The following is a 72,089-nucleotide window of genomic DNA, read 5'->3' on the forward strand; positions in this document are numbered from 1 at the left end:
GAGGGGTATATATAGCCTCCACACAAAATCTAATCGTTACACACAATTTGCCAAACTCGGCAGGACCGAATGGTTAAACTCGGTCGGACCGATTCAGCAAACTTAGTGACCGTTAGGATTTTCGGTCGGGCTGAGATGCAACTTAGTAGGACCGATATGGTTAGGGTTAGGGCATAACGTAATCTCGGTGTGACCGATAACAAACTCGGTGGGACCGATTTTGGTAATAAGCTAACCAGAGAGTTGGTCAGGCAAACTCGGTGAGACCGATTACATAAACTCGGTGGGGCTGATTTTGGTAATAAGCTAACCAGAGGGTTTGCATTGTAATCTCGGTAGTACCGATTTCTCAAACTCGGTGAGACCGATTTTGGTAATGGACATACACAGAGAGATTACAATCCCATCTTGGTGAGACCGAGATCCCTATCGGTGAAACCGATTTGCTAGGGTTTGTGGCAGTGGCTATGACATCTGAAACTCGGTGGCACCGGATAGATAGAATCGGTGGGGCCGAGTTTGACTTTTGGTTTAGGTCATATGTGGATGTGGGAAGGTAGTTGAGGGTTTTGGAGCATATCACTAAGCACTTTGAGCAAGCAGGCCATTAAGCAACACCTCATCCCCTCTTGATAGTATTGGCTTTTCCTATAGACTCAATGTGATCTTGGATCACTAAAATAGAAAATGTAGAGTCTTGATATTGAAGCTTGAGCCAATCCTTTGTCCTTAGCATCTTGAAGGGGTTCCACATCCTCTAGTCCATGCCACTCCATTGTTGAACTTATCTGAAACATACTAGGTAAAAGTGTTAGTCCAACAAGAGATATGTTGACATTAATTACCAAAACCACCCAGGGAGCACTTGTGCTTTCAATCTCCCCCTTTTTGGTAATTGATGACAACATACATCAAAGCTTTAGATAAAGATAGAGAGAATAGCAGGTAAAGCTTTGGAAAGACATGTAACATGCATAGGATCCCCCTACATGTATGCAATCATGTGAATATTGAATATAGGAGCATGTGAATGCGTAAACATGACAGAGTAAGCAACGTGTTACATGTATGTTGGCTATATGCATCAGAGAAAATGATGTGAATATGAGAAATGTACCTTCATACTCATGAGTCCTTCTTGCAAACAGTATGTACATCAGCAAGAACTTCTCATTCACATGACTGTGATGCATATACTTACCTTGTGGTCTTGAGTCGGCTTAGGATGGGATGAACCTGTGCAAACAACGTTAAATAACACAGATACACCTACTGACCAGAGCAAGCAAGAGAAACCACAAGAGAACCAAGACTGGGATGACATGTAGAGTGAGTACTAAGTACCACATTGGATATAGACATGTCCCCAAAGGTAAAGATATGCAATAAAATCAGAGATTTCCTTCCCTTAGATGTCTTTCTCCCCCTGAATCTGCATGGGATATTGGGAGAAGATAGGGAACAGAAAATCAGAGCAACAAAAAAAGGAAACAACAGAGCTTGAGCTAAAGCAAGCAACCAAACATGTCTTTCCCCTCTTAAAGACATGTGCCATCTCTCCTCTTGAACACCAAGCATCTGGGGTCTTTGATGATATTACTTTCTCCTAGTTGAGAAACTCTCTCCCCCTGAGTATTCTCTCTTTCTCCCCCTATAGGAAGGATTAAGCTTTGATGTGATCTCTCTCCCCCCATTTGACATCAATTTCCATGAAGGGCTCTTCTGGACATGTGATACAAATGGGTTGGTCCTCGAGTCACAGAGCAAAGCATCATGTCTAATATGATGCTGGTAGAGGACAAGAATCATTGAGTGGAGCTGGAGCAAACAGAAATCGGGAATAAGTGGCAAGTTGGTTTTCCTGTGGTGGAATCGGTGACTCCGAGTTGTGTGCTTCGGTTGCACCGAAAGATTTCGGTTGGGCCGGAGAGAACAAACCGGTGTGACCGAGTTCATTAGAGTGAAACCACTTGTCACCTCAGCTCACTAGACAAGTAATATCTCACAAGGATATGCAAGGAATTTACAGAAAGATTTGCAATGAATTGGATGCAGAAAATGCAGAACAAAAAGGAAAGAAAAGAAACTAAAAGTTCTAGATGAAGTTTTTTTTGAAAGGGGAAACAAATATGCAAGAGACAAAAGCACGGAGAGACACACGAGAACTTCATCTAAAGATGGTCGGCGACAAAGTCACCTATGTTAGAGTATATTGACTTAGGAGTCAAGTGAGAGCACTTGATCATAGGTCATACTCATCGTTTAAGCTCAAAATGGGGTTACCATTTTTCGTTTAAGCCTTTTGATGTATTCACATCTTGTCGATTTGCTTTGACTCATGACTTGGAGTAAAGCTTCTCTAAGATGGAATAACATACCTTGGGTGGTGGTGTTGATCTTGCTCATGTAGTTGAACTTGTGCGGGTTGCTCAAGGTTGATGTAGTTCATCAAGGGTTGGGAGCAGCACTTGGAGTTTGAGTTCATCTACCTACATGGGTTAGCTTTGCAAGGAAGAGCACTTGTGTATCCAGAATGACAATCATGAGACTCAACATAGAATTTGCCAAAGGATATGTTTGAATGGTTTCGTGCTTCCTTGTCTTCAACCACCATTGTGTAGAGACTTGGTGATGTAGAGATTGCTCAAGATGTGAGTGAGTTGCAATCTCATAGATTTAGATTCAACCAAGTACCTACACGGGTTAGATAACATGCAAGGTACAAATATATCCAAGACATATGAATAGCATCATAAGAGAAATATCGAGGATTAGTCATAGGCTCATGCCCCGCATGTATCAAATGGAGTTCCTGCTCCAAGTTTGAAGCATCAATGATGTTCAATTCACCTCTCAACCTGAAAAACACTTTCTCATCAAGTGGTTTAGTGAATATATCCGCAAATTGCTTATTGGTGCGAACATGCTTAAGGTTAATGTCCCCTTTTGCAACATGATCTCGAATGAAATGATGACGAACTTCAATATGCTTAGTTTGAGAATGTTGCACGGGATTGTGAGCAATCTTAATAGCACTTTCATTGTCACATAGCAATGGAACATGTTTCACATATATCCCATAATCTTTAAGAGTTTGGGTCATCCAAAGTAATTGAGCACAACATGAACCAGCGGCAATGTATTCCGCTTTGGCGGTGGATAAGGATACCAAGTTTTGTTTCTTGGAAGACCAAGACACAAGAGATCTACCAAGGAATTGACAAGTACCCGAAGTGGATTTTCTATCAACCTTGTCTCCGGCATAGTCCGAATCGGAGTAGCCAACAAGATCAAAAGAGGACCTCTTAGGATACCAAATGACAAAATTTGGTGTATGGATTAGGTATCTCACTATCCTTTTCACAGCCTTAAGATGACACTCTTTAGGAGCAGCTTGATATCGTGCACACATGCACACACTTAGCATAATATCGGGATGAGAGGCACATAGATATAACAATGAACCAATCATAGAGCGATAAACCTTTTGATCAACCGGTTCACCATCTTTGGTCAAATCAAGATGTCCACTAGTAGGCATGGGTGTAGTCATACCTTTGCATTCTTGCATATTGAACTTCTTGAATAAGTCCTTGGTGTACTTCGTTTGAGAGACAAAGGTACCTTCCTTAGTTTGCTTGATTTGCAAACCGAGAAAGAATTTGAGTTCACTCATCATAGACATCTCAAACTTCTCCGACATTAGCCTTTCCAAACTTCTCACTAAAATGAGGGTTAGTTGAACCAAATATGATATCATCAACATAAATTTGGCACACAAATAGTTCTCCATTAACCCTTTTAGTAAAAAGAGTAGAATCAATTTTACCAATTTCAAAGCCTTTTTCAATAAGGAACTTGGTCAAGCATTTATACCATGCTCTAGGAGCTTGTTTAAGACCATAAAGGGCTTTGTGAAGTTTGTAAACATGATTAGGTTTCTTAGGATTGACGAAGCCGGGAGGTTGCTTAACATAAACTTCCTCCTCAATTTTGCCATTTAGAAAAGCACTTTTAATGTCCATTTGGTACAAGGTGATATCATGGTGATTAGCATAAGCAAGTAAGATGCGAATGGACTCAAGTCTAGCAACGGGAGCATATGTCTCACCATAGTCCATACCTTCAACTTGTGTGTAGCCTTGGGCGACGAGACGTGCTTTGTTGCGAACCACTTGTCCATCTTCATCTTACTTGTTGCGAAACACCCATTTGGTACCAATGATGTTGTGGTTGTTGTCGGGCTTCTCGACCAATGTCCACACTTGATTTCTCTCAAAGTTGTGTAGCTCTTCATGCATAGCGTTTATCCAGTCCGGATCCTCCAATGCTTCTTCAACCTTTCATAGGTTCAATGCTAGAGATGAATGAGTAATATTCACAAAAGTTAGCTAAACGAGTTTTAGAGCGAGTGATTCTCCCGGTTTGGATATCATTATAGATTTTCTTGACGGGATGATCCTTAGCAATTCTTGCTCGAACTCGTGAAAGCTTTTGCTTGGGTCGGGGTGGAACATCCTCTTCATCTTGTGCTTCTTCTTGGCCTTCTTCATTGTTGACGTTGTCGTTCTCTTGTCGTGGTGGAGAAGGAGGTTGTTGATGTTCATCTTGGTGCGCTTCCTCATTTTCTTCATCTTGGCGTGTCCCACTTGTGGATGCTTCCGTATCAACTCTTGGTTCACCTTGTCGTGAGGTAGAAGCTTCCACTTGGACGGACGAGGTACTCTCCTTAACTTCCGTTGGACGAATCTTGCCAATGGACAAGTCTTGAATTGCTTCCGAAGGGTCTTTGTCTCCTACATCAATTGGCAATTGCTCTACTTGCGAGCCTTTAGATTCATCAAACTTCACATATACCGTCTCTTCAACCTTTCGGGTGAAATTGTTGTAGACTCGGTAAGTGTGAGAGTTTGAGCCATAACCAAGTAGGAAACCTTCATGAGATTTAGGAGCAAATTTAGAACGATGATGCTTATCAAGAATGTAGCACTTTGAGCCGAATACTCGAAAGTATCCAACTTGGGGTTTGTTACCGGTGAGGAGCTCGTATGCCGTCTTGCCGAGTAGCTTATGAAGATACAAGCGATTTGTTGCATGACAAAGCTGTCTCAACCGCTTCCGCCCAAAAGTGCTTTGGCGTTTTGTACTCATCAAGCATCGTTCTTGCCATCTCGATAAGAGTCCGATTCTTCCTTTCAACAACTCCATTTTGTTGAGGTGTGTACGTAGCCGAGAACTCGTGTGAAATCCCTTCTTCGTCAAGAAAGGTGTCCACATTTGCGTTCTTGAACTCTGTTCCGTTGTCTCTCTGAACCTTCTTGATCTTCACGTCAAACTGATTTTGGGCCTTCCTAGTGATGTTTTTGAAGATCTTTTGGACCTGTGATTTTTCATCAAGAAAGAACACCCACGTAAATCTTGAAAAATCATCAACTATGACTAGACCAAATGAGTTACCACCGAGACTCTTGTAGGCATTTGGACCAAAGAGATCCATGTGAAGTAGCTCGAGTGGTCTTCTTGTGGTCATGATGTTCTTCGCGCAGTGACTTCCTCCAACTTGTTTCCCTGCTTGACAAGCACTACAAAGTCTATCCTTGTCAAATATGACATCTTTTATTCCAAGGATATGATCACCTTTAATAAGCTTATCAAGATTTCGCATACCAACATGACCTAGTCTTCTATGCCACAACCAACCTTTAGAAGATTTGGTAATTAAGCAAGTTCTAGGTTGAGCCTTTTTAGTGAAATCAACAATGTAAAGATCTCCTCTACGTATACCGGTAAAGACCATTTTATGATTGTCTCTACGAAACACTTGGCAATCTACTTCAGTGAATAAGACATTGAAACCGAAATCCGCAAGTCTAGAAACTGAAAGTAAATTGTATCCAAGGGATTCAACGAGCATGACATTTTGTATGGAGCTATCATGTGAGATGGCCACCTTACCCTTTGAATTATCACCAAAAGTGACATATTTTCGGGGGCCGTCGTTTTCAGCAAGCTCACGGAACATATCTTTATCTCCGGTCATATGATCAGTACATCCACTATCAAGGACCCATTCCTTTCCTCCAGCCATGTAGCCGCGAAGATTTGCCATAAGACCAAAATGCCTCATTGCATCATCAAGATCATAGTCACTATCATCATCTTCATCATAGTATCCATGTTCAACATCATCTTGTGATTGATCAATTCCTAGAGAGGGTAATTCATTAGATAAATGATCATCACAATGGTCACTTTTATGAATTCTAATAGCTTCGGATATGATATCGCTAATGATTCCAACATTTCCTTTAGCACGCATGAGATTGGTAAGCTCAAATAGACAATCACCACTAGGATCACTAGAGTTCATCTTACTCAAGGCAATAGACTTATGGAGAATTTTGTCTAAATTTTTCAAGGAATAATCTGGAAATCATTCCTCAAGAAATCTCCATATGGTGTAGGCACACTTGAGAGTAGGCAAACATCTAATCAAGTTTCTAGGCAAGCCTCTAATGATGAGCTCAACAGTTCTAAGATTCGAATCATGTCAATATCTTCATCTAGGGTAGGGTGCAAAGGATCAACATGAGGTGCACAAGGGCTAGTAATGTACTTGTTCAAATGATATTCATTGAAAATCTCAAGCATTTCATTTTTCCACTCATGAAAATACTCTCCATCAAGAATATGCACTCTATGTCTAAGACTCCCCAAAGTAGACACATCCATCTTCCTCCAATGGTGTTTAAACCAAGGCAATGGAGACCAAAGCTCTGATACCAATTGAAAGGATCGAGAAGAGGTGTCTAGAGGAGGGGTGATTAGACACTAAGTGCCAAAAGTTGCAGTTTTTAATATTCTTAAGTTTAAGTGGAGTTTAAGCACAAGTTTAACAAACACAATACATATCAAGCAAGCATGCAATGAGTATATGAGCAGCGGAAAGTAAAGCATGCAACTTGCAAGAATGTAAAGAGAAGGGTTCGGAGTATTCAAACGCAATTGGAGACATAGATGTTTTTGTCGTGGTTCCGATAGGTGGTGCTATCGTACATCCACGTTGATGGAGACTTCAACCCACGGAGGGTAACGGTTGCGCGAGTCCATGGAGGGCTCCACCCACGAAGGGTCCACGAAGAAGCAACCTTGTCTATTCCATCACGGCCGTCGCCCACGAAGGACTTGCCTCACTAGCGGCAGATCTTCACGAAGTAGGCGATCTCCTTGCCCTTACAAACTCCTTGGTTCAACTCCACAATCTTGTTGGAGGCTCCCAAGTGACACCTAGCCAATCTAGGAGACACCACTCTCCAAGAAGTAACAAATGGTGTGTTGATGATGAACCCCTTGCTCTTGTGCTTCAAATGATAGTCTCCCCAACACTCAACTCTCTCTCACAGGATTTGGATTTGGTGGAAAGAAGATTTGAGTGGAAAGCAACTTGGGAAAGGCTAGAGATCAAGATTCATATGGTTGGAATGGAATATCTTGACCTCAACACAAGTGTAGGTGGTTCTCTCTCAGAAAATGTGTATTGGAAGTGTAGGTATGTTCTGATGGCTCTCTCCACGAATGAAGAGTGGGTGGAGGGGTATATATAGCCTCCACATAAAATCTAACCGTTACACACAATTTGCCAAACTCGGTGGGACTGAATGGTTAAACTCGGTCGGACCGATTCAGCAAACTTAGTGATCGTTAGGATTTTCGGTGGGACTGAGATGCAACTCAGTAGGACCGATATGGTTAGGGTTAGGGCATAACGTAATCTCGATGTGACCGATTACACAAACTCAGTGGGACCAATTTTGGTAATAAGCTAACCAGAGAGTTGGTCAGGCAAACTCGGTGAGACTGATTACACAAACTCGATGGGACCGATTTTGGTAATAAGCTAACCAGAGGGTTTGCATTGTAATCTCGGTAGTACCGATTGCTCAAACTCGGTGAGACCGATTTTGGTAATGGACATGCACAGAGAGACTACAATCCCATCTCGGTGAGACCGAGATCCCTATCGGTGAAACCGATTTGCTAGGGTTTGTGGCAGTGGCTATGACATCTGAAACTCGGTGGCGCCGGATAGATAGAATCGGTGGGGCCGAGTTTGACTTTTGGTTTAGGTCATATGTGGATGTGGGAAGGTAGTTGAGAGTTTTGGAGCATATCACTAAGCAGTTTGAGCAAGCAAGCCATTAAGCAACACCTCATCCCCTCTTGATAGTATTGGCTTTTCCTATAGACTAAATGTGATCTTGGATCACTAAAATAGAAAATGTAGAGTCTTGATCTTGAAGCTTGAGCCAATCCTTTGTCCTTAGCATCTTGAAGGGGTTCCACATCCTCTAGTCCATGCCACTTCAATGTTGAACTTATCTGAAACATACTAGGTAAAAGTGTTAGTCCAACAAGAGATATGTTGACATTAATTACCAAAACCACCCAGGGAGCACTTGTGCTTTCAGGCTCCGGTTAATAGGTTAGTCCCAAAAATAATATAAAAGATCATATTAAAGTCCATTAAACATCCAAAACAGATAATATAATAGCATGGAACAATAAAAATTTATAGTTACGTTGGAGACGTATCACTAGTATCCATTCATTTTGCAACTCTTGTTTCGAGTTACAAATCTTAGCAACTGAACCGGTATCAAATACCCAAGGGCTACTATGAACACTAGTAAAGTACACATCAATAACATGTATATCAAATATACCTTTGTTCACTTTGCCATCCTTCTTATCTGTCAAGTTTTTTGGGGCAGTTCCGCTTCCAGTGACCATTTCTTTTGCAGTAGAAACACTCAGTTTCAGGCTTAGGTCTAGTTTTGGGTTTCTTCACGGGAGTGGCAACTTGATTTCCATTCTTCTTGAAGTTCCCTTTCGTTTCCTTTGCCTTTTTCTTGAAACTAGTCGTCTTGTGCTTTTTTCTTGATTTCTACCTTCGCCGATTTCAGTACCGCGAAGAGCTTGGGAATCGTTTTCATCATCCCTTGCATATTATAGTTCATCACAAAGTTCTAGTAGCTTGGTGATAGTGACCAGAGAACTCTGTCAATCACTATCTTATCTGGAAGATTAAATCCCACTTGATTCAAGCGATTGTACTACCCAGACATTCTGAGTACATGCTCACTTGCTGAGCCATTCTCCTCCATCTTGTAGGCAAAGTACTTGTCAGAGGTCTCATACCTCTCGACATGGATGAGTCTGAAATACCAATTTCAACTCTTGGAACATCTCATATGCTCCATGGCGTTCAAAACATTTTTGAAGTCCCAGTTCTAAGCCGTAAAGCATGGTTCACTAAACTATCAAGTAGTCATCATACTGAGCTTGTTAAACGTTCATAACGTATGCATTTTCTCCTGTAATAGGTTTGTCACCTAGCGGTGCATCAAGGACATAATTCTTCTATGCAGCAACGAGGATAATCCTCAGATCACGGACCCAGTCCGCATTATTGCTACTATCATCTTTCAACTTAGTTTTCTCTAGGAACATATCAAAATAAAACAGGGGAGCTATATGCGAGCTATTGATCTATAACATAGATATGCAAATACTATCAGGACTAAGTTCATGATAAATTAAGTTCAATTAATCTATTACTTAAGAACTCCCACTTAGATAGACATCCCTCGAGTCATCTAAATGATCACGTGATCCATATCAACTAAACCATGTCCGATCATCACGTGAGATGGAGTAGTTTTCAATGGTGAACATCTCTATGTTGATCATATCTACTATATGATTCACATTCGACCTTTCGGTCTCCAGTGTTTCGAGGCCATGTCTATACATGCTAGGCTCGTCAAGTTTAACCTGAGTATTCTGCACGTGCAAAACTGTCTTGCACCCGTTGTATGTGAATGTAGAGCTTATCACATCCGATAATCATGTGGTGTGTCGGCACGACGAACTGTCGCAATGGTGCATACTTGGGGAGAACACTTATACCTTGAAATTTAGTGAGGGGTCATCTTATAATGCTACCGCCGTACTAAGCAAAATAAGATGCATAAAAGATAAACATCAGATGCAATCAAAATATGTGACATGATATGGTAATCATCATCTTGTGCCTTTGATCTCCATCTCCAAAGCACCGTCATGATTTCCATCGTCACCGGCTTGACACCTTGATCTCCATCGTAGCGTCGTTGTCATCTCACCAACTATTGCTTCTACAACTATCGCTAACGCATAGTGATAAAGTAAAGCAATTACATGGCGATTGCATTTCATAAAATAAAGCGACAACCATAAGGCTCCGCCCGCACGAAGACTAGATCTGCGGGAGGGAGATATCCCTACGTCTGAAGTCGATTCAGCTGGAGGTGAGATACAGAGCAGCTTCGCCAATCACCCGCTTGAGGTCCATGAGGGCGTGAGGAAGAGCTAGGGGTGAATGGCCATGTTTTGAAGTTTTTCATGGTTGGCTCTGATGATCTTTACGCGATGTGGATGGCATTTGGGGATCTAACCTCCTTATATAGATGACGCCCTTGCATGGTAAGGGGCTTATTTGTAAAAAAAATGGACCATTCGCATTCGCCCAGCGCGTGGAAATTGAGGCGACGACAGTAAGAAATCATAAAGGCAGAACATGGAGGTCAAGACCGGATTGTCATCAATCCGGAGTATGATGAAGAATCCGCCTTGCAAAGCCGGAGACATAAGCCGGATACTACATCGTCATTGAAGGCAAGTTCGGGGGCTACCGAGGGAGTCCTGGATTAGGGGGTCCTCGGGTATCCGGTCTATTCGATATGGGCCGGACTGATGGGCCGTGAAAATAAAACAAAAAACTACCCCCCCCCCCGTGTCTGGGTAGGACTCCTATATGTGTGGACAGCAAGTTTGGTGTCCGGATGTACTATTTCCTTCCTCTGCAAACTGACTCTGTACAACCCTTAGCCCCTCCGGTGTGTATATAAATCGGAGGGTTTAGTCTGTGGAGGCTATCAGAACAATCATAGGTTAGACAGCTAGGGTTTAGCCATTGAGATCTCGAGGTAGATCAACTCTTGTAACCCCTATACTCATCGAATATAATCAAGCAGAACATAGGTTTTACCTCCTTTAAGAGGGCCCGAACCTAGGTAAACATCGTGTCCCCATTGTCCCTTGTTACCATTGATCCTTAGACTCACAGCTTGGGCCCCCCTACCTGAGATCCGCCGGTTTTGACACCGACGGTCCTCTTCCCCCAAAGCTCTAGGCTGGAAGGGATACCACAATGGCCAGTTTGAAGGGGGGCATGAGTACATCCTATCCTGACTAAAGCTGGTATTCGCCTACAAAGGTTCTGGTCGTGACGCGCGGGTGGGCTCGGTGATGACCTCCGTCCTGGCGTCTGTGGTCCTGATCTCGTTGCACCGGAATGGAAACCTTTGGGGGATTCCTTGGGAACCCGCATACGTCCTTGCCTCCTTAGCACCAAAGAGGAAAGTGTCCTTGCCTGCGCCCGTTGGCGCCCTCCTGGCTCCGCTCATCATGGCTTACGTCACCACGCGCCTCGTGATGCTGGGTGGCGAGCCTAGAAGTATCCGCCCCTCGGGAGGGCCTTGTGAGGTAACCTCGGGAGACCGCCCGGCGGGGGCCCCTCGGGAGGCCTTGATGTAGTTCGCATCGCGAGGGTCTTGCTCGCGAAGTCTTGACGCTGGGTCGTACCGGGCCTTTGAGGATGGCACGCGATAGGCCGCAGGCATACGGGCCTGGGTACCCCCGGTCCCAGAGCACCAATAGGGTTGGTCCGAGCCATTCTAGTGGTGCAAGCCCATCTTGGACTGGACCAATTGATGTAACCCTAGCTCGACCGAGTATATAATGTGAGCTAGGATAGGAACCAAGAGATGGACACGGCATTCTAGAGCCATCTGCCTAGGATTTTTCACCTACCCATCATCTTTCTCCTTGTCCGCTGCCACGCCCGACCTTGTAACACAAGAAACATCGCCCGTCATGAGCAATCTTGCAATACAATCACCAGAGGTAGGAGTAGGGTGTTACCTCCCTAGGGAGAGCCCGAACCTAGGTAAACAGACTGTCGTATGTGCTAACATCTCGATTTGTCACTTGCATCCCCTCCGAAGAAATTTGTCATCTCTCGACGGTACTGCCGGTCTCACAACACCAACATGCTTCTTATGAGTAGTAGTGGCACATGGACACAACAACAACGGAATTTGGATTTTTGTCGCGGCGAAGTGAGATCAGACTTTGCAAGCACACTGCCTCGACCACTTGAGGGGGTTATCGGCAAAGTCGCATTAAGCGTTACAGAGCCTCTCCGCACAAATCACTGTCACTAAGAGGATGGAAACTCAGGTTTGGACTGAATACTTATCCCTAAAGCATGAAACGTTCCACGCGAATTACGCAAAAGAAGACACTCATGCGTCCGTTTCAGGATGCATTTATATACTGCTAAAAATAGCACCCGCTTCGGTCTTCCTGCTCCTCGATCCTAAAGACGCGCACGTTACTCCCGAACCTCGCCCCGCCCATTCGGTCCTCCACGTGTAGCGACGGCGCGGCGCACGCAGTTTTCGCAACTTCTTTTTGGAATGAAGTAGTATGGATGGACCACTTTTGAGGGAATTGGACAAAGTCTTGTTTTTATTCCATGGTATAACTCACTTCCCTTGCTTACCAAGAGATAGATAATCCTCTCTTGTCATGAAAACACTCCCTTGTAGTGCAAAAAGTACTACTCTTTTTTAGCCTGTCAAAAAAAGCATACTGCTATTTCTTAGAGTATTAGGCAAAAAAGTACTGATCGCAAAAGGCTTCTCACAGAGTTTCCCTCTCGTTGAAAAGAATAATAAGCAAAGACACCCATGGCAAACCAAGTCGACGTCCAAGCCCAGTTTCCCGCGGAGCGACCGAACCCAGGAGCTCCCAGCCCTCCCGAGCCTACAGAGCAGGGGGGGTTTGCTTGCTGCAGTGGACAAAACATTTCCCACAGGCGCCGGTGGTCCCGGTCCGCGTCTTCTCAGCCGTCGCCTATTTAGTGCCGCGCACACCGCAGGCTCGGACACTTCCCCCCGTGCTCCTCCTCGCACACTCCTCTCTTCTCGGTTCTCGCTCACCGTTCCGCTCTCAAGTTTCTCACCACCATCCCCAATCCCGCCGTCGCGGCGCAGCCGTGCGCCCGCCATGGCATCGGCAGCGTAAGTACGCCGCGTCGGGCTCTGTTTCTGATCTCCAACTCTCGGCTCGGCCTCTCTGTCCTTCTTTCTTTCTTTTTTTTACTGCTGCTGCTGCTCTGGATCTTGTTTGTTTTATCCTCTCACGCACGCAGTCTGGGGGTATTATCTGTGTCTTGAGGGGGCTGGGTTTCGGGTTCATCCGGAGGGGCGTCGCGATTGATCGGCGAGTGGTGGATTCCGGCGCGTGGTTTTGGAGCCCGGGTGCTGATAACCTTAGCTTGAGCGCGTGGCAGAGGAGATGTCGTCAGTCTGACGGAGAGATGAGTGCGAGATCGTCGGAGAGCAGAGCAGCCCAGTACCGTGACGCCGCCGACGTGATTCCGGCCAGGTTTCCCTCGTCGTTGCAGTGGCGGTGCGGTTTTTTTTCTTTTTGGGACTGCGATGGCGGAGGAGGGGCCTTCCTCTCGAAGGAAGCAGTGAAGTTCTCGGGGAAAAAAAAGTCGGAAGCAGAGAAGGGTAGCGCCTCCGCGCCGCCGTCGTGAATCCGGCCCTGTTCTGCTCGTTGCTGCAGCGGCGGTGGTGCAGGGATTTCACGGTCGATCTGCTTGAGGTGGTGGTGGAGGAGGAAGCAGCAGCCGTGGTAGCAGCGGAACACAAGAGTTCTGTTCCGTCCCGCTCTAGTGGAGACTGATCACGATCTGCTTGAGGTGGTCGTGGAGGAGGAAGCAGACAAGGCTTCTGTTCCGTTTTGCTCTGTTCTGTTTAGTGGAGACTGCTCTGGTCGCAGCGAAGATGCTTCTGTTATTACAAGCTCTGGGCCGTGGTAGCGGCCAAGGAGTAAGACGAGGGGTAGAGAAATTGCAGATTTGTGCCTTTGGATCGTGTGCAGGTGCAGAGTTCAGTCCTGATGGTCGACGTTTCTGTGTGCCACCTCGAACATGTTAACTGTTGGGCCCTCCATCTCTATCTGCCAGTGAAAACTTATTCACAACTCTTCTGCTTAGCCTCGCTGTTTAATGTTTGCTGATTCAGGATTTAACTTATTCAGGTTTCTGTTTGCTGCAGGTTTAATGGGAGCGCCATAGATTCCACTGCTGCTCGCTGCAAACTGTCGGTGACACTCTGCCAACCTGATCATCATTCGATATGTTGCTTGTTGTTTAAATCATTGGCTGTGCAGATCAATGGGCTTGCTCTGCGTTACTCTCCTCTTTCTTCTGAAACATAACAATGCAATTGAATTTATATTTTTGTCTCTGGCTAAATACGTTGAAAATAGCAATGCAAGGCAAAAGATTTGCAAACAAGTGCTAATCTATCAAATTTATCATAATTAGTACATAATTAATTATATCTTCATTCCTATGATTTTTCTCCGAGTTAGTGAACATGACTATCCTTGATTTGTTGGCTTTAAATATGGGGGCAGCTACGCGTTGGCCCGCGGATCTTTTAAAAAGATCTGCCGCCTCACGAGTCGTTGGATGTGGCACAATCCAGTGGCTCAAAGTCTCCCCCTACTTCGCAACAAAGGTCTTGTTGCAGAAACATTTACAACAAAGGTTATGTTGCAGATATATTTCTTGCAACATAGGTTGTGTCGTGGGACTTTTTTGCAACAGAGTTCTTGTCGTAGATTTTTTTTTTTGCAACAGAGGTTTTGTTGCAGTATTTTTGCAACAGAGCTGATGTTGCAAAAGCTTGTCTAAGTTGCAGTCGTCGTTCGCCGCTATGGTTTGCAATGCCGCTGTTGTTGCAAGATGAAGTAAAGTGGTACGTGGTAGGCAAGGGAAATAAACGGGCTGTGTGCGAGCATGCGTGACAGCGCATGGATCAAGGCGATCCAACAGTTGCGCGGGTGGCGGAACTCTCCACGCGATCAGCCGACAGAGCATTAGCGTTTCCCTTTAAATATGTTTATGTCAGTTAATATCCTATGTTAATATCCTATGATTGAACCTAGAATTGAGATAGATGCCTGTTTGTGTAAAAGTTATCTCATATGTATCCATTTAGCTTAGTTGCTACATTTATTATGTTTTGTTGATTAAATTTGTTATCTGTTAGGCATCAAAAGATGATTACTAAAATAGATTTATCTCACAGATTCATCAGTTCATTGGTCACGACAATTGTTGCGGTGATAAGAAACCCAACTCATCCCCCGCCTAGCCAGATTGAGTGCCCAAACTGCAAATACCACATTGATGTAAGTACCATTAACTATTTAACATGACAGTTGCATTTACTTTTATTCTCGGTTCTCTTCTAGTTTCCAACCATTAAAAATCTCATGATTTCTTGGAATCTTGTGGTTGCACTTCATGCTTTGCATTGCAGGTCTTATCACAGTGGCCAGGACTCCCCGCAGGTGTTAAATTTGATCCAACTGGTCTCGAACTGCTTGAACATTTAGAAGGAAAGGTTGGTAGGGCACCGTCCCATGACCTAATAGATGATTTTATTCCAACCACAGAGGAGGCTGAAGGAATCTGCTATACACATCCTGAAAATCTCCCTGGTACATGTTTCTTATTTTAGACTTGTTATTATCATGGCCTTCTAAATTAAATAGCTAGCTCAGACTATTCAGAGTAATTCTTGGTTAGTTAACTCATATACCCCTGTAGGTATCAAGATGGATGGGAGAAACAACCATTTCTTCCACAAAGTATCAAATGCATACGATGTTGGCCAGCGCAAACGTCGCAAGATTAGCAACAGTGACCATGTTGTTTGTGATGTGCATTTCAGATGGCACAAAACTGGAAAATCCAAAAAAATCTTAGATAATAACGGTGTCATAAAAGGGTGGAAGAAAATATTGGTTCTTATGATGCGTTCTAGGAAAGACGGTATCACCTCGCGTACAAAAACTAATTGGACGATGCATCAGTATCACCTTGGGGTAGATCAAGATGAAAAGCACGGGGAGCTTGTTGTTTCCAAAGTCTTTTATCAGTCAAAGAAAGATGAGCAGTCTGTAATGTGCCTTGTTAATGAAGAATCCGATCCATTTGCTGGGAAAATCGATCCTACAACCCCAATGACATACCCTCCGCAGCCTCGTCCCCCAAACAGTAGCCCATCCAGAACCGAGAAGAATCAGGTAAATCTTCATTGACCAATAAAACTGTCATCAACTTTGTGAAAGCTTTTGTCTAACTTTATGGACCATGTTATAAAATACTTTGGCTTGTAGAATTATAGATTAAGGATCAACAATACTGATCTGTGGATGAATTATTGGGAGCCCCTGAAACAATGCCTTGCAATACTAGGATCCCACCCTTTGAATAGTTTATTCTCAACTATAGGTCCATGTAGTACATATGCTATATACTGTACAAACTCGATGTAGAGGCCGAGGGGTTATTGTCCTTTTGAAAAAAATATACTATACAAAAATAACAATATACTCCTACTATACATGAAAAATTTCTCTGCATGTTAAGAGTGCATTCAACAGTCTCACAAAAGTATCAGAAGCTTTTAATTCCTTATAAAGATCAATGCTTAACAACTTAGAGTAGTACTGCATATTATCAAGCCTTCAAACTCCTTCACTACCTGATTACTACAATAAACTTTGAGCTTGTGACCCAGTCTTTCCATGAACCCAAATCATGTCTTAAATAGGACATGCATTTTACCTTTTCTGCTGCTAAGATACCCCCCTCAAGTATTGTGTTGTCACCTTGTAAACTGTTTTTTTTGCAGGTGACCTTGTAAACTGTTATAACTTATAACTCCTTCATTTCACTGGTATTCATGTTACCGCTGCGATTGTGGCAGGAAGAGCATGTAGCGCTATCTGGCCCGGATGAACGCCCGTCACGTGGTGCAACCCCGGACTCCGTGTACCCTGAGATGCAACCTTTTCCTCTTGGCCTGGACGCTCTCCAGGGGTTGCCCGACCCCAAAATACCTCTGGGTTTCTCCCATATGGCCTCTTGGTTCGCTGGAACCTCATCGCATTCGAATGCCCTGGAGGATGCACCACTGTCTTGCCTGGATGAACGCCTGCCACACGGCGGAACCCTAGACGCCGCCTACCCTGACCCTGAGGGGCAAGCCCTACCTCTTGATGCGGAGGCGCTCCAGGGGCTCCCCGACTTCGGAACGCCTTCGAATATCTTCCCCGTAAGTGCACCGAGTACCACTGCGTTTTCCGGTGCATATTTCACAATTCTCATGACTCATCTCCTTGTCTCGTGTGTGTTTATAGCAGGACTTGCAGTTCGGGTCGCAGGACATCTTCTGGGGGGAGGGGTTTTGAAGCAGCGGCACAACGAGAAGAGGCTGGTTTTTCTCGTGATGTAACATGTTTTGTACTGTATTTTTGTGCATGAGCGATGGATGTCTAAGAAAATTTTGCATATGATCCTGGAGCTTGCCGATGAGTGTACGTAGCTCAGCTATGTTTACAGTTTGTGGTAGTACCAGACAATTTTTTTCTTCAAATGTAGGAGCATCGCTCCCAATTGCATAGCCGTGAAACTGATAAACAACAGTTTGTTTCTCAAAAGTGTGTGAAACTTATCACTATAAAATAAACTTACATCTGTTGTACAAGTCTTACAGATGACGTCTTGTTAGAGTATCTTCAACGGCAGCCCTATTTTAGGGCCTAGCCGTTTTATACGGTTTTGCACCCAAAAAAAAAACCCACCAATGGCTGCCCTTGTAGCATATTTTCACAAAAAAGAAATTTGAGCAGCCTGACAGGGTAGGCTGCATATTTTTGGTAGTCCGACGACATGTGTTTAGTCACGTAAGTACGTTGCATGAGAACAATATGGATTTAAGGTTTCGGTTTGATGATCCAATTGTGAAGGACAAATTTTATGTGTTGTCCAGTCATTGTTTGTGGATGTGTCTGGATGTGTCCATAGACATTTAGAGCCCTCGGTTTGCCACTTGTGGTTGTAATTACTCTAACCAGAGCATTTTTCATATAGCACAAAAATATCCTTGAACGCTTACTCTTCAACATCATAAAAACAAATGGAACATTAGCAATGCACCAGGGGACACACGTACTCCACTCAAGTTCTCACTCCTTTCCATATTGTGGATCAACGTAGAGAACCCTTACACGCAGATAACAAATAGATAGGGGAAAGCGGGTCCCTTCCCTTCTCGTTTTAGAATCGATTCTAGACAATTTACTCGATTCAAACTCGAACCATAACTAACGGCCTAGGAATTAATCCTTTTTTAGGGGGGCCTAGGAATTAATGCTAGTGCCCGGTGTAAGCGTCGGCATTCTAAATGGTCTCACATAACATGATCTTTTTCCTTAATAAAGACACTCAAAATGCATCTTAAATTTGATTAATATCGTGGAAAACAAATGCTAGTATAATGGATATACGACTGGACATAGAATGGCCGATAAAAAAAATATATAAATAACATACTAGTCTTCTTTTTTTCTCCGATTGTACGTTGTTTCTATTTGTAAGCTGCGTTGGGATTTTCTCGAAGAGGAGAGAATGATGCAATATAGTAGAGATAAGTATTTCCCTCAGTTAAGAACCAAGGTCATCAATTCAGTAGAAGAACAGCATGAAACCTCGTTAACAGGACCTACACACAAAATAACAAATATTTGCACCAAACACGATCAAGTAGTTGTCAATCCCCTTCGCGGTTATTTGTAAGGATCAAATATGTTACTGATAGAAAGATAAATAAAACATAAAATAAAATACGGTAAATAAATTACAGTAAGGTATTTTTGGATTTTATATACTCCCTCCGTCCCAAAGTTCTTGTCTTAGATTTGTCTAAATATGAATGTATCAAGTCATGTTTTAGTATTAGATACACATCCGTATCTAGACAAATCTAAGACAAGAATTTTGGGATGGAGAGAGTATGATAAAAGTAGACCCGGGAGTCATAGTTTTCACTATAGGCTCATCTCTCGAACAAAAAGCATACCATGGGTAAACAAATTACCGTTGGGCAATTGATAGAAAAGCGCATAGTTATGACGATATTCAAGGAAATGATCATGTATATAGACATTATGTCCGAGACAAGTAGACCGACTCCTGCCTACATCTACTACTCTTACTCCACTCATCGACCGCTATCCAACATGCATCTAGTGAGGGAAATATGCCCTGGAGGCAATAATAAAGTTGTTATTTTATATTTCCATATTCATGATAAAGATTTATTATTCATGCTAGAATTGTATTGATCGGAAACCTTAATACATGTGTAAATACATAAACTAACACCATGTCCCTAGTGAGCCTCTACTAGACTAGCTCGTTGATCAAAGATGGTTAAGGTTTCCTAACCATGGACATGAGTTGTCATTTAGTAACGAGATCACATCATTAGGAGGATGATGTGATGGACAAGACACATCTGTTAGCTTAGCATAATGATCGTTCAGTTTTATTGCTATTGCTTTCTTCATGTCAAATACATATTCCTTCGACCATTAGATTATGCAACTCTCGGATACCGGAAGAATGCCTTGTGTGCTATCAAGCATCACAGCGTAACTGGGTGATTACAAAGATGCTCTACAGGTATCTCCGAAGGTGTTTGTTGAGTTGGCATAGATCGGGATTGGTCACTCCGAGTATTAGAGAGGTTTCTCTAGGCCCTCTCGGTAGTACACATCATAAGCTTGCAAGCAAACGACTAAGGAGTTAGTCACAAGGTGATGTATTATGGAACGAGTAAAGAGACTTGCCGGTAACGATATTGAACTAGGTACGAAGATACCGACAATCAAATCTCGTGCAAGTAACATACGGATGGACAAAGGGAATTATGTGTGTTGTCATAACTGTTCGACCGATAAAGATCTTAATAGAATATGTAGGAGCCAATATGGGCATCCAGGTTCCGCTATTGGTTATTGAACGGAGAGGTGTCTCGGTCATGTCTACATAGTTCTCGAACCCGTAGGGTCCGCACGCTTAACGTTCGATGATGATATAGTATTATATGAGTTATGTGATTTGGTGATCGAATGTTGTTTGGAGTCCTGGATGAGATCACGGACATGACGAGGAGTCTCGAAATGGTTGAGAGGTAAAGATTGATATATAGGACATTAGTATTCGGACACTAGAAGTGTTTCGGGGGGTACCGGGTACTTATCGGGTCACCGGAAGGGGTTCCGGGCACCCCCAACAAAAGATATGGGCCTTTTTTTTGCGAGAAAAAAGATATGGGCCTTATGGGCCAAGAGGAGAAAAGCACCAGCCACAAGGGGCTGGTGCTCCCCCCAAATGGGCTGGCCAAGGAGGAGAAGGAAAAAGAGGAATAAGATTCCCCTTCCTTCCCTCTCCCCCTCTCCTCCGATATACATGGCAGGCGGCGAGCGGCTTGGGAGGAGCCCAAGTAGGATTCGGTCCTACTTACGGTGCCTCCTGGCCTCTCCCCTCCCCCTCCCACCTATATATATGTGGGGGGCGCCTAGCACACCCCAGACAATTGTTTAGCCGTGTGCGGCGCCCCCCCTCCACCGTTTACACCCCCGTTCATATTTTCGTAGTGCTTAGGCGAAGCCTTGCGAGGATCACTTCTCCATCACCATCACCATGCCGTCATGCTGACGGAACTCATCTACTACCTCGACATCTTGCTGGATCAAGAAGGCGAGGGACGTCACCGAGCTGAACGTGTGCAGACCGCGGAGGTGCCGTGTGTTCGGTACTTGATCGGTTGAAGCGCGAGGAAGTTCGACTACATCAACCGTGTTGAGAAACGCTTCCGCTTACGGTCTACGAGGGTACGTAGACACACTCTCCTCCTTGTTGCTATGCATCTCCATGGATAGATCATTGCGTGTGTATAGATTTATTTTTGTTTTTCCATGTTTGATTCCCAACAATGGCATCTTGAGCCAGGTCTATGCGTAGATGATATGCACGAGTAGAACACAAAGAGTTGTGGGCGGTGATAGTCATACTGCTTACGACCAACATCTCATTTTGATTCGGATATTGTGGGATGAAGCGGCCAGGACCAACCTTACATGTCCACGTACATGAGACCGGTTCCACCGAGTAACATGCAACTAGTTTTGCATAAAGGTGGCTGGCAGGTCTCTGTTTCTCCTACTTTAGTTGAATCAAATTTGACTGCGGCCGGTCCTTGAAGAAGATTAAAACAGTAAACTTGACGAAACACCGTTGTGGTTTTACGCATATGTAAGAACAATTATTGCTATAAGCCCGTAGCAGCCACGTAAAACTTGCAACAACAAAGTAGAGGATGTCTAACTTGTTTTTGCAGGGCATGTTGTGATGTGATATGGTCAAGACATGATATGATAAATGTTATTGTATGAGATGATCATGTTTTGTAAGATACCTGACAACCGGCAGGAGCCTTATGGTTGTCTCTTTATTGTATGAGATGCAAACGCCATGGAATTGCTTTACTTTATCACTATGCGTTAGCAATAGTTGTAGAAGCAATAGTTGGCGAGATGACCATGACTCTACGATGGAGATCAAGGTGTCAAGCCGATGACGATGGAGATCATGACGATGCTTTGGAGATGGAGATCAAAAGCACAAGATGATGATGGCCATATCATGTCACGTATTTTGATTGCATGTGATTTTATCCTTTATGCATCTTAGTTTTCTTAGAACGGCAGTAGCATTATAAGATGATCCATTCACCAATTTTCAAGGTAAAAGTGTTCTCCCTGAGTATGCACCATTGCTAAAGTTCGTCGTATTGAGACACCACATGATGATTGGGTGTGATAGACTCTACGTTCACCTACAACGGGTGCAAGACAGTTTTGCACATGCGGAATACTTGGGTCAAACTTGACGATCCTTGATGCACTGCTAGATGAAAGGCCTGCTGCAGGAGCAGATACTGATGTTTTGAACGTCTAGCAAGCTCGATCTAATGACTACTCGATAGTTCAGTATGCCATGCTTTACGGCTTAGAATCGGGACTTCAAAGACACTTTGAACGTCATGGAGCACATGAGATGTTCCAAGAGTTGAAGTTAATATTTCAAGCAAATGCCTGAGTTGAGAGATATGAAGTCTGTTGGAAATATGCCCTAGAGGCAATAATAAAAGGATTATTATTATATTTCCTTGTTCATGATAATTGTCTTTTATTCATGCTATAATTGTGTTATCCGGAAATCGTAATACATGTGTGAATACATAGACACCAACATGTCCCTAGTAAGCCTCTAGTTGACTAGCTCGTTGATCAACAGATAGTCATGGTTTCCTGTCTATGGACATTGGATGTCATTGATAACGAGATCACATCATTAGGAGAATGATGTGATGGACAAGACCCAATCCTAAACATAGCACAAGATCGTATAGTTCATTTGCTAGAGTTTTTCCAATGTCAAGTATCTTTTCCTTAGACCATGAGATCGTGTAACTCCCGGATACCGTAGGAGTGCTTTGGGTGTACCAAACGTCACAACGTAACTAGGTGACTATAAAGGTATACTACGGGTATCTCCGAAAGTGTCTGTTGGGTTGACACGGATCATGATTGGGATTTGTCACTCCGTATGATGGAGAGGTATCTCTGGGCCCACTCGGTAATGCATCATCATAATGAGCTCAAAGTGACCAAGTGTCTAGTCACGGGATCATGCATTATGGTACGAGTAAAGTGACTTGCCGGTAACGAGATTGCACGAGGTATTGGGATACCGACGATCGAATCTCGAGCAAGTAACGTACTGATTGACAAAGGGAATTGTATACGGGGTTGCTTGAATCCTCGACATCATGGTTCATCCGATGAGATCATCGAGGAGCATGTGGGAGCCAACATGGGTATCCAGATCCCGATGTTGGTTATTGACCGGAGAGCCATCTCGGTCATGTCTACATGTCTCCCGAACCCGTAGGGTCTACACACTTAAGGTTCGGTGACGCTAGGGTTGTAGAGATATGAATATGCAGTAACCCGAAAGTTGTTCGGAGTCCCGGATGAGATCCCGGACGTCACAAGGAGTTCTGGAATGGTCCGGAGGTGAAGAATTATATATAGGAAGTGCAGTTTCGGCCATCGGGAGAGTTTCGGGGGTCACCGGTATTGTACCGGGACCACCGGATGGGTCCCGGGGGTCCACCGAGTGGGACCACCCATCCCGGAGGGCCCCATGGGCTGAAGTGGGGAGGGGAACCAGTCCATAGTGGGCTGGTGCGCCCCCTTGGCCCACCCCCTGCGCCTAGGGTTGGAAACCCTAGGGTGGGGGGGGGGGCGCCCTACTTGCCTTGGGGGCCACTCCACCCTTGGCCGCCACCCCCCTTGGGGAGCCTATATAAAGGGGAGGGAGGGAGGGGCAGCCGCACCCTTGACTCTTGGCGCCTCCCTCTCCCCTGCTACACCTCTCCCTCTCGCAGAAGAACGGCGAAGCCCTGCTGCGGTGACTGTTGCATCCACCACCACGCCGTCGTGCTGCTGGATCTTCATCAACCTCTCCTCCCCCTTGCTGGATCAAGAAGGAGGAGACGTCACGCTGACCGTACGTGTGTTGAACGCGGAGGTGCCGTCCGTTCGGCGCTAGGATCTCCGGTGATTCGGATCACGTCGAGTACGACTCCCTCATCCCCATTCTTTGAACGCTCCGCTCGCGATCTACAAAGGTATGTAGATGCATCCGATCACTTATTGCTAGATGAACTCATAGATGGATCTTGGTGAAACCGTAGGAAAAGTTTTGTTTTCTGCAACTTCCCCAACAGTGGTATCAGAGCTAGGTCTATGCGTAGTTCTTTTTGCACGAGTAGAACACAATTTGTTGTGGGCGTAGATGTTGTCAACTTTCTTGCCGCTACTAGTCTTATTTTGCTTCAGCAGTATTGTGGGATGAAGCGGCCCGGACCAACCTTACACGTACGCTTACGTGAGACCGGTTCCATCGACTGACATGCACTAGTTGCATAAGGTGGCTGGCGGGTGTCTGTCTCTCCCACTTTAGTTGGAGCGGATTCGATGAAAAGGGTCCTTATGAAGGGTAAATAGAAGTTGACAAATCACGTTGTGGCTTTCACGTAGGTAAGAAAACGTTCTTGCTAGAACCCTATTGCAGCCACGTAAAACTTGCAACAACAATTAGAGGACGTCTAACTTGTTTTTGCAGCAAGTGTTTTGTGATGTGATATGGCCAAAGTTGTGATGAATGATGAATGATATATATGTGATGTATGAGATGTTCATGCTATTGTAATAGGAATCACGACTTGCATGTCGATGAGTATGACAACCGGCAGGAGCCATAGGAGTTGTCTTTATTTTTTGTATGACCTGCGTGTCATTGAGAAACGCCATGTAAATTACTTTACTTTATTGCTAAACGTGTTAGCCATAGTAGTAGAAGTAATAGTTGGCGAGCAACTTCATGGAGACACGATGATGGAGATCATGGTGTCATGTCGGTGACAAGATGATCATGGAGCCCCAAGATGGAGATCAAAGGAGCTATGTGATATTGGCCATATCATGTCACTATTATTATTTGATTGCATGTGATGTTTATCATGTTTTTGCATCTTGTTTACTTAGAACGACGGTAGTAAATAAGATGATCCCTCATAATAATTTCAAGAAAGTGTTCCCCCTAACTATGCGCCGTTGCGACAGTTCATTGTTTCGAAGCACCACGTGATGATCGGGTGTGATAGATTCCAACGTTCACATACAACGGGTGTAAGACAGATTTACACATGCAAACACTTAGGTTGACTTGACGAGCCTAGCATGTACAGACATGGCCTCAGAACACAGAAGACCGAAAGGTCGAGCATGAGTCATATAGAAGATACGATCAACATGTAGATGTTCACCGATGTTGACTAGTCCGTCTCACGTGATGATCGGACACGGCCTAGTTAACTCGGATCATGTTATACTTAGATGACTGGAGGGATGTCTATCTGAGTGGGAGTTCATTAAATAGATGAACTTAATTATTATGAACTTAGTCTAAAATCTTTACAATATGTCTTGTAGATCAAATGGCCCACGTTGTCCTCAACTTCAACACGTTCCTAGAGAAAACCAAGCTGAAAGACGATGGCAGCAACTATACGGACTGGGTCCGGAACCTGAGGATCATCCTCATAGCTGCCAAGAAAGATTATGTCCTAGAAGCACCACTAGGTGACGCACCCGTCCCACAGAACCAAGACGTTATGAATGCTTGGCAGACACGTGCTGATGATTACTCCCTCGTTTAGTGCGGCATGCTTTACAGCTTAGAACCGGGGCTCCAAAAGCGTTTTGAGAGACACGGAGCATATGAGATGTTCGAAGAGCTGAAAATGGTTTTTCAAGCTCATGCCCGGGTCGAGAGATATGAAGTCTCCGACAAGTTCTTCATCTGTAAGATGGAGGAAAATAGTTCTGTCAGCGAGCACATACTCAAAATGTCTGGGTTGCATAACCGCTTGACTCAGCTGGGAGTTAATCTCTCGGATGACGCGGTCATTGACAGAATCCTTCAGTCGCTTCCACCAAGCTACAAGAGCTTTGTGATGAACTTCAATATGCAGGGGATGGAAAAGACCATTCCTGAAGTATTTTCAATGCTGAAATCAGCAAAGGTAGAAGTCAAAAAGGAACTCAAGTGTTGATGATCAATAAAACCACTAAGTTCAAGAAAGGCAAGGGTAAAAAGAACTTCAAGAAGGATGGCAAGGGAGTTGCCGCGCCCGATAAGCAAGCTGCCGGGAAGAAGCCAAAGAATGGACCCAAGCCCGAGACTGAGTGCTTTTATTGCAAGGAGAGTGGTCACTGGAAGCAGAACTGCCCCAAATACTTAGCGGACAAGAAGGCCGGCAAAACGAAAGGTATATGTGATATACATGTAATTGATGTGTACCTTACCAGTACTCGTAGTAGCTCCTGGGTATTTGATACCGGTGCGGTTGCTCACATTTGTAACTCAAAACAGGAGCTGCGGAATAAGCGGAGACTGGCGAAGGATGAGGTGACGATGCGCGTCGGGAATGGTTCCAAGGTCAATGTGATCGCCGTCGGGACGCTACCTCTACATTTACCTTCGGGATTAGTTTTAAACCTTAATAATTGTTATTTAGTGCCAGCTTTGAGCATGAACATTGTATCAGGATCTCGTTTAATTCGAGATGGCTACTCATTTAAATCCGAGAATAATGGTTGTTCTATTTATATGAGAGATATGTTTTATGGTCATGCTCCGATGGTGAATGGTTTATTCTTAATGAATCTCGAGCGTAATGCTACACATGTTCATAGTGTGAGTACCAAAAGATGTAAGATTGATAATGATAGTCCCACATACTTGTGGCACTGCCGCCTTGGTCACATAGGTGTCAAACGCATGAAGAAGCTCCATGCTGATGGACTTTTAGAGTCTCTTGATTACGAATCATTTGACACGTGCGAACCATGCCTCATGGGTAAAATGACCAAGACTCCGTTCTCAGGAACAATGGAGCGAGCAACCAACTTATTGGAAATCATACATACTGATGTGTGCGGTCCAATGAGCGTTGAGGCTCGCGGTGGCTATCGTTATGTTCTCATCCTCACTGATGACTTGAGTAGATATGGGTATGTCTACTTAATGAAACACAAGTCTGAAACCTTTGAAAAGTTCAAGGAATTTCAGAGTGAGGTTGAGAATCAACGTGACAGAAAAATCAAGTTTTTGCGGTCAGATTGTGGAGGAGAATACTTGAGTCACGAATTTGGCACACACTTAAGAAAATGTGGAATAGTTTCACAACTCACGCCGCCTGGAACACCTCAGCGTAATTGTGTGTCCGAACATCGTAATCGCACTCTAGTAGATATGGTGCGATCTATGATGTCTCTTACCGATTTACCGCTATCTTTTTGGGGCCATGCTTTAGAGACTGCCGCATTCACTTTAAATAGGGCTCCGTCGAAATCCGTTGAGACGACACCGTATGAATTATGGTTTGGGAAGAACCTAAGCCATCGTTTCTAAAAGTTTGGGGATGCGGTGCTTATGTCAAGAAACTTCAACCTGAAAAGCTCGAACCCAAGTCGGAAAAATGCGTCTTCATAGGATACCCTAAAGAAACTATTGGGTATACATTCTACCTTAGATCCGAAGGCAAGATCTTTGTTGCCAAGAATGAATCCTTTCTAGAGAAGGAGTTTCTCTCGAAAGAAGTAAGTGGGAGGAAAGTAGAACTTGATGAAGTATTACCTCTTGAACCGGAAAATGGCGCAACTCAAGAAAATGTTCCTGAGGCGCCTGTACCGAATAGAGAGGAAGTTAATGATGATGATCATGAAACTTCAGATCAAGTTTCTACTAAACTTCGTAGGTCCACAAGGACACGTTCCGCACCAGAGTGGTACGGCAACCCTGTCTTGGAAATCATGTTGTTAGACAACAGTGAACCTTCGAACTATGAAGAAGCGATGGCGGGCCCAGATTCCAACAAATGGCTTGAAGCCATGCAATCCGAGATAGGATCCATCTATGAAAACAAAGTATGGACTTTGACAGACTTGCCCGATGATTGGCGAGTGATAGAAAACAAATGGATCTTTAAGAAGAAGATGGACGCGGATGGTAATGTTACCATCTATAAAGCTCGACTTGTCGCTAAGGGTTATCGGCAAGTTCAAGGGGTTGACTACGATGAGACTTTCTCTCCCGTAGCGAAGCTGAAGTCCGTCCGAATTATGTTAGCAATTGCCGCATACTATGATTATGAGATATGGCAAATGGACGTTAAAACAGCATTCCTTAATGGTTTCCTTAAGGAAGAATTGTATGATGCAGCCGGAATGTTTTGTCGATCCTAAGAATGCTGACAAGGTGTGAAAGCTCCAACGCTCGATTTATGGGCTGGTGCAAGCATCTCGGAGTTGGAACATTCGCTTTGATGAGATGATCAAAGCGTTTGGGTTTATGCAAACTTATGGAGAAGCCTGCGTTTACAAGAAAGTGAGTGGGAGCTCTGTAGCATTTCTCATATTATATGTAGATGGCATACTTTTGATGGGAAATGATATAGAGCTTTTGGACAGCATTAAGGCCTACTTGAATAAGAGTTTTTCAATGAAGGACCTTGGAGAAGCTGCTTATATATTAGGCATCAAGATCTATAGAGATAGATCAAGACGCCTCATAGGTCTTTCACAAAGCACATACCTTGATAAGATATTGAAGAAGTTCAATATGGATCAGTCTAAGAAGGGGTTCTTGCCTGTGTTGCAAGGTGTGAAATTGAGCTCAGCTCAATGTCCGACCACGGCAGAAGATATAGAAGAGATGAGTGTCATCCCCTATGCCTCAGCCATAGGTTCTATTATGTATGCCATGCTGTGTACCAGACCTGATGTAAACCTTGCCGTAAGTTTGGTAGGTAGGTACCAAAGTAATCCCGGCAAGGAACACTGGACAGCGGTCAAGAATATCCTGAAGTACCTAAAAAGGACTAAGGAAATGTTTCTCGTTTATGGAGGTGACGAATAGCTCATCGTAAAGGGTTACGTCGACGCTAGCTTCGACATAGATCTGGATGACTCTAAGTCACAAACCGGATACGTGTATATTTTGAATGGTGGGGCAGTAAGCTGGTGCAGTTGCAAGCAGAGCATCGTGGCGGGATCTACATGTGAAGCGGAGTACATGGCAGCCTCGGAGGCAGCGCGTGAAGCAATTTGGGTGAAGGAGTTCATCACCGACCTAGGAGTCATACCCAATGCATCGGGGCCGATCAAACTCTTCTGTGACAACACTAGGGCTATTGCACTTGCCAAGGAGCCCAGGTTTCACAAGAAGACCAGGCACAACAAGCGTCGCTTCAACTCCATTCGTGAAAATGTTCAAGATGGAGACACAGATATTTGTAAAGTACATATGGACCTGAATGTAGCAGATCCGTTGACTAAACCTCTCCCTAGAGCAAAACATGATCAACACCAGAATTCCATGGGTGTTCGATTCATCACAATGTAACTAGATTATTGACTCTAGTTCAAGTGGGAGTCTGTTGGAAATATGCCCTACAGGCAATAATAAAAGGATTATTATTATATTTCCTTATTCCTGATAATTGTCTTTTATTCATGCTATAATTGTGTTATCCGGAAATCGTAATACATGTGTGAATACATAGACACCAACATGTCCCTAGTAAGCCTCTAGTTGACTAGCTCGTTGATCAACAGATAGTCATGGTTTCCTGACTATGGACATTGGATGTCATTGATAACGAGATCACATCATTAGGAGAATGATGTGATGGACAAGACCCAATCCTAAATATAGCACAAGATCGTATAGTTCATTTGCTAGAGTTTTTCCAACGTCAAGTATCTTTTCCTTAGACCATGAGATCGTGTAACTCCCGGATACCGTAGGAGTGCTTTGGGTGTACCAAACGTCACAACGTAACTAGGTGACTATAAAGGTATACTACGGGTATCTCCGAAAGTGTCTGTTGGGTTGACACGGATCAAGACTGGGATTTGTCACTCCGTATGACGGAGAGGTATGTCTGGGCCCACTCGGTAATGCATCATCATAATGAGCTCAAAGTGACCAAGTGTCTAGTCACGGGATCATGCATTACGGTACGAGTAAAGTGACTTGCCGATAACGAGATTGAACGAGGTATTGGGATACCGACGATCGAATCTCGGGCAAGTAACGTACCGATTGACAAAGGGAATTGTATACGGGGTTGCTTGAATCCTCGACATCGTGGTTCATCCGATGAGATCATCGAGGAGCATGTGGGAGCCAACATGGGTATCCAGATCCCGCTGTTGGTTATTGACCGGAGAGCCATCTCGGTCATGTCTACATGTCTCCCGAACCCGTAGGGTCTACACACTTAAGGTTCGGTGACGCTAGGGTTGTAGAGATATGAATATGCAGTAACCCGAAAGTTGTTCGGAGTCCAGGATGAGATCCCGGACGTCACGAGGAGTTCCGGAATGGTCCGGAGGTGAAGAATTATATATAGGAAGTGCAGTTTCGGCCATCGGGAGAGTTTTGGGGGTCACCGATATTGTACCGGGACCACCGGATGGGTCCCGGGGGTCCACCGAGTGGGACCACCCATCCCAGAGGGCCCCATGGGCTGAAGTGGGGAGGGGAACCAGCCCATAGTGGGCTGGTGCGCCCCCTTGGCCCATCCCCTGCGCCTAGGGTTGGAAACCCTAGGGTGGGGGGGCGCCCCACTTGCCTTGGGGGCCACTCTACCCTTGGCCGCCGCCCCCCTAGGAGATCCCATCTCCTAGGGCCGGCGCCCCCCTTGGGGAGCCTATATAAATGGGAGGGGGGAGGGAGGGGCAGCCGCACCCTTGACTCTTGGCGCCTCCCTCTCCCCTGCTACACCTCTCCCTCTCGCAGAAGAACGGCGAAGCCCTGCTGCAGTGACTGCTGCATCCACCACCACGCTGTCGTGCTGCTGGATCTTCATCAACCTCTCCTCCCCCCTTGCTGGATCAAGAAGGAGGAGATGTCACGCTGACCATACGTGTGTTGAACAGGGAGGTGCCGTCCGTTCGGCGCTAGGATCTCCAGTGATTTGGATCACGTCGAGTACGACTCCCTCATCCCCGTTCTTTGAACGCTTCCGCTCGCGATCTACAAAGGTATGTAGATGCATCCGATCACTCGTTGCTAGATGAACTCATAGATGGATCTTGGTGAAACCGTAGGAAATTTTTTGTTTTCTGCAACGTTCCCCAACAAAGTCTCCAACAAGTTCTATATTTGCAAGATGGAGGAGAACAGTTCTGTCAGTGAACACATACTCAAAATGTCTGGGTATTATAATTACTTGACTCAGCTGGTAGTTAATCTTCCAGATGATAGTTTTATTGACAGAGTTCTTCAATCACTGCCACCAAGCTATAAAGGCTTTGTGATGAACTATAATATGCAAGGGATGGATAAGACAATTCCCGAGCTCTTCGCTATGCTCAAAGCTGCAGAAGTAGAAATCAAGAAGGAGCATCACTGGTACAGCGGCGTGCTATACAAACGGTTTTTAACCCCTTTCCGCGACGGCATTTGGAACCGTCGCCAAGTGAGTGTGGGCGATAGGGGGGTCCTTCCCACATGACCTAGAAACCGTTGGGGATAGGCCCTCCTGGCTCACAGGCTGGGGCAAACAAAGCTCGTGTGCAATCTGGCGGGGCATCGAAACCCAATTGTTTCCGTTCGTATGTACATCCCACACGGTGAATCTCAGAAAATCATTTCCGTTCGTATGTATAACACACACAGTTTTTTGTGTGGAAACGTTTGTGCAAGGTGTCCTAACGCAAACAGTTCTCTGCCGGAAGCCATGTGTGATTGTTAGTTGATCAAACACGCCTACTTTCTAGAAACCGTGTGGGTTGTTTGAGTTCATCGCCCACGGTGATGTTTGAGTAACCGTCTGCAATAGAAAACCCCAATAAGCAGTGTAATTAGCCTATTATTGATAATCCGTGTACTAATCAAATTGATATTTCTTATAAAACACACTAGATATTTCATATCTGTATAACAACAACCAGGATTTCATAATCGAATTACATCAGATAGCTTCGGCACTCAGTTACGCCATTACACAACAGCACCAAGTTTCACATGCAACATCAAAAACCTTTGGAAAGTAGCATCATACATGGTAAATAGACACATGAACCTCATCTAGGAAACTGCAGAAGCGGATGGCAAATATTGAGCCTTCAGTGATGTTGAATGTCCTTGCAACTTTAGGCCAGTGGCTATGGATAATTGCCTGCCCAACCTTCGTCCTCTTCAGCAATACTTCAATATTGTACTGTGGGTGTTGAATGAATACCTTCCTCGCCTCTTGACCATGCAGGTGGTTTGAGAGGTAATCATCGGTGAACTGTTTTGAAAAGTACTGAAAACAAAGATATGCATAAATCGTTGTTATAAATTTTAAAATGGTGCAAGGGATAAAAACAAGGTAAAAGAGTTAGTACCATCCTATAGTTGACTGATGTCTTCTTCATTGTGCAAACAAAGATCGTATTGTTATTCATCGCAAGTTTCTTCATCCTAACGATCTTTCCGAGTTTATTGACTTGACTGATATTCATGGACATCTCATTTCCCCATATGCAAAATGGGTCGAACAGTGGATCTAAGCCTCTTACAGCAGGACCAAATTGTAAGAAACCTAAATATTAGAATGATTCCTGCAACTGCATAATAATATGCTATTAGCCAAAGGACCATGCTTGAACAAACCTCGATGGTAAACTGTAGTGTCTCCCATTGTTTCCCTGCAACACACCTAAGGAAGATCTTGATCAGGTTAACTGAGAGTTGTCATACTATCAGTAGAATATGTATTGAGTACATCCAAATTCAATTTATTGCACATGCATAACAATACAAAATTGTACCCATAGAAAATGAAAATCAAATTGCAGAACTGAACCAAACAGTTAAATGGACAGCAGCCTAATGAACCAAAATAGTTAAGTGAGCACGACATTGCAGAATATAAACATGTACTAGAAGATAAGACAGCTAACAAAACAAAGAATGCTTGAGAACAGTACTACGAAATGTAGCAATTGTTGGACCAAAGTGTTAACTGAACATTACATTTCAGAGGACCAAACTGTTAACTGAACATCAGATTGCATATTAACATTACAGAGGACAAACCACTAGAAGGCACTGGCGGTGGCCTCGAGAAAACAACACGAAATGTATTTTAAAGTAGACAACCGTGTGGCGGTGTCGACGGTGGCCTCGAATATGAGGTACTCCTCCAAGATCTGGCGGTCGGCACGCATGGCAGCCATAGCGACCTCGTGCACGCATGCGGCCGCATGCTACTGAGCTCCATGTTATACTGTGTGCAAAATGGCTGTGGGCGGCCCTTAATTGGAGGAGGGGGCAGTGATTTTGGCGGAAGGTGTAGCACCGTCGGTTGGGGCATGTGGGATGGGAAAGGGGGAGGATGGTGTGGGCGGGGTGTGGATTACCTGGCCATATCGACGAGGCCGCGCAACAAGAAGAAGGGTCGGCGACGAGGTGGCCGCGCGGTAAGAAGAAGGGTCACCGGTGAGGAGGCGGCGCTGCAAGAAGAAGGGTCTCCGGCGAGGAGGCGGCGCTGCAAGAAGAAGGGTAGTCGGCGAGAAGGCGGCGCTGCAAGAAGAAGGGTCGCCGGCGAGGAGGCTAAGCTGCCAGTAAGAAGAAGTGAAGGTTTGAACTTGGAAAGCAAGGAGGAACAGTGGAAATGTGGCTTTTGGTGGAAGGGAGGGGGCGGGGAGATAGATATTTCTGCGGTGGCAAAAAAATTCGCTCGATGCCGCGAGAATCTGGCACGCAAGTGTGGTTCAAGCGGGGGCGGTGGACTGTAGACGATGAAGCTTCCTGCGTAAGCCAGATAAGACGGTGCGCCAAGATATTTTATATCGCATCCCACACGATTCTTTCTAGTAAACTGTTTGTGGCATACCTGATTTTTTCATTATGTTTTGGAAGACAAAATGGTATTACAGAGGGAAAGGATGGTGTTTGAATTGCAAGAAAATTTACGTACAGTGAACATGCAACTAGTACATCAGTGTCGTGTTTAAATTTGGAATTATTCTGGGTTTGTTTGGCATTTTTATGCATTAATTGAGTTTCTGGGCATTTTAATGTGCATAATTCAAATTTGAATTACAAGCACGTGCTCCAGTTCACCAAAGTTTGTTGAAAAATCACATGTGTGTCTTTGAGTGAATTTATAGGTCCCATGCAAGAAATGGAAATGAAATTCAAACATCTGGGCGTCATGGCTCGGCCGGAAAGATTGAGAAACTTGGTTTTTAATTCCTGTAAATCCAAAACACGCCTCAAAATCATGAAACTTGGCATGATGTCATGACATGGCACCAACATGATGCGGTAAATTTTTGGGCCGAATTGGGACAAGCTTTGGTATAAGCTTCTTGCAAACCGAAGCTTCCCTCAAGAAGGCTTGTGGTTCCTAGAGGGAACGTGTCACCTCCATGTGTGAAACGACATACGTACACTGACTTCTCCTACCTTAATTTTTTACACAGGCATATTAGACCAAATAGAAATATCGTGCTAAATTTTGGAATTATTCCGGATACGTTTGACCTTGTTTTATACATAAATTGAGTTTCTGAGCATTTAATGTGCATAATTCAAATTTGAACTATAAGCACATGCTCTAGTGCATCAAAGTTGGTTGAAAAATCACATGTGTGTCCTTGGGTGAATTTCTAGGTCCCATGCAAGAAATGGGAATGAAATTCTAACATCTGGGCATTGTGGCTCCGCCGGAAAGATTGAGAAACTTAGTTTTTTAATTCCTGTAAATCCAAAACACGCCTGAAAATCATGAAACTTGGCACGATGTCATGACATAGCACCAACATGCTGCGATAATTTTTTTAGCCGAATTGGGACAAGCTTTGGTGTAAGCTTCTTGCAAACCGGAGCTTCTCTCAAGAAGGCTCATGGTTCCGAGAGGGAACGTGTCACCTTCGTGTGTGAAACGACATACGTACACTGCTTCTCCCGCCTTAATTTTTTTACGCAGGCATATTAGACCAAATAGAAGTATCATGCTAAATTTTGGAATTATTCTGAGTTTGTTTGGATTTTTTTATACATTAATTATGTTTCTGGGCATTTAATGTGCATAATTCAAATTTGAACTACAAGCACATGCTCCAGTGCACCAAAGTTGGTTGAAAAATCACATGTGTGTCCTTGGGTGAATTTCTAGGTCCCATGCAAGAAACGTGAATGAAACTGAAACATCTGGGAGTCGTGGCTCGGCCGGAAAGATTGAGAAACTAGGTTTTTTAATTCCCGTAAATCCAAAACACGCCTGAAAATCATGAAACTTGGCATGGTGTCATGACATGGCACGAACATGCTACGGTAAATTTCTTGGCCAAATTGGGACAAGCTTTGGTGTAAGCTTCCTGCAAAGCAGAGCTTCCCTCAAGAAGGCTCGTGGTTCCGAGAGGGAACGTGTCACCTCCGTGTGCGAATCAGCATACGTACACTGCCTTCTCTCGCTTTAATTTTTTACACAGGCAGATTAGACCGAATAGAAGTATCGTGCTAAAATTTGGAATTATTCTGGGTTTGTTTGGCCTTTTTTATACATTAATTGAGTTTCTGGGCATTTAATGTGTGTAATTGAAATTTGAACAACAAGCACATGCTCCAGTGCACCAAAGTTGGTCGAAAAATCACATGTGTGTCATTGGGTGAATTTCTAGGTCCCATGCAAGAAATGGGAATGAAATTCAAACAACTTGGCGTCGTGGCTCGGCCGGAAAGATTGAGAAACTTGGTTTTTTAATTCCTGTAAATCCAAAAGACGCCTAAAAATCATGAAACTTAGCATGGTGTCATGACATGGCACCGAAACGCTGTGGTAATTTTTTTGGCCGAATTGAGACAAACTTTCGTGTAAGCTTCTTCCAAACCGGATCATCTATCAAGAAGGCTCGTGGTTCCGAGAGGGAACGTGTCACCTCCATGTGCGAAATGACATACGTACACTACATTCTCCCGCCTTAATTTTTTTACACATGCAGATTAGACCGAATAGAAGTATCGTGCTAAATTTCAGAATTATTCTGGGTTCATTTGGCCTTTTTTATACATTAATTGAAATTATGGGCATCTAATGTGCATAAATAAAATTTGAACCACAAGCACATGCTCCAGTGCACCAAAGTTGGTTGGAAAATCACATGTGTGTCCTTGGGTGAATTTCTAGGTCCCATGCAAGAAATGAGAATGAAATTTGAACATCTGGGCGTCGTGGCTCGGCCGGAAAGATTGAGAAACTAGGTTTTTTAATTCCTGTAAATCCAAAACACGCCTGAGAATTATGAAACTTGGCATGGTGTCATGACATGGCACCAACACGTTATGGTAATTTTTCTGTCCGATTTGCGAAGGCGCACACATTAACAATCAACAAAGTCATTTTGGAATAAGTGTTGTCACGTTACAAATCGGAAACACAAGTATTATTAAAACCGTGGGCATTCTACTTACCAATTACGTGCCGCCACACGTCCCCTTTTTTATTGCCTAGGAAGTGTCGTGCGGGGTAGCTATTTGAGTATGGGAGGCGTGCGATCAGACCCCTGCGCGTGCTCATCGGGAGGAGATCCCTTGGACCTCTACCCGCCGCGCACCTCACTCCCAACGTCTCCATTAATGGCGCCAGAGCCCCTGTTCTACGGCATGGCTATATGTCTCACTGGACTGAGATTTGAGAGAGAAAAATGAAAATCTGAAAAGAAAGTTTTGCATGGATCTTGATGTAAGATCCGACGGACCTATATAGCATCGACTGCGACTTATAGCAAGCATGATGAATATAAGGACAATGATAGTGGATAATAATTGTCTTACATATTTAGGAACATAATTAAAAAAGCCACATGCAACAACGCCCGAAATACAGAAGGGCAAAAGAAGAAGGAAGACAACGATTTGGCTCGCTGATCTCTGCTTTCTTGATGTGTTGCTGCAGGCCATGGGAACTAGTCTCCGCGGCGAGCGGCGATGAGCTCTTTCTTATACTCAAGATGCTGCTTGACAGCATCCATGGATTCCTCCACCAGCCTTCTGCGCTCGATGCGCAACATGGCATTCTCGTCCATAAGTTTCTCGGCGATGACGCCGGTCCTCTTCAACAAGGCAGTGGTCTCCTCCTGCTGCTCCGCACTTCCGACGATCTTCGCCCTCAACAGGTCGCACTTGGCCATGAGCTTCTCATTGCTGTCATTTAGTTGCCAGATGACGCAGGTATCCTGTTCAAAAGAGGCTTTCATGTCGTCCTGCAACCTCGCCAGCCGGAGATCTGATCCATTTGGCTATGAACGATCGCATGCATGTGCCTGTAAGAGTCCTCGCCTGCCCGCGAGACATTTTCCCAGGCCACCGCGGCACGGGAGGACATCTTTGTTGCATTCGCGGCGCGGCGGGACATCTCTTCTGCTCCCGCGGCACGGCCGGACCAGTCTTCTGCATTGATGGTGTGGCGGGATCTCCGTGCTGGTTCGGTGGCGCGACGGGACCTCTGTGCTGCTACGGCCGCACGGTGGGACATGCCGGCTGCTTTCGTGGTGAGGCGGGACATCTCTCGTGCTTCCGCTTCCATGCTCGCATCTCCCTGGTGGCAATCTCTCAACCAGAACTCACGGCTGGCCATGGCAGACGCAAGGGAATGATGATGAATGACTTGTTTGTTTTTGTGGATGAGGAGTTGACGAGGAATGTGCAGTCATCTTGGAGTGTAGTAGTATTTATAAACGAGTACTAATACGCTCCTAAGTGAAACCATTTAGATTTTGATCGGTGTGAACAGGTTTGCAATTAAATATAGCATGGCAGTAATTTGGAATGTGACAGGACGCAGGCTCAAAATTTATTGATAGTTATAGGTGCAACACTATTCTTGGGAGGCATAACGTGGGCACGCCTTCTCGGCCGCATACGTGGCGTTTGCACCATAGGGTTCACCGCAATAGGCAATGTCAGCACACGTCTTGTTCCAACAACCGTGCGTGCTCGTTATTACCACCGCGCACGCTTCTTTTAATTAGAATGTGTGTGACCATCTAGCGCACACATGTTGATCTATCTAACTGTTTATGTTTGTTGTGGCTAATCGCAAACAGTTCATCTGTGTGAAGTGTATGCCATCAATCGTAGACACTTTGATCTAGCTGACCCATTTCTTTTTTGTTGCCTAATTGCAAACAGTTAATCCTTCTGAAGCGTATGCCCTTAATCGCACACACACCTTTATCTAGCTACCCGTTGCTATTGTTCCTCCTCATCACAAACAGTTCATCCGAGTGAACCATATGTTGTATATCGCACACGCCTTCATTTGGTTGCCTGTTTCTTTTGTTCCGCCTCATCGCAAACAGTTCATTAAACTGAACCATATGCCTCGCATCACACACGCAATTAAAATCAGAACCGTGTTTGATGCATCTGGCATCGCAAATGTTTTGCACCTTTTTTGACGGTTCTTTTACACCACCATTTGCGATTATTGCATCACACACAGTTTCATCAAAGGGTCTCTGATCGTAGTGTCGCGTTAGCAGCAACCTGTAGTAGTGCATCAAGTGTTGATGGTTAACAAGACCACTAGTTTCAAGAAAAAGGGCAAGGGAAATAAGGGGAACTTCAAGAAGAATGGCAAGAAAGTTGCCACTCCCGGGAAGAATCCCAAATCTGGACCCAAGCCTGAAACCGAGTGCTTCTACTACAAAGGGACTGGTCACTGGAAGCGAAACTGCCCCAAGTATTTGGTGGATAAGAAGGATGGCAAAGTGAACAAAGGTATATTTGATATACATGTAATTGATGTGTACCTTACAAATGCTCGTAGTAGCCCCTGGGTATTTGATACTGGTTCGGTTTCTCATATTTGTAACTCGAAACAGGGGCTACGGATTAAAGGAAGATTGGCTAAGGACGAGGTGACGATGCGCGTCGGGAATGGTTCCAAGGTCGATGTGATCTCCGTCGGCACGCTACCTCTACATCTACCATCAGGATTATTTTAAGACCTGAATAATTGTTATTTGGTGCCAGCGTTGAGCATGAACATTATATCTGGATCTTGTGTAGTGCGAGACGATTATTCATTTAAATCAGAGAATAATGGTTGTTCTATTTATATGAGTAATATCTTTTATGGTCATGCACCCTTGAAGAGTGGTCTATTTTTGTTGAATCTCGATTGTGGTGATACACATATTCATAATATTGATGCCAAAAGATGCAAAGTTGATAATGATAGTGCAACATATTTGTGGCACTGTCGTTTAGGTCATATTGGTGTAAAGTGCATGAAGAAACTCCATGCAGATGGGCTTTCGGAATCACTTCATTATGAATCATTTGATACTTGCAAACCATGCCTCATGGGCAAGATGACTAAAACTCCGTTCTCTGGAACAATGGAGCGAGCTCATGACTTATCGGAAATAATACAAACTGATGTATGCGGTTCAATGAGTGTTGATGCTCATGGCGGGTATCGTTATTTTTTTCCTTCACAGATGATTTAAGCAGATATGGGTATATCTACTTAATGAAACACAAGTCTGAAACATTTGAAAAGTTCAAAGAATTTCAGAGTGAAGTAGAGAATCATCGTAACAAGAAAATAAAGTTTCTATGATCTGATCGCGGAGGCGAATATTTTAGTTACGAGTTTGGCCTTCATTTAAAACAATGTGGAATAGTTTCACAACTCATGCCACCTAGAACACCGCAGTGTAATGGTGTGTCTGAACGTCATAACCGTACTTTATTAGATATGGTGCAATCTATGATGTCTCTTACCAATTTACCGCTATCATTTTGGGGTTATGCATTAGAGACAGCTGCATTCACGTTAAATAGGGCACCGCCTAAATCCATTGAGACGACACCGTATGAACTATGGTTTGCAAGAAACCTAAGCTATCGTTTCTTAAAGTTTGGGGTTGCGACACTTATGTAAAAAGGCTTCAGCCTGATAAGCCCGAACCCAAATCGGAGAAGTGCATCTTCATAGGATGCCCTAAGGAAACAATTGGGTACACCTTCTACCACAAATCCGGAGGCAAGATCATTGTTGCCAAGAATGGAAACTTTCTAGAGAAGGAGTTTCTCTCGAAAGAAGTGAGTGGGAGGAAAGTAGAACTTGATCAGGTAACTGTAGCTTCTCTCGAATGGGAAAGTAGCTCATCACAGAAAATCGTTCTCGTGATGCCTACACCAACTAGAGAGGAAGCTAATGATAATGATCATGAAACTTCATACCAAGTTACTATCGAACCTCGTAAGTCAACCAGAGAACGTTCTGCACTAGAGTGGTACGGTAATCCTGTTCTGGGAGTCATGTTACTAGACCATGACAAACCAACGAACTATGAAGAAGCAATGATGAGCCCGGATTCTGATAAATGGCTTGAGGCCATGAAATCTGAGATAGGGTCCATGTATGAGAACAAAATATGGACTTTGGTGGACTTGCCCGAAGATCAGCGAGCCAGAGAGAATAAATGGATCTTCAAGAGGAAGACTGACGCTGATGGTAATGTTACTGTCTACAAAGTTCGACTTGTTGCAAAAGGTTTTCGACAAGTTCAAGGAGTTAACTACGATGAGACTTTCTCACCCGTAGGCCGTAGCGATGCTTAAGTCTGTCCAAATCATATTAGCAATTGCCGCATTTTATGATTATGAAATCTGGCAAATGGACGTCAAAACTGCATTCCTTAATGGATTTTTGAAGGAAGAGTTGTATATAATGCAACTAGAAAGTTTTGTCGGTCCTAAAGGTGCTAACAAAGTGTGCAAGCTCCAGCGATCCATCTATGGACTGTTGCAAGCATCTCAGAGTTGGAATATATGCTTTGATGAGGTGATCAAAGCATATGGTTTTATACAGACTTTCGGAGAAGCCTGTATTTACAAGAAAGTGAGTGGAAGCTCTGTAGCATTTCTAATATTATATGTGGATGACATATTGTTGATTGGAAAATGATATAGAATTTCTGGTTAGCATAAAATGATGATGTCTACTATGCAACTTTATTCTTGTAGACGTATTAGCATCCCCAAGCTTAATTCATGCTCGTCCTCGAGTAGGTAAATGATAAAAATAGAATTTTTTATGTGGAATGCTAAAATGTCATCTCACATTATTTTCTTTATAGCATGGACATTTGGACTTTTATATGGTTCACAACAATAGTATAGTTTTGACATGAGACTTCAATACTCAAGCATATCAACAAGCAACCATGTCTTTCAAAATATCAACGCTAAAATAAGTTATCCCTAGCCCATCATGCTCAATCATTGATCCATTCATGAAACACACTCGCATATTAGCTACACCCAATGCTCCAGTACGATCATAGTGCCTCCTAGTTGGTGCTTTATAAGAGAAGATGGAGACTCAAATTAAAAATAAATTTTTCATAAAGTAAAAGAACGACCCTTCGCAGAGGGAAGTAGGGATTTGTAGAGGTGCCAGATCTCAAAGCGAAAATGGAGAGATAAAATCATTTTGAGAGGCATACTTTTCCCACCAACGAAAATGACTTAGAGCTCCCAACACTTTCCATGCTAGATATATCATAGCCGGTTCCCAAACAGAAAATAAAGTTTATTCCTTTTTCCATCATACTTTCACTTTCCATGGCTAACCGTATCCACGGGTACCCTCCATACCAACACTTTCCGAGGAATTTATTATTTGACAACATAAAGTAAATTCATTTTTCATTTCGGGACTGGGCATCCCTAATACCTTTGCCTTACTCTCGTGCAATGACAAGTGAATAAACACTCATCGTGAGAACAACACATCTAGCATGGAAAATATTAGCCACCCCTCACCGCCTCGCAAGCGGTACGAGCACACAAAAGAGAAATTTATTTTGAAAATTAGAGATGGAACATACAAATTTGCTTAGAACAGCAAAAGAATACCGCATATAGGTAGGTATATTGGACTCATGTGGCAAAACTGGTTTAAAGGATTTTGGATGCATAAATAGCACTAGTACGCGTCGGTGCTATACAAACGGTTTTTAACCCCTTTCCGCGAAGGCATTTGGAACCGTCGCCAAGTGAGTGTGGGCGATAGGGGGTCCTTCTCACACGACCAAGAAATCATCGGGGATAGGCCCTCTTGGGACACAGGCTGGGGCCGTGTGTGATCGGGCGAGGCATCGAAACCCAATCATTTCCATAGGTATGTACATCTGACACAGTGAATCCTAAAAAAACATTTCCATAGGTATGTGATGACCCACAAGTATAGGGGATCTGTCGTAGTTCTTTCGATAAGTAAGAGTGTCGAACCCAACGAGGAGCAGAAGGAAATGATAAGCAGTTTTCAGTAAGGTATTCTCTGCAAGCACTGAAATTATCGGTCATAGATAGTTTTGTGATAAGGTAATTTGTAATGGGTAACAAATAGTAAAAGTAAATAAGGTGCAGCAAGATGGCCCAATCCTTTTTGTAGCAAAGGACAAGCCTGGACAAACTCTTATATAAAGGAAAGTGCTCCCGAGGACACATGGGAATTATCGTCAAGCTAGTTTTCATCACGCTCATATGATTCGCGTTTGGTACTTTGATAATTTGATATGTGGGTGGACCGGTGCATGGGTACCGCCCTTCCTTAGACAAGCATCCCACTTATGATTAACCCTATTGCAAGCATCCGCATTTACAAAAGAAGTATTAAGGTAAACCTAACCATAGCATGAAACATATGGATCCAAATCAACCCCTTACAAAGCAACTCATAAAACTAGGGTTTAAGCTTCTGTCACTCTAGCAACCCATCATCTACTTATTACTCCCCAATGCCTTCCTCTAGGCCCAAACAATGGTGAAGTGTCATGTAGTCGACGTTCACATGACACCACTAGAGGAGAGACAACATACATCTCATCAAAATATCGAACGAATACCAAATTCACATGACTACTTATAGCAAGACTTCCCCCATGTCCTCAGGAACAAACGTAAGTACTCACAAATCATATTCATGTTCATAATCATAGGGGTATTAATATGCATAAAGGATCTGAACATATGATCTACCACCGAATAAACCAACTAGCATCAAATACAAGGAGTAATCAACACTACTAGTAACCCACAAGTACCAATCTGAGGTTTTGAGACAAAGATTGGATACAAGAGATGAACTAGGGTTTGAGATGAGATGGTGCTGGTGAAGATGTTGATGGAGATGGACCCTGTCGGTGTCAAAACCGGCGGATCTCGGGTAGGGGGTCCCGAACTATGCATCTAGGCCGGATGGTAACAGGAGGCAAGGGACACGAAGTTTTACCCAGGTTCGGGCCCTCTCGATGGAGGTAAAACCCTACGTCCTGCTTGATTAATATTGATGATATGGGTAGTACAAGAGTAGATCTACCACGAGATCGAGGAGGCTAAACCCTAAAAGCTAGCCTATGGTATGATTGGTGATGTGTATGTTGTCCTATGGACTAAAACCCTCCGGTTTATATAGACACCGGATAGGGTTAGGGTTACATAGAGTCGGTTACAATGGTAGGAGATCTTCGTATCCGTATCACCAAGCTTGCCTTCCACGCCAAGGAAAGTCCCTTCCGGACACGGGACAGAGTCTTCAATCTTGTATCTTCATAGTCCAGGAGTCCGGCTGAAGGTATAGTCCGGCTATCCGAACACCCCCTAATCCAGGACTCCCTCAGTAGCCCCCGAACCAGGCTTCAATGACGATGAGTCCGGCGCGCAGATTGTCTTCGGCATTGCAAGGCGGGTTCTCCTCCAAATTCTGTGCACCTGTTTGAATAAAGTCCAGTTTCTTGTAGATGTTGCGCTCCTTGGCTTCTACGCCCAATAATGGCCGCTTCCCACGTGTCAAATGAATATGAAAAGTCTGAGTGTTTTTACATTCACACCCCTAGCCGCGTAAATGAGATGCCCTATTTAAGGGGACGAGGATTTAGATCCAATCCACACCTTCTCCCCTCCGCGAGTGTTCATCAGAGCGCATCCAACAAAGGTCCATTCTACCATGGCCAGCCGTCGCAACTCCTCCCCTCGCCCTTCCAGCCCTAAGCCTGGATATTGGGAGAGATGTTCCACCCTGCATAGCGAGCTAGTGACGCTCCGGACCAAGGGATTTCTCCCCCCGGCCTATATGGTCCCGGTTCGAGCCGGTCTTGCCGTCTACAACGGCGGAGAGCAAGAAGAGAATGCCCCTAATCCCTCCAAAGGAGAGCGGGTGTGCCTTGTCCCTTACTTAATAAGGGGGCTCGGATTTCCAATCCACCCATTTCTCCGGGGGCTGCTGGAGTTCTACGGCCTCCAGCTACATCATATCACGCCTGCCTCAGTATTGCATATCGTAGGCTTTGTAGCCCTCTACGAGCTGTTCTTGGGTGTTGAAGCTCATTTCGGACTGTGGAAGGAGCTATTTTGCCTCGTGCCCCGTTCCAAGAAGGGGTCAATGTATCAAGTGGGCGGAGCCGAAGTGTGGCACATCGCCGGGACCGGATATCTGTCTGGAACCCCAAAGAAGGCGTCTGAAGACTGGCCCTCAGAATGGTTCTATATAGAAGACGTCCCGCTGCCGGATCCTGTCCGGATCGGCCTCCCTGAATTCAACAGTGCTCCCTTAAAGAAGCGCCTAAGCTGGCGCCCACGGAACCCTCAGAGGGAAAGTGACAGGGACATCATTTACCTAATGGGCCGAATAAGATTGTTAGCCCATTCCGGACTAACCATAATCGGGGTTATGGCCGAATGCATTATGCGGGAGGTGTAGCCGCTTTAGTATAGAAGCCACCCCATGTGGGACTTCAACGGGGAGGACGACGCCACCCGCTACGGTCGTAAGGGGCCGGATTCAGCTACCGCTCTACTAAAGATCTTGTCCACTTTGTATAAGGGAGAAGAGGAGGAATTTCTCCGCGTCAACCCTAAGGGTGGATTCTCCATGCACAATCCCCCGAGCTGGGTAAGCGGCCGTATTTACTTGTCCATCCGTTTTGTATTCCCATTGTTAAATATTCAGTCTGACGACTTTAACGCAAGAACTACGCCTGGCTGTTAAGGAAATAAGCAGCCCTCCTCCACAACCCGAGGAACCAGGACGGTCCCTCGACCCGTCCTCTCAAGAGGATCCGGACATATCTGTGGAGCTGATTGATGGAGTGTTCCATCAATTGATCGAGGGCAACACCTTGGTGTCCATTACGGCCGATTACCCAGGGCTAATCCTAACGCCAGGTACCTAAGATCGAAGTCCCAGTACCCCGAAAAGGTGTCCGCCCACTCGTGTTCAGTTTCTTGATTGCAACCGAACTTTGCAGGGGAGGTTTTTAAGGCAGAAGGCCGAACCTGCGGCGACAAGTCAACAAGGGGCCGTAGGGCCCCGTGGGCCGAAAAGAAGTGCAGTCCGGACCGAGGCGTCAGCGCAAAGGTATGGTGTGCCCCCTTATCTCAAGTGTTATACCTTCGAGGCACATTGACACTCGTGCTTTCTTCAGGACAAAGAGACCTTGCCGTACTATACCCGGAGAGGCTGCCAATCGCGCCTCCACCAGCCAGGCTCCAAAGCCTGGTCCAGAGGCAGAGGCGAACGCAAGGCGCGCGCCAGACGCTCCTCCGACGGAGGATGTGGATGGGTTGTCTGCCACCAACTCTGAGGTGGAGAGTGCCATGAACCACAGGCGTCGCCGGACAATTCTTCGCAATGCTTGTTTCTCCCAAGGGGCATTAGATGCCTTCAACTCGGGAGATGCGCACCTCCGTGCCGCTCAAAATGGTCTAGCCAGAGCCACGGAGAAATATGTAAAAGACATACGGGCAAGAAATTTTTGGTAATTATATATATAGTGGTAGCCCCCGAGACTTGAAACAGTTAGAATAACTGATTTAAGGATCATTTGATATGCAGGTTCTTAAAGAAAAGAATTCCCTACTGTCCAAGGAGCTGGAAGATTGCAAAGCCCAACTGGAGGCCGCACTAGCCGCGGCAGGGGAGCCTAAGGAGACCCCCTCTGGTAATATACACTTCGAAAGATAAGTATTTTGTGAAGCACGGCTTTGGTGCGAATTTGACAAATGAAATTGCAGATGGCGCCGGATTGAATCCGGAAAGGCAACACCTCCGACGCCAGCTAAAGGCTGGTGAGAGGGTGCTGCTAAAGGTGATGGGGGAGAAGAACAATCTTCAAGATGCCAACACCAAGTTGGGCGTCGAGCTGAAAGATGTTCGTGCCCAGCTGTCAGACTCCGTGAAGGAGAATCAGCGGCTTCAGCGCGGCATATTTAGTAAGTGCTTGAACGAACCTTTTGAAAGAAAGTTCGGCGGGGAAGTCGACTAACAGAGCAATGTCTATAGGCGTGCTAACAGGTCGTCCTGCAGAGGAGATGCCCGGTTCTATGGGTGACCTTCTTCCCGAGCTCTCGTAACTGCTCGATCGAGTTCGGCACGCAATGTGAGGCGTCACCCAGGCCCTATGGCCATCCGCCTCCATGCCCGAAGGTCTTGGAGAGCTTGCGGAGAAGCTAAAGGGAGCACGGCGGCGCTTCCGATTGTGGAAGATATCAGCCTGCCGTCAAGGCGCTAGGGAGGCCTGAGCCATGGTGAAGACGCGGTATGGAAAGGCTGACCCCAATCACATGGCCGAGGTCGGTCCTGTAGGGCGCGATGGGAAGGAGATCCCTGTAAGTTTAGTATACGGCCAAGTAGAGTTGGCCGCAAAGTATTCCCAGCAGGACTGTAAATTAGACAGCCTGTTAGATGGTATTGAAGAGGAATACAACCAGTCAAAATGACTCTATAATTTAATTGACATTTATAATGCCTTCTAGCCGGATTGTAGATCATTTGTCATGGCCGACCTTTTCGCTTCAGCCTCGGGACCTGACGGTCTGGAGTGTGTCCGAATTCCCATGCGGTTATATAGGAACCGGGGAATGCATGGAGACCAGGCGTAGGGGTCATTAAGGCGTGAACAGACAAGTGCCCGACTAGGTATGTTATATTACATGGTTAGTAAGAAACATCTTCCAGGGAGAATAGTTCCATTAGGGGTTCCTTTCCCTGGGAGGCATGCCCTAAGGTGCATGTCCATGCTGCGAAAAGAAACGCAGGAAAAACATCTAGGGGCATATACATAAAAATAGAAAAAGATCATCTTTAGTTCACCGACCGAATATTCCCTTAAGAATGCTAGCTTTCGGCTTCACCCAGTCTGAGGTACACGTCCGGCTGACCCGACAGTAACAATCGCAGAGGTGCTCCCTTTACCACCTAGCCGAACAATCGGGAACGTAGGGGTAAGCACAGGAGCCAGGCAACCCAGCTTGGCCAAAACTTAAGTCATATCGATGCATATAATGGTGAATAAAAGGTACATGCGGAAGTGTGACACATGTGTTGGGCATGAAGCCCGCATGAATAAGCTTCTGTTTAAAGAAGCCCCCAGGTTTAATGAGCACGGATAGCGCGTCACTTTATGATCCTTTAGAGGCTATAAGAGAGAGAGAAGAAGAATAAGAAGAAGAGAAATGTAAGACAGAAAATATAAAAAATGGACAAAGGAAGGAGACGAACACAGAGTCCGGCGCTAGGCATAGAATCTTCGGAGACGGGCTGCGTTCCATGGGTTTGGCTCGAGTCGGTTATCCGATGCATCCCGCAGGCGGTACGCTCCACCAGTCAGGACTTGGTCAATTATGAAGGGACCTTCCCACTTGGGCTTGAATTTGTCCTTTTTCTTGTCCGGTAGTCGTAGAACTAATTCGCCGACGTTGTAATTTTTGGCCCGTACTTCTCTGCTTTGGTATCTTCGAGCCTGCTGTTGATAGAATGCGGAATGGGCTTTTGCCATGTCATGCTCCTCCTCCAATGCGTCCAAGCTGTCCTGCTGATCGAGCACGGCTTCTCTTTCTTCGTACATGCGCACTCGAGGTGAGTCATGAATTATGTCGCAAGGCAAAACTGCCTCTGCGTCGTACACCATAAAGAATGGTGTGTATCCGGTGGTGCGATTCGGCGTGGTCCGCAGCCCCCAGAGTATAGAGTCGAGCTCCTCTACCCAGTGCGTGTTAGATTCCTTGAGGGACCGCACTAATCTGGGTTTGATGCCGCTCATGATAAGACCATTTGCTCGTTCGACCTGGCCGTTAGTTTGTGGGTGATAGACGGAAGCATAATCAAGCTTGATGCCCATGTTTTTGCACCAGAGTTTTACCTTGTCGGCCGTGAAGTTCGTGCCGTTATCAGTGATGATGCTGTGGGGGACGCTGTAACTGTGTACAACCCCGGATATAAAGTCTATCACCGGTCCGGATTCGGCCGTCTTAACAGGCTTGGCTTCTATCCATTTGGTGAACTTATCCACCATGACCAGTAAGTATTTTTTCTTGTGGGTTCCGCCTTTAAGGGGTCCAACCATGTCAAGCCCCCAGACCGCAAAGGGCCAAGTAATGGGGATGGTTTGGAGGGCGGTGGGTGGCATATGGCTTTGGTTTGCAAAGAGCTGGCAACCGGTGCATCGTTGGACTAAGTCCTGAGCGTCTGCCCGGGCCGTCGGCCAATAAAAGCCTGTACGGAAGGCCTTGCTTACAAGGGACCGGGCTGCAGCGTGATGACCGCCGAGTCCGGCATGAATTTCAGCCAGGAGATTCCGCCCCTCCTCTTCGGAGATGCACCTTTGAAGGACTCCGGTAGTGCTTTTCTTATAAAGCTCTCCCTCGTGGACTCTGTAGGCTTTGGATCGCCGCACTATGCAGCGTGCCTCATTTTGGTCCTCGGGGAGTTCCTGCCTAGTAAGGTAGGCGAGGAATGGTTCTGTCCACGGGGCGATGACGGCCATTATTACGTGGCTGAAGGTGTTATTTCATTGGCCGAGCCTTCGATTGTGTCAGAATGTTCGGTGTCGGGCAGTGCGGTTGGGTCCGGGCTGTTATTGCTCGGCTCCCCTTCCCATGCTACGGATGGCTTGAACATCCTTTCCAAGAAGATGTTGGGGGGGGACTACATCGCGTTTTGCGCCGATGCGTGCCAGGACATCTGCCGCCTGATTATTTTCTCGGGCTATATGGTGAAATTCAAGCCCCTCGAACCGAGCTGACATTTTTAGGACAGCGTTGCGGTAAGATGCTATTTTTGGATCCTGGGCATCAAAGTCTCCATTTATTTGGGATATTGCGAGGTTCAAGTCCCCGCGCACCTCTAGGCGTTGGATGCCCATGGATACTGCCATCCGGAGACCATGTAAAAGGGCCTCATATTCGGCTGCATTGTTGGAGTCCGTGTACATAATCTGTAGTACATATTGAACTGTGTCTCCTGTGGGGGACGTCAAAACGATGCCAGCCCCCAGTCCAGCCAATATCTTGGAGCCGTCGAAATGCATGATCCAATTTGAATATGTGTCGTACTCTTTAGGGAGTTCGGCCTCCGTCCATTCTGCGATGAAGTCGGCCAAGACTTGTGATTTGATGGCTCGTCGTGGCTTATAAGTTATGTCGAACGGGAGGAGCTCGATGGCCCATTTCGCAATCCGGCCCGTTGCGTCACGGTTGTTTATAATATCGTTAAGTGGTACTTCTGAGGCTACTGTTATTGAACACTCTTGAAAGTAGTGTCGTAGCTTGGTCTGGTTCTGCCATCTTGATTTGATGGTAGCCAGAATATGCGTCGAGGAAACACAACAAATCATGTCCTGCGGTAGCGTCGATAATTTGGTCGATGTGGGGGAGGGGGAAGGGATCCTTTGGGCAAGCCTTGTTAAGGTCTTTAAAATCAACACACAGGCGCCAGGATTTATCCTTCTTTGGTACCATCACCAGGTTTGCTAGCCAGTCCGGATGTTTTATATCTCTGATGAATCCGGCCTCCAATAGCTTTGCTAGCTCCTCTCCCATGGCCTGTCTCTTAGGTTCGGAAAAATGCCGAAGAGCCTGTTTGACAGGTTTGAATCCTGTTTGGATATTTAAGTTGTGCTCGGCCAGCCTGCATGGGATTCCTGGCATCTCTGAAGGGTGCCAGGCGAAAATGTCCCAGTTCTCCCGTAGGAACTCTCGCAATGCGGCGTCGACATCAGGGTTTAACTGTGCCCCGATGGAAGCTGTTTTATTGGGGTCTGTTGGATGGACTTGGAATTTGACTATTTTGTCCACCGGTTTAAAGGAGGTGGACTTGGACCTTTTTTCGAGTACCACATCGTCCCTATTCACCGTAGAGCGCAGCGCAGTCAGCTCCTCAGCCGCTAGGGCTTTGAATAATGGCTCGAGGGCCAGTGCGACTGTCTTGTTTTCGGCGCGGAGTGCTATTTCCGGATCACTAGCGAGAGTGATGATCCCGTTAGGCCCGGGCATCTTGAGCTTCATGTACCTGTAATGGGGTATTGCTTGGAAGATTGTAAACGCTTCCCGCCCTAGCAGAGCATGATAACCGTTGCTGAACAGAGACACCTGGAACGTGACCTCTTCGGACCTGTAATTATCCGGCGTGCCGAACACCACATCTAGTGTGATTTTTCCTGTACAGCGCGCTTCCCGACTGGGGATTATTCCTCTAAAGGTTGTGTTGCTTCGCTCAATGCGGTTCCAGTCTATTTCCATTTTTTGAAGAGTCTCCTCGTAAATGAGGTTCAATCCGCTGCCGCCGTCCATGAGTACCTTGGTAAGACGAAAGCCATCCACTATTGGACTGAGGACCAATGCGGCTGGTGCTCGGGCTGTTCGGAATTTAGGTTCATCACTGGCGTTAAAGGTAATAGCCGTGTCACTCCACGGGTTTATTGTTGCTACTTGGTAGACTTCGGCAAGGCTGCAGAGTGTCCTTTTTCGCATATTATTTGATGCGAAAGTCTCGAAGACTGTTAATACCGTATTGGTGTCTCTGGGGTGGCTTTCTGTGGCCTCCGGAATTAGGAGATTTTCACCAATTTTGGCCGCCTGCCGGAGTATCCAACATGCTCTGAGGCTGTGAGTTGGTGTGGCATCCTCTGTACTGTGAATTTTACAGGTTCCATTAAGCCACCCTTCCAGTACGGTTCCATGCCCTATAGAGGGTTTTTGCTTTTTAGTGCTTGACCCGGGTGACTGGTGATGATGCACCCTTTTATTTCGGACTGGGTTTGTATTCAGGGCCGGATTGTCCCAAAATTTTATTTCGGTTTTCCAGGCGCTTTCCATCGCACAGTACTTTCGTACAATGGACGCCAAGTTAGCGAAGCGTGTAATATCACGGTGACTTATGGCGTTGAGTATTCCCTTGTCCGTGCAATTATTGTAGAAGATTGAGATTGCGTCTTCCTCGCCGCAGTTCCTTAGCCTGTTCTTAACCAGGAGGAATCTGGCCCAGTAATGATGTACTGTTTCATCGGGTTCTTGGCTGATTTTGGATAGATCGCTTATGTTGGGGTGGGTGGGTGGAATTAAATCCGAAGCCTCACCCCATCTAAGGCTCAGAGGCCAAGGAATTTCTTAACTCGACAATTTGGATTCCTGGATGTTGTCTAATGAATCCATCCCGTCGCCTGACTCTAAGTTCAGGTCTTGAGTGATATCCTCCCCTCCACGGGTATCCGGCTTGGAGGGATCGGGAATCCGGACGTAGCAAGTCCTTAAGATAGATGAAGGGTCGCCGCACTGTCCCTCTACCACAGCAACATGATGGGTGACTTGGGGAGAGTTAACCTCTCTCAGATCGGTTTTAGGCCCAATCTGGTCGTAATCCGTAGCGACTCCCAGGGCGGCGAAGCGATCCAAGAGCTCGTTTATGGAGGAAAGCTCTACTGGATCTAACTGCTCGGCGAGTTCCGAGTTGACATGAAGATTTTTTTTGATGGCTCGAGAGGTCATCATCGCCGCAGAAGCCGAACAGGCGGTCATAAGAAAGCCACCTAACCGGAGGGTTTCGTCGACAGCCAAAGCTCCCTTAGCAATGATGCCATCTTTAAAGACGGGGCGAGGCATCCTTCCTGATGGCGACGACACAGAGGAACTCTCAATGAAAGCACCAATGTCGGTGTCAAAACCGGCGGATCTCAGGTAGGGGGTCCCGAACTGTGCGTCTAGGCCGGATGGTAACAGGAGGCAAGGGACATGAAGTTTTACCCAGGTTCGGGCCCTCTCGATGGAGGTAAAACCCTACGTCCTGCTTGATTAATATTGATGATATGGGTAGTACAAGAGTAGATCTACCATGAGATCGAGGAGGCTAAACCCTAGAAGCTAGCCTATGGTATGATTGTTGATGTGTATGTTGTCCTACAGACTAAAACCCTCCGGTTTATATAGACACCGGATAGGGTTAGGTTTACATAGAGTTGGTTACAATGGTAGGAGATCTTCATATCCGTATCGCCAAGCTTGCCTTCCACGCCAAGGAAAGTCCCTTCCGGACACGGGACGGAGTCTTCAATCTTGTATCTTCATAGTCCAGGAGTCCGGCTGAAGGTATAGTCCGGCTATCCAAACACCCCCTAATCCAGGACTCCCTCAGACCCCCTCCCGATGAGAGGATCGATGGTGATGACGACAGTGACGATTTCCCCCTGTTGGAGGGAAGTTTCCCCGGCAGAACAGCTCCGCCGGAGCCCTAGATTGGTTCCGCCTCATGGCGGCGGAGTTTCTTCCCGAAAGCTTGCTTCTGAATTTTTTTCAAGGGTAAAAGACTTCATATAGCAGAAGATGGGCATCGGAGGCCTGCCAGGGGGCCCACGAGGCAGGGGGCGCACCCCCACCCTCGTGGATGGTGGGTGGCCCCCCTCTAGTTAATTCTTTCACCAGTATTTTTTTATTAATTCCAAAATCTGCCTCCGTGAAGTTTCAGGACTTTTGGAGCTGTGCAGAATAGGTCTCTAATATTTGCTCCTTTTCCAGCCCAGAATTCTAGCTGCCGGCATTCTCCCTCTTCATGTAAACCTTGTAAAATAAGAGAGAATAGGCATAAGTATTGTGACATAATGTATAATAACAGCCCATAATGCAATAAATATCGATATAAAAGCATGATGCAAATTGGACATATCAACTCTGAAAGCACAAGTGCTCCCTGGGTGATTTTGGTAATTAATGTCAACATATTTCTTGTTGGACTAATGTTTCTACCTAGTATGTTTCAGACAAGTTCAACAATGGAGTGGCATGGACTAGAGGATGTGGAACCCCTTCAATATGCTAAGGACAAAGGATTGGCTCAAGCTCAAAGCTCAGGACTCTACATTTTCTATTTTAGTGATCCAAGATCATATTGAGTCCTTAGGAAAGCCAATACTATTAAGAAGGGATGAGGTGTTGCTTAATGGCTTGCTTGCTCAAAGTGCTTAGTGATATGCTCCAAAGCCCTCAACCACTTTCTCACTTCCAAATTTGTCCCAAACCAAAAGTCAAACTCGGCCCCACCGATTCTTTCTATCCGGAGCCACCGAGTTCATTTGACATAGCCACTGCCAGAAACCCTAATCAGTTCAGTCTCACCGAAGGGATCTCGGTCTCACCGAGATGGGCTTGCAAACTCTTTGTTACCTGTTGCAATAGTTTTGGTCCCACCGAGATATGCAATCGGCCCCACTGAGTTTGCTTGGCCAACTCTTTGTTTCGCTTATTACCCAAATCGGTCCCACCGAGTTTGAGTAATCGGTCAAACCGAGTTTTTGATTTACCCTAACCCTAGCACATCGGTCCCACCGAGTTGATCTAGTCGGTCCCACCGAAACACCTAACGGTCACATTATGAATCAAATCGGTCTGACCGAGTTCTCTGAATCGGTCCCACCGAGTTTGGTGATTTGTGTGTAACGGTTAGATTTTGTGTCGAGGCTATATATACCCCTCCACCCACTCTTCATTCGTGGAGAGAGCCATCAGAACATGCCTACACTTCCAATACATATTTTCTGAGAGAGAACCACCTACACTTGTGTTGAGGTCAAGATATTCCATTCCAACCACATAAATCTTGATCTCTAGCCTTCCCCAAGTTGCTTTCCACTCAAATCTTCTTTCTACCAAATCCAATCCTATGAGAGAGAGTTGAGTGTTGGGGAGACTATCATTTGAAGCGCAAGAGCAAGGAGTTCATCATCAACACACCATTTGTTACTTCTTGGCGAGTGGTGTCTCCTAGATTGGCTAGGTGTCACTTGGGAGCCTCCGACAAGATTGTGGAGTTGAACCAAGGAGTTTGTAAGGGCAAGGAGATCGCCTACTTCGTGAAGATCTACCCTAGTGAGGCAAGTCCTTCGTGGGCGATGGCCATGGTGGGATAGACAAGGTTGCTTCTTCGTGGAACCTTCGTGGGTGGAGCCCTCCGTGGACTCGCGCAACCGTTACCTGTCGTGGGTTGAAGTCTCCATCAACGTGGATGTATGATAGCACCACCTATCAAAACTACGGATAAAAAATCACTGTGTCTCCAAATTGCGTTTGCACACTCCAATCCCTTCTCTTTACATTCTTGCAACTTGCATGCTTTACTTTCCGCTACTCATATACTCTTTGTATGCTTGCATGCTTGCTTGATATGTATTGTGAATGTTTAAACTTGTGCTAATACTCCACATGAACCTAAAAAATTAAAAATTGCAACTTTTCTTGATTAGAGTCTATTCAACCCCCTCTAGACACCTCTTCTCGATCCGTTCAATTGGTATCAGAGCGTTGGTTTCCATTGCCTTGGTTTAAACACCTTTAGAGGAAGATGGATGTGTCTACTTTGGGGAGTCTTAGATGTAGAGTGCCTATTCTTGATGGAGATTTCTTCTATGAGTGGAAAAATGAAATGCTTGAGATTTTCAATGAATATCATTTGAACAAGTACATTACTAGTCCTTGTGCACCTCATATTGATCCTTTGCATCCTACACCCGAAGAGGATCTTGACATGATTCACAATCTTAGAACTATCAATCTTATCGTTAGAGGTTTGCCCAAAAATTTGATTGCTAGTTTGCCTACTCTTGATTGTGCCTATACTATATGGAGATTTCTTGAGGAACGGTTTCCAAATTATTCCTTGAAAAATTTAGACGAAATCCTTCATAAGTCTATTGCCTGGAGTAAGATGAATTCTAGTGATCCTAGCTTTGGTGATTGTCTATTTGAGCTTACCAATCTCGTGCGTGCCATGGGAGATATTGGGATCATTAGCAATATTATTTCTGAAGCTATTAGAATTCATAAAGATAACCATAGAAATGATCATTTATCTAATGAATTACCCTCTCTAGGAGTTGATCAATCACAAGATGATGTTGAACATGGATACTATGATGAGGATGATGATAGTGACTATGATCTTGATGATGCGATGAGACACTTTTGTCTTATGGAAAATCTTCACGGCTACATGGCCGGAGGAAAGGAATGGGTCCTTGATAGTGGATGCTCCGATCATATGACCGGAGATAAAGATATGTTCCGTGAGCTTGCTGAAAACAACGGCCCTCAAAAGTATGTCACCTTTGGTGATAACTCAAAGGGTAAGGTGGTTGGCCTAGGTAAGGTGGCCATCTCACATGATAGCTCCATACAAAATGTCATGCTTGTTGAATCTCTTTGGTACAATTTACTTTCAGTATCTAGACTTGCTAATTTCGGTTTCAATGTCCTGTTTACTGAGGTAGATTGCCAAGTATTTCGTAGAGACAATCGTAAAATGGTCTTCACCGGTATACATAGAGGTGATCTTTACATTGTTGATTTCACTAAAAAAGCTCAACCTAGAATTTTCTTAATTGCTAAATCTTCTAAAGGCTGGTTGTGGCATAGAAGACTAGGTCATGTGGGTATGTGAAATCTTGATAAGCTTATTAAAGGTGATCATATCCTTGGAATAAAAGATGTCATATTTGACAAGGATAGACTTTGTAGTGCTTGTCAGGCAGGAAAACAGGTTGGAGGAAGTCATCGCGCGAAGAACATCATGACCACGAGAAGACCACTCGGGCTACTTCACATGGATCTCTTTGGTCCCAATGCCTACAAGAGTCTTAGTGGTAAGTCATTTGGTCTAGTCATAGTTGATGATTTTTCAAGATTTACGTGGGTGTTCTTTCTTGATGAAAAATCGCAGGTCCAAATCAAAAACTTCGCTAGGAAGGCCCAAAATCAATTTGACGTGAAAAATCAAGAAGGTTCGGAGCGACAATGGAACAGAGTTCAAGAACGCAAATGTGGATACCTTTTTTTTGCATCGCATGGATACCTTTCTTGACGAAGAGGTGATTTCACATGAGTTCTTAGCTACGTACACACCTCAACAAAATGGAGTTGTTGAGAGGAAGAATCGGACTCTTATTGAGATGGCAAGAACGATGCTTGATGAGTACTAGACTCCAAAACACTTTTGGGCGGAAGCGGTTGAGACAGCTTGTCATGCGACAAATTGCTTGTATCTTCACAAGCTACTCGGCAAGACGGCATACGAGCTCCTCACCGGTAACAAACCCCAAGTTGGATACTTTCGAGTATTCGGCTCAAAGTGCTACATTCTTGATAAGCAACGTCATTCTAAATTTGCTCCTAAATCTCATGAAGGTTTCCTACTTGGTTATGGCTCAAACTCTCACACTTACTGTGTCTACAACAATTTCACCCGAAAGGTTGAAGAGACGGTAGATGTGAAGTTTGATGAATCTAACGGCTCGCAAGTAAAGAAATTGCCAATTGATGTAGGAGACAAAGACCCTTCGGAAGCATTCCAAGACTTGTCTATTGGCAAGATTCGTCCAACGGAGGTGAAGGAGAGTACCTCGTCCATCCAAGTGGAAGCTTCCACCTCACGACAAGGTGAACCAAGAATTGATACGGAAGCATCCACAAGTGGGGCACACCAAGACGAAGAAAACGAGGAAGTACACCAAGATGAACATCAACAACCTCCTTCTCCACCACGACAATAGAATGACAACATGAACAATGAAGAAGGCCAAGAAGAAGATCAAGATGAAGAGGATGTTCCACCCCGAGCCAAGCCAAAGCTTCCACGAGTTCGAGCAAGAATCGCTAAAGATCATCCCGTCGAGCAAATCTACAATGATATCCAAACCGGGAGAATCACTCGCTCTAAAACTCGTTTGGCTAACTTTTGTGAACATTACTCATTTATCTCTAGCATTGAACCTATCAAGGTTGAAGAAGCATTGGAATATTCGGATTGGATTAATGCTATGCATGAAGAGCTACACAACTTGGAGAGAAATCAAGTGTGGACATTGGTCGAGAAGCCCGACAACAGCCACAACATCATTGGTACCAAATGGGTGTTTCGCAACAAGCAAGATGAAGATGGTCAAGTCATCCACAACAAAGCTCACCTAGTCGCCCAAGGCTACACTGAAGTCGAAGGTATGGACTATGGTGAGACATATGCTCCCGTTGCTAGACTTGAGTCCATTCGCATCTTACTTGCTTATGCCAATCACCATGACATCACCTTGTACCAAATGGACATTAAAAGTGCTTTTCTAAATGGTGAAATTGAGGTGGAAGTTTATGTTAAGCAACCTCCCGACTTTGTCAATCCTAAGAAACCTAATCATGTTTACAAACTTCACAAAGCCCTTTATGGTCTTAAACAAGACCCTAGAGCATGGTATAAATGCTTGACCAAGTTTCTTATTGGAAAAGGCTTTGAAATTAGTAAAATTGATTCTACTCTTTTTACTAAAAGGGTTAATTGAGAACTATTTGTGTGCCAAATTTATGTTGATGATATTATATTTGGTTCAACGAACCCTCATTTTAGTGAGAAGTTTGGAAAGCTAATGTCGGAGAAGTTTGAGATGTCTATGATGAGTGAACTCAAATTCTTTCTTGGTTTGCAAATCAAGCAAACTAAGGAAGGTACCTTTGTCTCTCAAACAAAGTACACCAAGGACTTATTCAAGAAGTTCAATATGCAAGAATGCAAAGGTATGTCTACAACCATGCCTACTAGTGGACATCTTGATTTGACCAAAGATGGTGAACCGGTTGATCAAAAAGTTTACCGCTCTATGATTGGTTCATTGTTATATCTATGTGCCTCTCGTCCTGATATTATGCTAAGTGTGTGCATGTGTGCATGATATCAAGCGGGCCCTAAAGAGTGTCATCTTAAGGCTGTGAAAAGGATAGTGAGATACTTAATACACACACCAAATTTTGGCATTTGGTATCCTAAGAGGTCTTCTTTCGATCTTGTTGGTTACTCTGATTCGGACTATGCCGGAGACAAGGTTGATAGAAAGTCCACTTCAGGTACTTGTCAATTTCTTGGTAGATCTCTTGTGTCTTGGTCCTCCAAGAAACAAAACTCGGTATCCTTATCCACCGCCGAAGTGGAATACATTGCTACTGGATCATGTTGTGCTTAATTACTTTGGATGACCCAAACTCTTAAAGATTATGGGATATATGTGAAACATGTTCCATTGCTTTCTGACAATGATAGTGCTATTAAGATTGCTCACAATCCCGTGCAACATTCTCGAACTAAGCATATTGAAGTTCAGCATCATTTCATTTGAGATCATGTTGCCAAAGGGGACATTGATCTTAAGCATGTTCGCACCGATAAGCAATTAGCGGATATATTTACCAAACCTCTTGATGATAAAGTCTTTTGCCATTTGAGAGGTGAATTGAACATCATTGATGCTTCAAACTTTGAGTAGGAACTCCATTTGGATACATGTAAGGCATGAGCCTTTGACTAATCCTTGATATTTCTTTCATGATGTTATCTATATGTCTTGGATATTTTTGCACACTTGCATGCTATCTAACCCTTGTAGGTACTTGGATGAATCTAAATCCATGAGATTGCAACTCACTCACATCTGGAGAAATCTCTACATCATCAAGTCTCTACATAATGGTGGTTGAAGACAAGGAAGCACAAAACTCTTCAAACATATCCTTTTACACATTCTACATTAAGATTTATGATTGTCATTTTGGATACACAAGTGCTCTTCCTTGCAAAGCTAACCCATGTAGGAATATGAACTCAAAATTCCAAGGTGGTTCTCCCAACTCTTGATGAGTTACATCAACCTTGAGCAACCCACACAAGTTCAACTACATGATCAAGATCAACACCACCACTCAAGGTATGTTATTCCATCTTAGAGAAGCTTTACTCCAAGTCATGGGTTAAAGCAACTCAACAAGATGTGAATATATCAAGATGCTTAAACGAAAAATGGTAACCCCATTTTTGAGCTTAAACGATGAGTATGACCAAAGATCAAGTGACCTCACTTGACTCCTAAGTCAATATACTCTAACATAGGTGACTTTGTCACCGCCCAATTCTAGATGAAGTTCTCTTGTGTTTCCTCTTGCATTTATCTCATGCATATGTGTTTTCGCCTTTCAAAAAAACTTCATCTAGATCTTCTTTTCCTTTTCTTTCTTGTTATTCTGCATTTTCTGCATCCAATTCATTGCAAATCTTTTAGCAAATTCCTTGAAAATCCTTGTGAGATCTTAAGTGCCTAGTGAGCTGAGGAGAGAACTGTTTCCTCTGTGATGGACTCGGTCACACCGTCTTGTTTCCTTCGGCCCAACCGAATTCGCTCGGTGCCGCCGAAGCACACAACTTGGTGCTACCGATTTCAGTACAAGAAAGACAACTTGCCACTTATTCCTGCATTCATTTTGTGCTCCAGCTCCACTCAATGACTCTTGTCCTCTACCAACATCACATTCGACTTGCTTTGTGACTCAAGGACCAAACCCTTATGCAATAAAACAAAAATCCAGAAGAGCCCTTCTTGGAAATTGATGTCAAAGGGGGAGAGAGAGATCACATCAAAGCTCTATGCTTAATCATTTCTATAGGGGGAGAGAACACTCAAAGGGAAGAGAGTAAGAAAACCCCAGATGCTTGGTGTTCAAGAGGAGAGAAGTTACATGTCTTTAAGAGGGGAAAGACATGTTCATATTTGATCATATTTGATTGCTTGCATTAGCTCTGTTGTCTTTTCTTTTGCTCTGATTTTCTGTTCCCTATATTCTCCCAATATCCCATTCAAGATTCAGGGGGAGTGAGACATCTAAGGGGAGGAAATCTCTAATTCTATTGCACATCTTTACCTTTGGGGACATGTCTATATCCAATAGATTACTCAGTACTCACACTCTAGATGTCATCCCAGTCTTGGTACCTTTGTGGTTCTTTTGTTTGCTCTGGCTAGTAGATGTATCTGTGTTATCTAACCTTGTTTACTCAGGTCCATTCCCTTCTAAGCCAACTCAAGACCACAAGGTAAGTATATGCATCACAGTCATGTGCATGAGGATTTCTTGCTAATGTACATATTGTTTGCAAGAAGGACTCATGAGCATGAAGGCACATTTCTATATTTACATCTTTCACTCTGATGCATATAGCCAAGATACATGTAACACATGGCTTACTCTGTCATGCTTATGCATTCACATGCTCCTATGTTTCATATTTATATGATTGCATACATATAGGGGGAGCCTTTGCATGTTACATGTCTTTCCAAAGCTTTACTTGTTGTTCTATATATCTTTATCTAAAGCTTTGATGTATGTTGTCATCAATTACCAAAAAGGGGGAGATTGAAAGCACAAGTGCTCCCTGGGTGATTTTGGTAATTAATGTCAACATATCTCTTGTTGAAATAATGTTTCTACCTAGTATGTTTCAGACAAGTTCAGCAATGGAGTGGCATGGACTAGAGGATGTGGAACCCCTTCAATATGCTATGGACAAAGGATTGGCTCAAGCTCAAAGCTCAGGACTCTACACTTTCTATTTTAGTGATCCAAGATCACATTGAGTCCATAGGAAAGCCAATACTATTAAGAAGGGATGAGGTCTTGCTTAATGGCTTGCTTGCTCAAAGTGCTTAGTGATATGCTCCAAAGCCCTCAACCACTTTCTCACTTCCAAATTTGTCCCAAACCAAAAGTAAAACTTGGCCCCACCGATTCTTTCTATCCGGAGCCACCGAGTTCAGTTGACATAGCCACTGCCAAAAACCCTAATCAGTTCGGTCGCACCGATGGGATCTCGGTCTCACCGAGATGGGCTTGCAAACTCTCTATTACCTATTGCAATATTTGGTCCCACCAAGATATGCAATCGGCCCCATCGAGTTTACTTGGCCAACTCTCTATTTCGCTTATTACCCAAATCGGTCCCACCGAGTTTGAGTAATCGGTCAAACCAAGTTTTGGATTTACCCTAACCCTAGCACATCGGTCCCACCGAGTTGATCCAGTCGGTCCCACCAAAACATCTAACAGTCACATTATGAATCAAATCAGTCTGACCGAGTTCTCTGAATCGGTCCCACCGAGTTTGGTGATTTGTGTGGAACGGTTAGATTTTGTGTGGAGGCTATATATACCCCTCCACCCACTCTTCATTCATGGGGAGAGCCATCAGAACATGCCTACACTTCCAATACATATTTTCTGAGAGAGAACCACCTACACTTGTGTTGAGGTCAAGATATTCCATTCCAACCACATAAATCTTGATCTCTAGCCTTCCCCAAGTTGCTTTCCACTCAAATCTTCTTTCTACCAAATCCAATCCTATGAGAGAGAGTTGAGTGTTGGGGAGACTATCATTTGAAGCACAAGAGCAAGGAGTTCATCATCAACACACCATTTGTTACTTCTTGGAGAGTGGTGTCTCCTAGATTGGCTAGGTGTCACTTGGGAGCCTCTGACAAGATTGTGGAGTTGAACCAAGGAGTTTGTAAGGGCAAGGAGATCACCTACTTCGTGAAGATCTACCCTAGTGAGGCAAGTCCTTCGTCGGCGACGACCATGGTGGGATAGACAAGGTTGCTTCTTCGTGGAACCTTCATGGGTGGATCCCTCCGTGGACTCACGCAACCGTTACCCTTTGTGGGTTGAAGTCTCCATCAACGTGGATGTACAATATCACCACCTATCGGAACCATGGATAAAAAATCACTGTGTCTCCAAATTGCGTTTGCACACTCCAATCCCTTCTCTTTACATTCTTGCAACTTGCATGCTTTACTTTCCGCTGCTCATATACTCTTTGTATGCTTGCATGCTTGCTTGATATGTATTGTGAATGTTTAAACTTGTGCTAATACTCCACATGAACCTAAAGAATTAAAAACTGCAACTTTTCTTGATTAGAGTCTATTCACCCCCCTCTAGACACCTTTTCTCGATCCTTTCAAACTCCCCCAATCTTAGACCTCGCTTGTCCTCAAGCGGAAACCGATAACGAAAAATATGTCCACATGTTTAGAGAGAGAGGTGTTGATAAAATAAAATACAGACATGAGGGCATCATGATCGTTCTTATAACAGCAACATATATAATATTGTCATATGATTTCTTATGCTCAAGTAATTATCGATTCACAATGTCAAGTATGAATCAAAAACTTCATTCAAAACCAACAAACTATAATATCGGTCATTGAAGCAATTGCAATTTATCATAACATCGGAAAGAGTCATTATAAGAGCTTTTCAGCAAGTCCACATACTCAACTATCATTTAGTCTTTCACAATTGCTAACACTCACGCAATACTTATGGTTATGGAGGTTTAATCAGATACAGAGAAAGATAGGGGCTTATAGTGTTGCCTCCCAACCTTTTACCACAAGGGTAATGTCAACAATAATAGTTCATGCTAACTTACATCCAATTGGGTATATATATCAAGATCTTTCCAACACAATGTGCTTGCCAAAGGATAAAATGTAAAAAGGAAAGGTGAAGATCACCATGACTCTTATATAAGGTATAAGACAAGAATAAAAGATAGGCCCTTCACATAGGGAAGCAGAGGTTGTCATGTGTTTTTGTGGTTGGATGCACAAAATCTTAATGCGAACGAACGTCACTTTATATTGCCACTTGTGATATGGACCTTTATTATGCAGTCCGTCGCTTTAATTTCTTCCGCATCACAAGATCGTATAAAGCTTATTTTCTCCACACTAATAAATCATACATATTTAGAGAGCAATTTTTATTGCATACAACAATGATAACTTACTTGAAGGATCTTACTCAATCCATAGGTAGATATGGTGGACTCTCATGGCAAAACTGGTTTAAGGTTATTCAGAAGCATAAGTAGTATCTCTACTTGGTGCAAATAATTTGGCTAGCATGATAGGGAAAGGCAAACTCAACATGTTGGATGATCCATGACAATATACTTTATTTCAAATATAAGAAAACATAACCCATTATGTTGTCTTCCTTGTCCAACATCAACTCTTTAGCATGTCATATTTTAATGAGTGGTCACAATCATAAAAGATGTCCAAGATAGTATATTTATATGTGAAAACCTCTCTTTCTTTATTACTTCCTATTAATTGCAACAATGACCAAAACTATGTTTGTCAACCCTCAACAACTTTTATTCATCATACTCTTTATATGTGAAGTCATTACTATCCATAAGATCCATATGATCTCTTTATTACTATTTTTATTCTTTCTCTTCTCTTTTATTTTTATTCCCTCCAGATCATGGAAAAATAATCAGGCCCTTGACTCATAACTAATCTTTATTATATAGGGTTTTTATCATTTATGCCACCGGTTGTGTCCCACTACTCAGTTTTGCCACTAGGAATTTCAACCGCTCAAAAATGCCATCGCCTCGTTAGACACATGCTCAAAAATGCCAGTGGACACCATTATTGTGATCTCAAATCTCTTTTTCCATGTTATAATGACATAAATACCTATCGACCAGCATGCCAGCTCTCCCTCTATGTCACTGCAATAAAGTGTGGGGCCTACTTGATCCCAAGAGCGTTCTTATTTTCCTGTAGAATTATTCGCTTGGTTACTCCTGACAAGTGGGGACACACTTATCATTGTGAGATAGATAGAACCGACATGTGAGTCTAGGCTTATTTTTGTCATATAACATGGTCAATGGGTTTGACATGAAAATAACAATGTCTAATGGCATTTTTGAGCAAACATCTAACGGAATGATTGCATTTTTAGCAAGCATCTCATGGATCGATGGCATTTTTGAGTAGTTGTAACTTCTAATGGCAAAACTGAGTAGTGAGACACAACTAGTGGCATAAATGATAAAAACCCTATTATATATAGCTCACGGACTCGATTACATAGAAGGATCATAAAGCAAAACTCAAAACTAGATCATACTAAAACTTTTATTCTACTAGATCAAAATATTACTAAAAGGATTGAGCTAAGAAAAACGGTAAAGATAGGAGTGTGATGGTGATACGATACCGGGGCATCTCCCCCAAGCTTCGTAGTTGCCAAGGGGGGGTGCCCATACCCATGTGTTTATATCTCTCTCCTCGAGGGTGGTGATGATGGAGTTTTTGACGATGTAGGCTTGTCGTCCCTCTTCCAAGGGATAGGCTCACCATCATAGAAGGATGATCGAGTCTTCGAGATCCTTAAATCTGCAGCCAAACTCATCCTATTGAATCTATATTCATACTCACAGTTTTGGTTTTGCAGGTCATAGATCTGGGCTTGGAGGTGCTCGATTTTCTCGTGAAGCTTGAAGATGGCATCCCCAATGTCCTTGGCGTCCATCTTGTGGTTGTTGGTGAACTCCATGATCATTATGTGATTGGCGTCGAGTCCACGCTCCACCATCTCCGGACACTTGAAAACTTGTTGCTCCATTGCTTCAAGCCTTGTCTCCATGCTTCCGGTCCTCCTTGGTCCCTCAACATCACAGATGTGCAGCAACCCCTCACGCATCTCATTGGTTTGAGGATGTTGCAGCACCTCCGCGAGGTAGGGGTTGATGACCTTCTCGAAGAACTTGTCCTTGGGGGCACTTGGGAACGTCATAGTGATCTAAATCTGTTAGAAAAACAGCTCGAAACAAGAACAAAGGATATTTGCGTGATATGAGGGTCAAAACCTTCTGGAGATTATATAATGAATTTTTACCGACCAAAAGAAGTATCGTGCAAGAAAACGGAGTCCGGAGAGCACACGAGGTGCCCACGAGGCAGGGGGCGCGCCCAGGGGGTAGGGCACGCCCTCCACCCTCATGGACGCCTCATGTCCTTCCCGAACTGCTTCTTATTTTCCTATTTTCTTAAATATTCCAAAACGGAGAAAAATTGCCATTAGAACTGTTTTCGAGTCGGTTTACTTACCGTACCACATACCTATTCCTTTTCGGAGTCAGAAACGTTCTGGAAAGTATCCCTTATGTATTCCTCCAGGGTTACAGTTTCAATAACATTGGTTTCAACATTTATGGGAGTACCTGAAATATAATGTTTAATTCTTTGACCGTTTACCACCTTCGGATTTGTGCCTTCGAAGTTGTTGATTTTTATGGCACCGGAACAATAAACCTCCTCGATAACGTAAGGACCTTCCCATTTAGAGAGAAGTTTGCCTACAACAAAATCTTAAACGAGAGTTGCATAGCAAAACATAATCACCTACATTAAACTCACGCTTTTGTATGCTTTTGTCATGCCCTCTCTTAACTTTTTCTTTAAACAGTTTGGCATTCTCATAGGCCTGGGTTCTCCATTCATCAAGTGAGCTAATGTCAAATAACATCTTCTCACCGGCAAGTTTGAAATCATAATTGAGCTCTTTAATGGCCCAATATGCCTTATGTTCTAGTTCGAGAGGTAAGTGACAAGTTTTACCATAAACCATTTTATACGGAGACATACCCATAGGATTCTTGTATGCAGTTCTATAGGCCCATAATGCATCATCAAGTTTCTTGGACCAATTCTTTCTAGATCTATTAACAGTCTTTTGCAAAATTAATTTAAGCTCTCTATTACTCAATTCTACCTGGCCACTAGATTGTGGGTGGTATGGAGATGCAATTCTATGGTTAACATCATACTTAGAAAGCATCTTACGAAAAGCACCATGAGTAAAATGTGAATCACCATCAGTCATAAGATATCTAGGGACTCCGAACCTCGGAAAAATAACTTCTTTAAGCATCTTAATAGAGGTGTTATGATCAGCACTACTAGTTGGAATAGCGTCTACCCACTTAGTAACGTAATCAACAACAACTAAAATATGTGTATACCCGTTAGAGGAAGGAAACGGTCCCATATAATCAAAGCCCCAAACATTAAATGGTTCAATAACAAGTGAATAATTCATAGGCATTTCTTGACGTCTACTAATATTACCAATTCTTTGACATTCATCACAAGACAAGACAAACTTACGGGCATCTTTGAAGAGAGTAGGCCAATAAAAACCGGATTGCAATACCTTATGTGCAGTTCTATCTCCAGCATGGTCTCCTCCATAAGCCTCAGAGTGACACTTGCGTAGTATCTGTTCCTGTTCATGCTCAGGTACACAACGTCTAATAACACCATCTACTCCTTCTTTATAAAGGTGTGGGTCATCCCAGAAGTAATGTCTTAAATCATAGAAGAACTTTTTCTTTTGCTGGTATGTGAAACTAGGCGGTATAAATTTAGCAACAATGTAATTAGCATAATCAGCATACCATAGAGCAGTACGAGAAGCATTTATGATAGCTAGTTGTTCATCGGGAAATCTATCATCCATAGGTACTGGGTCATCAAGAACATTTTCTAACCTAGACAAGTTGTCTGCAACGGGGTTCTCATCTCCCTTTCTATCAATAATACGCAAATCAAATTCTTGTAGCAAGAGAACCCATCTAATAAGTCTAGGTTTGGCGTCTTTCTTTTCCATAAGATATTTAATAGCAGCATGATCAGTGTGAACAGTTACTTTAGAATCAACAATATAGGGTCTGAACTTATCACAAGCAAATACAACCGCTAAAAATTCTTTTTCAGTAGTGGCATAATTTCTCTAGGCATTGTCTAGAGTTTTACTAGCATATTGGATAACATTTAATTTCTTATCAACTCTTTGTTCTAGAACAACCCCTACTGCATAATCACTAGCATCACACATAATTTCAAATGGTAAATTCCAATCCGGAGGCTGGACAATAGGTGCAGAGATCAAATCTTTCTTAAGTATTTCGAATGCTTCTACACAATCATCATCAAAGACAAAAGGGATATCTTTTTGTAAGAGATTAGTTAGAGGCCTGGAGATTTTAGAGAAGTCCTTAATGAACCTCCTATAAAAACTGGCTGATAAAGGAAACTTCTTATACCTTTAATGTCCTTTGGACACGACATCTTCTCAATAGCATCAACTTTAGCTTTATCAACTTCGATTCCTCTTTCAGAAATTTTATGTCCCAAGACAATACCTTCATTAACCATAAAGTGGCACTTCTCCCAATTCAAGACAAGATTAGTTTCTTCACATCTCTGCAAAACTCGATCAAGGTTGCTTAAGAAATCATCAAAAGAAGTTCCATAAATGGAGAAATCATCCATGAAAACCTCAACAATTTTTTCACAAAAATCAGAGAATATAGCAGTCATACATCTTTGAAAGGTAGCAGGTGCATTGCATAAACTAAAAGGCATACGTCTATAAGCAAAGGTACCGAAAGGGCAAGTAAAAGTTGTCTTTTCTTGATCCTCTTTTGACACAGGTATTTGACAGAAACCAAAATAACCATCTAGAAAGCAAAAATGTGTATGTTTGGATAACCTTTCTAGCATTTGATCAATAAAAGGTAAAGGGTAATGATCCTTTTTAGTAGATTTATTTAGTTTGCTGAAATCAATTACCATTCTATAACCTGTAAGAAATCTTTGTGGGATCAATTCATCTTTATCATTAGGAACAACAGTAATGCCACCCTTTTTAGGGACACAATGGACATGACTTACCCACTGCTACCTCTTGAGCACTGCGTTGGTTTTCCCCGAAGAGGAAGGGATGATGCATCAAAGTAGCGTAAGTATTTCCCTCAGTTTTTGAGAACCAAGGTATCAATCCAGTAGGAGGCTACACGCGAGTCCCTCGTACCTGCACAAAAAAAATAAATCCTCGCAACCAACGCAAATAGGGGTTGTCAATCCCTATAAGGCCACTTACGAGAGTGAGATCTGATAGATATGATAAAGATAATATTTTTGGTATTTTTGTGATAAAGATGCAAAGTAAAATAAAGGCAAAGGAAATAACTAAGTAGTAGGAGATTAATATGATAAAGATAGACCAGGGGGGCATAGGTTTCACTAGTGGCTTCTCTCGAGAGCATAAGTATTCTACGATGGGTGAACAAATTACTGTTGAGCAATTGACAGAATTGAGAATAGTTATGAAAATATCTAGGCATGATCATGTATATAGGCATCACATCCGAGACAAGTAGACCGACTCCTGCCTGCATCTACTACGATTACTCCACTCATCGACCGCTATCCAGCATGCATCTAGAGTATTAAGTTAAAACAGAGTAACGCCTTAAGCAAGATGACATGATGTAGAGGGATAGACTCATGCAATATGATGAAAACCCCATCTTGTTATCCTCAATGGCAACGATACAATATGTGCCTTGTTGTCCCTACTGTCACTGGGAAAGGACACCGCAAGATTGAACCCAAAGCTAAGCACTTCTCCCATTGCAAGAAAGATCAATCTAGTAGGCCAAACCAAATTGATAATTCAAACAGACTTGCAAAGATAATCAATCATACATAAAAGAATTCAGAGAAGATTCAAATATTGTTCATAGATAGACTTGATCATAAACCCACAATTAATCGGTTTGAGCAAACACACCGCAAAAAGAAGATTACATTGAATAGATCTCCACAAGAGAGGGGGAGAACATTGTATTGAGATCCAAAAATAGATAAGAAGCCATCTAGCTACTAACTATGGACCTGTAGGTCTCAAGTAAACTACTCACACTTCATCGGAGGGGCTATGGAGTTGATGTAGAAGCCCTCCGTGATCGATGCCCCCTCCGGCAGAGCTCCGGAACAGGCCGCAAGATGGGATCTCATGGATACAGAAACTTACGTCGGCGGAATTAGGGTTTTGGCTCCGTATCTGATTGTTTGGGGGTACGTAGGTATATATAGGAGGAAGGAGTACGTCGGTGGAGCAATAGGGGGCCCACGAGGGTGGAGGGCGCGCCCCCCTACCTCGTGGCCTCCTCTTTTCTTTCTTGACGTAGGGTCCAAGTCTCCCAGGTCTTGTTCGTTGAGAAAATCACGTTCCCAAAGGTTTCATTCTGTTTGGACTCCGTTTGATATTCCTTTTCTTCGAAACCCAAAAATAGGCAAAAAACAGCAATTCTGGGCTGGGCCTCCGGTTAATAGGTTAGTCCCAAAAATAATATAAAAGTGGATAATAAAGCCTAATAATGTCCAAAACAGTAGATAATATAGCATGGAGTAATCAAAAATTATAGATATGTTGGAGACGTATCAAGCATCCCCAAGCTTAATTCCTGCTCGTCCTCGAGTAGGTAAATGAGAAAAACATAATTTTTGATGCAGAGTGCTACTTGGCATAATTTTAATGTAATTCTTTTGAATTGTGGTATGAATATTCAGATCTGAAAGATTCAAGACAAAAGTTCATATTGACATAAAAATAATAATACTTCAAGCATACTAACTAAGCAATTATGTCTTCTCAAAATAACATGGCCAAAGAAAGTTCATCCCTACAAAATCATATGGTTTAGTCATGTTTCATTTTCGTCACACAAGAATGATCTCATCATTCACAACCCCGATGACAAGCCAAGAAATTGTTTCATACTTTAGTAATCTCAAACCTATAAACTTTCACGTAATATATGGGCACAAGCCATGGACATAGCACTATGGGTGGAATAGAATATAATGAGGGGGCTTATGTGGAGAAGGCAAAAAAGGAGAAAGTCTCACATCAACGAGGCTAATTAATGGGCTATGGAGATGCCCACCGATTGATGTTAATGCAAGGAGTAGGGATTGCCATGCAACGGATGCACTAGAGCTATAAATGTATGAAAGCTCAACAAAAGAAACTAGTGGGTGTGCATCCAACTTGCTTGCTCACGAAGACCTAGGGCACTTGAGGAGGCCCATTGTTGGAATATACAAGCCAAGTTCTATAATGAAAAATTCCCACTAGTATATGAAAATGACAAAACAAGAGACTCTCTAACATGAAGATTAAGGTGCTAGTTTGAAGCACAAGTGTGGCAAAGGATAGTAACATTGTCCCTTCTCTATTTTTCTCTCATTTTTTGGGCCTTCTCCTTTTTATGGCCTTTTCTTTTTTTTATATTCCTCACTTGGGACAATGCTCTAGAAAATGATGATCATCACACTTCTATTTATTTACAACTCAATGATTACAACTCGATACTAGAACAAAAGATGACTCTATATGAATGCCTCTGGCGGTACACCGGGATATGCAATGGACCAAGAGTGACATGTATGAAAGAATTATGAACGGTGCCTTTGCCACGAATACTATGTCGACTACATGATCTTGCTAAGCAATATGACAATAATGAACGTGTCATGATGGAAAGTTGCATGGCAATATATCTCAGAATGTCTATGGACATGCCATAATAGGTAGGTATGGTGGCTGTTTTGAGGAAGATATAAGGAGGTTTATGTGTGAAAGAGTGTATCATATCACGGGGTTTGGATGCACCGGAAAAATTTGCGCCAACTCTCAATGTGAGAAAGGGCAATGCACGGTACCGAAGAGGCTAGCAAGGATGGAAGGGTGAGAGTGCATATAATCCATGGACTCAACATTAGTCATAAAGAACTCACATACTTATTGCAAAAATCTACAAGTCATCAAAACCTTGGTACTACGCGCATGCTCCTAGGGGGTTGATTGGTAGGAAAAGACCATCGCTCGTCCCCGACCGCCACTCATAAGGAAGACAATCAAATAACACCTCATGTTTCAAATTTGTTGCATAAAATTTACCATACGTGCATGCTACGGGACTTGCAAACTTCAACACAAGTATTTCTCAATTTCACAACTACTCAACTAGCACGACTTTGATATTATTACCTCCATATCTCAAAAACAATCATCAAGCATCAAACTTCTCTTAGTATTCAAAACACTCTTAAGAAAATTTTACTAACATTGAATACCTAGCATATTAGGATTTTAAGCAAATTACCATGCTATTAAGACTCTCAAAATAATCTAAGTGAAGCATGAGAGATCAATAGTTTCTAAAAAACATATCCACCACCGTGCTCTCAAAGATATAAGCAAAGTACTAGAGCAAAATTATATAACTCAAAATATATAAGCGAAGCACATACAGTATTCTAACAAATTCCAAATCATGTATGGCTCTCTCAAAAGGTGTGTACAGCAAGGATGATTGTGTTAAACTAACAAGCAAAGACTCAAATCATACAAGACGCTCCAAGCAAAACACATATCATGTGGCGAATAAAAATATAGCTCCAAGTAAAGTTACCGATAGAAGTAGACGAAAAGAGGGGGTGCCTTCCAGGGCATCCCCAAGCTTTGGCTTTTAGGTGTATTTAGATTATCTTGGGGGTTCCATGGGCATCCCCAAGCTTAGGCTCTTGCCACTCCTTGTTCCATAATCCATCAAATCTTTACCCAAAACTTGAAAACTTCACAACACAAAAATCAAAGTAGAAAATCTCGTGAGCTCCGTTAGCAAAAGAAAACAAAAGACCACTTCAAGGTACTATAATGAACTCATTATTTATTTATGTTGGTGTTATACCTACTGTATTCCAACTTCTCTATGGTTTATAAACTATTTTACTACCCATAGATTCATCAAATTAAGCAAACAACACATAAAAAATAGAATCTGTCAAAAACAGAACAGTATGTAGTAATCTGTAGCTAGCGCAAGATCTGGAACCCCAAAAATTCTAAAATAAATTTATGGACGTGAGGAATTTATCTCATCATCTGCAAAAATAATTAACTAAATATCACTTTCCAAATAAAAATGACAGCAGTTCTCGTGAGCGCTAAAGTTTCTGTTTTTTTACAGCAAGTTCGACAAGACTTTCCCCAAGTCTTCCCAACGGTTCTACTTGTCACAAACACTAATTAAACACAAAAAACACAACCAAAACAGAGGCTAGATAAATTATTTATTACTAAACAGGAGCAAAAAGCAAGGAATAAAAATAAAATTGGGTTGCCTCCCAACAAGCGCTATCGTTTAACGCCCCTAGCTAGGCATAACAAGCAAGAATAGATCTAGGTATTGCCATCTTTGGTAGGCAATCCATAAGTGGCTCCCATAATAGATTCATAAGGTAATTTAATTTTCTTTCTAGGAAAGTGTTCCATGCCTTTCCTTAATGGAAATTGGAATCTAATATTTCTTTCCTTCATATCAATAATTGCACCAATCGTTCTAAGGAAAGGTCTACCAAGAATAATAGGACATGAAGGATTGCAATCTATGTCAAGAAAAATAAAATCTACG

The 72,089-nt window shown here is 43.8% G+C and overlaps 1 pseudogene; it reads left to right on the plus strand.

Annotated features, from left to right (window-relative positions):
* The first annotated feature begins 12,977 nt into the window (after window positions 1-12,977).
* Window positions 12,978-17,650, plus strand: LOC123185621 (uncharacterized; annotated as a pseudogene).
* The last annotated feature ends 54,439 nt before the right edge of the window (window positions 17,651-72,089 follow it).

This window comes from Triticum aestivum, chromosome 2A (assembly GCF_018294505.1).
Source record: "Triticum aestivum cultivar Chinese Spring chromosome 2A, IWGSC CS RefSeq v2.1, whole genome shotgun sequence".
Lineage (NCBI taxonomy): Eukaryota > Viridiplantae > Streptophyta > Magnoliopsida > Poales > Poaceae > Triticum > Triticum aestivum.